Source organism: Thalassophryne amazonica, chromosome 16 (genome assembly GCF_902500255.1).
Source record: "Thalassophryne amazonica chromosome 16, fThaAma1.1, whole genome shotgun sequence".
Taxonomy (NCBI): Eukaryota; Metazoa; Chordata; class Actinopteri; order Batrachoidiformes; family Batrachoididae; genus Thalassophryne; species Thalassophryne amazonica.
Window position 1 is genome coordinate 16,701,485 of NC_047118.1, and position 72,089 is coordinate 16,773,573.

Genomic DNA, 72,089 nt, shown 5'->3' on the forward strand with positions numbered 1-72,089 from the left:
AATACACACTATACACTTTTCTCAAACAAGGATTAACATTTTCTCACTTTTCTCTCGTGTGTAAACACTCTCAAAGTTCAAACCTTAGTAGAAAAATAAGACCAACCTGTTTTCAGGCCCACACATTTGTTTGAGAAATAAAAATAGAACGTTTTTCTATAAATAATTATGATGGCTTTTAGAACTAACAAATTTAATTTTAACGATCAACCTACGAGGGTTAAGGACACCTAAGAAATTATTAATAGTGACTGACCAGTATTTCACAGTTCCTCTGATCGCGCCTCTTCGTCGTGGCACCGCGCCATTGTCGCGCCTTTTTCCACTCACACCTCGCTGCAGGTGTCTTTTTCCGAGTGAAGAACACAGGGTAGTTGGGTAGTTGTTGGCGCTCTTTTTTCTTCTGGGCGAGAAGATTCTTATAAACAGACACGCACAATGCGATGTGCTCTGTCTTTGCGGTGCCGCAACAGGTGTCCTGTCATCTCGACAGAACACCGGCCTGCTTGATGAGGACACAGAGCACAATGCGCTGTTTAAAAAAAAAAAAAACGCATGCAAAATTGGACTAAAAAAGTCCACGAAACTGCAAGGCGCTATATTTTCCAGTATTTCTTTTTCTTTCTTTTTTATTTTTATTTTTGATAACTCTCACATCTGAGGGGGCGAGGTTGATGACATGAGGGGGTGTTGCCCCCAAACGCCCCCTCGTGGCGCCGGGTCTGGTTGTACCCCGCCTCACATGGTATATCACATAGTATCACGTTGGAGAATATTATTAAGTGTTGTTTCATTTGGTTCTAACCAGTTCAGGAGTGACAATTTTAAGGTAGACCACGAAACTGTTACCCTCCCTGGGTGAGCGAGGCAACACACCAGGCTGACGAGTGGCAGCACTATCTGATGAAGGCATTTCATTTCAGGCTCCATTTCCCATGAACCAGAATAGGCTCATGGGAAATGGAGGTGAAAAAGAAGAAAGGTGGAGGTGGCCTGTTCCATTCAGAGCTACAGCAGGAGATGACGTCTGACGCCAGCATTCACTGCCTCAAAAGCTCCTTATCTTTGCTCAGAAAGGAGAACACACACAGAGGAGATGGCTTTAAAGACACACACACACACACACACACACACACACACACACACACACACACACACACACACACACACAGAGGTTACAGACTCAAACATCGTTTTAGTTGGAAACCAACAATAATTTATAAAATATGAGCTGTAACAATACTATATTTAAATATGCCAACGTAAAGGAAAAAATAGTTTTTTAACCATCTTAAACAGATTAAAATATTGGCAGTCAAGCCTCTTAAGGCTAGTTTATGCTTCACTTACATAATTATCCGTGATCTCACGACCCACTTACTTCCATATATCCTTTATGCTGACATAGATGTTAAGGAAAATATCCACTAGATGGCACTGCAGACACTGCAGATGTTTCTGACAGCATCAACAACCATGGTGAACAAAGAAAAAGACATGAAAGAAAAATAAACAAGCATAAGTAGCAGTGTAGATGGAAGTGTTCATTATAAAACCATGTACATATCGTCACCTTCCTAAAATAATGGCCTAAGTCATATGACTTAGGCCATTTTAGGAAGGTGACGACATAAAACGTCAAAATATTCAGTCATTGTCAGCTGTCTTCATTGTATTCTTTTGCTGATAGTTGTGTCTTGCTTGAACTTTGGCTAAATCTTGCCCCCCTGATTTCCAGTCGTGCTGCTCCTTTTCATTTCCATCTTACACAAATTCGGATAAAATGAATGCGGAGTGCCGACAGGAGGTTTCATCCATGTCCATATCTCTATTTAACATTGAGCGTCAAGCCGCGGTCACATTAGCTACAAGCGACAGAGGCAAAGCGATGACTTGCCATTCATTTTCAGTAAGAGTGGGTGCTTCGCAGGGGCAAGGGACAATGGTCGCTCTACAGCGAGCTAGGCAGGGCCAAAACAGACCAGTCTAGTTTATGCAAATACTGAGCGTTGTGTGACACAGCAACTGCCAATCAAAGTGAAAAGACAGCATAATGTCAGCTGATTGTTCACTCAAGATGGCAGAAAACGCTCGGAAACAGCTGTTTCTGTATAAATCTGTTTTTTTCATATGTTTTGTAAAGGTTTGCGAGAAATAAACACTTCTAAATCTAAAAACGCTGCTTTTGTAACCAGATAACACCTCTGAAGTGATTAACAAGACAACAATGTAGCGAGCGGCATCCAGGAATGCCCATCCAGCAACAAAGCCAACTCTTTATCGCCGTCATTTGTAGCTAACATGACAGTGACTTCAATGAGACTTTAAGATATATTTCAAAAACCATGTGGATTTGAGTCATATGTTTTTACGTCAGCCAAGCTTGAACCTTCGTGCGCATGCGTGAGTTTTTCCACGCCTGTCGGTTGCGTCATTCGCCTGTGAGCACGCCTTGTGAGAGGAGTGGTCCACCCCTCTCGTCGCTGTTTCATTGCGAGGAAATGGCAGAATGATTTGGGCTTTTTTTCCCATCAGAATTTTTTCAGAAACTGTTAGAGACAAGCAGCTGGAAACCATTCGAAAAATTTATCTGGCTTTCGGTGAAAATTTTACGGGCTTCACAGAGAATAAGGACTGTTACTACAGCTTTAAGGGTGTCCCACAATGGCGCATGGCGCGCCGCGCTCCGAGCCGCCATCGAGAGGCAGAAAACACCACATCATTTCTAAACGGATGGCTGTGTGGAGCCGGGACCGTCATGTGCAATTTCTCTGGTTATCACAAGAGCTGGACATCAGCCATTTTCCAGCAGATTTCACTTTTAACAAGAGATTTTGTCATGGAAAGCCGCGCGGAGGCTTCGCACGTCAGGACCGATTCGCTGATCGAGCGAGACAAAGGAAAACCTCCGTTTCGGAGTGCCAGGGGACAAGTTGGGACATGCCTATCTCGGCTTTCAATGCTTACCAGCCCAGTGAGTATAAGAGAAATTGTGGAGAGCTGGGCATGTCTCTAATAGTTTCTGAAAAAATTCTGATGGAAAAAAAGCCCAAATCATTCTGCCATTCCCTGACAATGAAAATCCGCCGAGGGGGCTGGACCACTCCTCCCTCAAAGCCTGCTCACAGGCGAATGACGCAACCGACAGGTGTGGAAAAACTCACGCATGTGCACAAAGGATCAAGCTTGGCTGATGTAAAAACATATGAATCAAATCCATATGGTTTTTGAAAAAAATAATAAGGTCGGATACTTTTCTAATAGACCGCGTATATATATATATATCGCTGAGATAGATGATGAGTGCAGTTTTAAGCAGAAACGAGGTTTTAATCCATGAACCGCGGCTAATGACGCATGCGCAGATGCAAAAGGCGGACCCATTTTTAAGGGGGACCTTTCAGGTTGGGGGCACCTGCTTTTTAGCTAACTGGTCAAGGGGCCGCACCCATGCTGGAGATTGTGAGTTTGCGTCCCGAGGGGAGCAAAGGGGAGGAGTCACAACGGAAACGCAAAGGTGATGAGAGAGACTACAAACTGCTACACATACACGCCTCTTGAATGTAACTGTCTGTCTGCTGCAGCCAGGTGAAATGTGGGATGGACCATTTTGTACCACACGTCTGAATGCTGAAGCAAGATTTTCTAAAAACAAAAGTAGTAAAAAAAAACTGGAGAAAGGGCACGTTTTATCCTCTGTGTTCCCAAATGTTTGCCTTGTTACATTTACAAAAGACCTTTATGACATCAGCCTGCCCTCAACACAGATTCCAAAGTGTAACTACAAGTAAATCACCCCAGAGGCCATGTGCTGTAGAAGGATATAGGTCTTTTTTATTACCCATAAAGATCATTAGCATTTTCCCCTGCTGTCTTTGGTTCACTTCTACAAACATCCACACAAATTGCTGACTGGGCCACACAACACAGGTAACGTCCATGCACAGATCAAGACTTATTCTAGCCTGAAGGTCTATGAGCTCTTTGTTCTCTCTCCAAAGACACTTGTTCACTTCCTTTCTCTCCTCCTGTCCGTGCTCACGCAGTTCCTGTATGGTGCCGCTTCACTTATTCTAAAAATGGCTTCTAACGAACGCGGGCGCCAACCCTCAACCCTCCCCAGTCTGCACAAAAAAGACACCATTGTTTAAAACAATGAGCATTTCTCTCAAAAGGAGAAAAATCAAACAAAGTATTCAAATATGCATGAGTTCTGATGTAATTGCGTAATTTCTAAACAAAGCCACTTTGTTTTCCATTTTCAGGATTATTTGGCAGAAAATCAGTGCAACGTTGATGCCTTCAGGCTTCAAAGCGTCAGTGTGTTGGATAGCAGATGCAGATTAGAGCTATAAAATAAAAGATTTAGGGCCTCAACTGTTACCAGCAAGTGCGGTGAGGTTTGCTTCGTCTGACGCAGCACTTGAGGTGAATCTCAAATGCTTATAATAAGATCAAGTTGAAAGAAACTCCTGCACAGAAAGCAACCGACCACTTCGACCACTCCGGCAGTGATTAAAGATGATGGAGTTCCTTAAAAAATAATGAGTATGTTCCCCTCCTTCTTGCATTAATAGGCCTTTTAAAAGCCAGCTCTATTATGATGAGCAGGAATAAAAAGTATCAGCTGACCAGAGGTTTGACCTCCAGAGGATCTCCATTATGGTCCACCTCCAGACTAAGCACACTTACTTTGCACACAGATGAGGAATGTACAGTAAAACAACAATTTGTTGTGGAATGTGCAGCATTCACTGTGCACATGCGCATGGGAAAACTCTGCACATCCCCACACAGAGAGAGTTGCTGTAGTAGATGGTAGACCTCAGAGCATAGGCAGGCAGCCAGTCAGTCCAAACAAGGCCCATCTAACCGCTCTGAAATGAGCACTTTCGAGGCTGCCCAAACCACGGCATCAAGCACGCAGAGTGAGAGGGGGTGAGATGGCGAGACACCGAAGTGAAACTGTTAGTTAGTGATATGTGTGGAAGAAGACATTCAAATATGTATTTTTAAAAAGGAAGAACAAGAGTTTAGCCCCAATCCATATTCCAGCCATTAGACTATAAGAGTGTTTTTCATTGTGGATACAGATATATATTTTTCACATAGCATCCCTTTATTGTCACAATACATCCAGCAAAATTACTACTCTGCCCTGGAGGAGCAGTGGGCAGTCACACTCTGGCACCTGGGGACCAACTCCAGGTCTCAAGACACTGCCTCAAGGATGGATCCAGCAGGGGAATGGGGGGGATGCAAATATGTAAGTGTTAAGCCCCGTTTACACATAGATGGTAAGAGCTCCCGGAAGCGTCCCGGAAGAGTTTTTGGCCGTCTTAAGGATCAAACGCTGTTGTTAACGCCGGCACTAGGGGGCGTGGCTTAGTTCCGGCTTTACCGGGAATCGTCGAAAAAATTATTCAACACGTCGAATAATTCCGGGAGCGCTCCCGGAGAATTTGCGTGATGACGGAGACAACGCGAACAACGGCGTCTGATACTTTTTAATTGCCGTTTCATCCTGCCCCTTCCTGTAGTGCCGCAGTTTACACCGCCGTAATTGGCGGACAGCGTTGTATCCCTAACCAACGGCATGTAAAACGGCGATAGAGCCCACATCGGCGTCCTCAAAGGCATTTTAACCGGCGACAGAGGCAGACAAAACGGCGGCGCTAGCGGACAGTACGCCGTTCTAAACACCACCTCCCGGTTAACGGCGTTCCAAACGGCCTCTCACTCGCGGCCAGCTCCAGATATTTTTGCAGAGAAGCTCCAGTATGCCTCCTAAAACAAAAATGGCAGTGGCAAGGACTTACCAAGAGGTCTGGTTCAGAAGCAGAGGAGAGGCCTGCGGTGGAGACGAGCAACACGTTGAGGAGGGGAAAAGGAAAGAGAAGAAAAGGCTGATGATGAGCTCCCTCCCCCTGCGGTGACAGCTGCTTCAGCCTATTATACTCTGGGGGCGGTGCCTATATGCAAAAGTTCCTGGAGTAACGCAGGATTTGCCTGGATAAATCCAGCGGTACACAGGGCATTATCGGCGGCAGCAGAACACCACCGTTCTCACGCATGTTTTATTTTCCTTTATTTCCTTTATATAGCGCCAAATCACAACAGAGTTCCCTCAAGGCGCTTCACACAGGTAAGGTCTAACCTTACCAACCCCCAGAGCAACAGTGGTAAGGAAAAACTCCCTCTGAGGAAGAAACCTCAAGCAGACCAGACTCAAAGGGGTGACCCTCTGCTTGGGCCATGCTATAAACATAAATTACAGAAATAATTCACAGAACAATTCACGGACGAATATACAAGAATTGCTGTTGGTGCACAGGACAGGAGGATCGCCAACACAAACACAACTCCCATCTCTGGATGGAGCTGCACCTTAAACAGAGAAAAAACAGAATCAGGCATCAGAAAGACAAAAAATACTGTATAATTTGCCAGCATTAATCAACAAAAAAAAAACAAAAGAAATACTAAGGTGATCGCCGGCCACTAGCCCTAAGCTTCACTAAAAGACTCGGAATTTAGGTGAAGTTGAGGCCGCAGCCCACTTCAATTACTAATAACATGAATTAAAAGAGTAAAAAGCGTAAAACAAAACTGTACCAGTATGCTAGCCATATGAAAGGGAAAATAAGTGCGTCTTAAGTCTGGACTTGAAAGTCTCCACAGAATCTGATTGTTTTATTGACGCAGGGAGATCATTCCACAGAACAGGGGCACGATAAGAGAAAGCTCTGTGACCCACAGACTTCTTATTCACCTTAGGGACACAAAGTAGTCCTGCACCCTGAGAACGTAAAGCCCGGGCCGGTACGTAAGGTTTAATTAGGTCAGCTAGATAGGGAGGTGCCGGTCCATGAATAATTTTATAGGTTAGTAGCAGAACCTTAAAATCTGATCTCACTGGGACAGGAAGCCAGTGAACAGACGCCAAAATGGGTGTAATGTGGTCAAACTTTCTGCTTCGTGTCAAAAGTCTGGCTGCAGCATTCTGAACCAATTGGAGACCCCTAATGCTAGACTGCGGTAAACCAGAAAATAGAACATTGCAGTAGTCCAATCTAGAATAGAGTCTTAACCTGCGATTGTAAAGGATAGAACTGGGTATTAACCCCCGTTGCCTGACATGTGCCGGATGCTACAGTGACAAAACGCCGCTTTATTCGGCGGATTTAGCGGCGTTTTATCCGCATATTTGTAGCAAGTACAGCGCTCAAAACGCCGGCGAAATGCTCCGCCCCTTTCCACCGCGAAAACAGCCGGAATTACCGCGAACTTCGGTCTATGTACTACCCGCCGACAAAACGGTCTATGTGTAACCTGGACTTTAAGCATTTAACACGTCACTATTCTTCTCAGTAAATATATTTCTAAAGGTGCTATTGTCATGAAATTTTCACCAGATGTCAGTAACAACCCAAATCATGCACACATTTAAAGAAACCAAAACAAATAAGTACACAAATTAAATTATGTGTAATCATGTGAAATGACACATGAAAAAAGTATTGAACACATGAAGAAACAGAGGTCCAAAAAGGCATGAAAAGCCAAGACAGCAGCAGAAATCTATCAGTAACTAAGAAAGAAGTCCTGCCCCTTGTTAGTGGAAATTAATATCAGCTGGTTCAGTTCCAACTGATGGCCTATGAAAAGGTGTCTCATTACCAAGGTGTCACACAAGAAACATCTCATGATGGGTAAAAACAAAGAGGTCTCTCAAGATGTTTGCAACCTTATTGTTGCTAAACATACTGATGGCATTGGTTATACAGGGATTTATAAATTTCTGAATGTTCCAGTGGAAAGAGCATAATTTCACCATCAACCGGCAACGACCAGGTGCTCCTCGCGGGAGTTTTGACAGAGGGCTGAAAAGAATTATCAGAAGAGTTGTCCAAGATCCAAAGACAACTTGTGGAGAGAAACTGAACAATTGTTTCAAAGAAAACAATAAGTAATGCACTCAGCCACCATGGCATGCACGCTCACTGCACAAGACTCCATTGTTGAAGAAAAAGCATGTTGAACCTCATTTATAGTTTGCTGCACAACATTTAGACAAGCCTGTGAAATACTGGGAGAATATAGCTGGTCAGATGAGACCAAAACTGAACTCTTTGGATGTCATAAGACACACCATGTTTGGAGGTCAAATGGCACTGCACATCAAACTAAAAACACAGTTGGGTTGTTTTTCAGCATACGGCACTGGCAAACATCATATACTGTAATTTATGATATACGAGTATTTGACCAAACTACTCCAAACTCTTATCTAGATACCTCTAGATATCTCTCGACGTAATATTCCCACCAAGTCTGAAGGAAATACATCCAACCATTTTTGAGTTATATTCCCAGACACACACACACACATCAGTGAAATAACCTGCTATCACCGCTTCACTGATGCACAAGGTAAAAAAAAAAACATTGAGGGCAAAATTAAAAACTCAAGACACCAGCTGCACAGGCGTTTTTATGTTTACTCAACTTAAAGATACCATATCTCACTAATATGTATCTTATTTTCCAGCACTTGCACACAATGTGATAAATGTAATGTGTTTTGTATAATACTCCACTGCCATGGAAACATTTTCCAAATGATAAATTTCCACTAAATCTTTGTCCTCTGGGATTGATTTCTGTACATTTCAATAACAGCTGCTTTGAATGCTTGAAATATTTACAGCAGACATTTATATGATAGAACACAAGTTGGCCACCTTAAGTGTGTGAGGAGAAACATTTTGTGCCAGCACTTTCTCAAGGCCAAATAAGGATTTCTTTCTATTAGAGAGGTGGGTTACTGTTGCCAAAAATTAGACCGTTTCACTGAATCCTCATTGAGACCTGGGTTAATCTTTCTGAAGAAAATATTTTTTAAAAATGTCTTTATAATGCAATGACTGTGAACATGTTTTAGCCTAAAAAAAAAAAAAAAGAACTGGTGCCATCAAGGGACAATTCTTTCAGCCGGTGCATTGTTCTGGTTTCTCTCCCACAATCCTTGAGGGAGAATTGTGTTTCTTCGACTGCTTTCATGTTGTTCCAGAACTTTCTGAGTTCCTGCTGTCTGCAGCTTGAGAGTTCCCTGAACTGTGAGGTCGGTGGGGGGGGAGGGAAAGGTGGTTCAGGGTTCGAGGCAAAGCCAAAGACAGACCAGGGGCCAGAGAATTATGAAACGCACAAATACACAGCTGTGTGTGGACAGCCTCCCACTGTTCTTGCCGATCAACCACAACAGCCCACTAATCCCTCTTAGATCTGCTCATCAAGGCCAGACGGTGCCATCCACTGGCGCTGCCACATCTGGTGGAACTAAACAGTGGACTAATCTTGGCTTACGCGTGCAGCAGGATGGAGTGAGGCTGCAGCTATGGGGGTGTTCACTGAATCCCTGCTGGTTCACTGCTCTCTGTACGACACACACACACACACACACACACACACACACACACACACACACACACACACACACACACACAGAGATGAAGAACAATTCAGGGGATATGTACAAAATGGTGTGATGATACAACAAGCACAATCACATAAGACAACAAATTACAGGGCTTTGATCTATATAACTGCAAGGTTCTGATGTGTATTTTGTGAATCAGATATAGTTCTGTGCATCAAACCCATTTGTCATTCTAGAAAACAGTCCAAATTGCTGACCAGTAAAAAATAAGACTGTTGTGGAGTAAAGGGTTTTAGATTAGCTCCAGCAGGATTTGACTGAACTCCTCAAATTGAGCATCTTTTAAAAAAAAACAACGGCAAAGTTTGCTATGATTGAATCTATATTGTCGTCTATTGAATTCTATGACATGTGACATATGTTACCCCATAACGTGATAACTCAGCATGATACACGGTGCAAACTATTCCTTTTTGAAACCCTATTAACCAATAATTTGCATCACCTTTAAACAAAATTGGAGCAACTCTAACTTTTGACCCCTGTGCAAACTGAAACTAAACTTTGTCACCATTCTTGTTGTTTTTACCCCATAACTCTATAGAATTCAGTCATAGATAGTCCGAACTATACCTTTTTGGAATCTTTACAATCAAATAATGTGGTATAATTTTCAATATGACTGGAGCATTTTTATATTTTGACCACTATGTAATTCTTCAATTGACCCCTACGTGGCTGCCTATTGAAAATTCAAGTGGCACGTCGGTTTTTTCAAAAGAGTAATATCTAAGGTGTACTTTTGCCAAATTTAGTGCTTGTATCACCATTTGAAGGATTCCGCTCTACATATTCTATTATCTACTGCACTAGTTATGTTGCTGACCGAACTGAACAAGGTTAAATCCAGATTGAAATATGTTCCTACGTTCTAAAAAATGAACTGCTGTCTCAATGAGAAAAACTGATGTAACAATTTGCATAGATTTTTTTTAATTATTAGATTTTTAGATTATTTTGATTTTTTTAGTTATTTCAACTTTCAACTAAATTAATGCCACAAGACTTCTCTAGTTAAGTTGAAATAACTTTTTTTTTAAATCTATGCAAATTGTAACATCGCTTTTTCTCATTGAGACTGGTTTATTTTTTAGAGTGTACTCACTTGGCTTGGGGGGGGGGGATTCCTTTTTTAGCTGTACTGGTTTTGTTTGGTTCTCGAGACCAAGAAGTCTGTTGTTTGGACGCCACCAGAACCACAAAGATGGTACACTTCCAGTTGCACTTACCATAATACTTATGGTGCAATAGATCACAAAAATGTTCAGTATGGATTTGATTGGATCATTTTTAGATCAGCAGAAAAATGGAGAAAACTATAACTGCTTTCCACATGTCACACCACTCAGAAAAACAAGGGAAAATATTTTTTCCCCATAGATAGACAGATAGATTACAGCTGCCAAGAAATAATGAATTACACTAATTGAAGTGGGCAGCTTTTTGGAGGTCTTGGTGAAACCTGATCATGTTTCGATTTTCAATTTAATTTTGACTTCACATTATTAGAATGATACACAGTTCTTTAGCCTCTATTGTAACACTTTATCAAAAATTTAAGTGTCACTGTACAACGGGGGTCAATGCAGTGTTGACTTGAGTGATTTCTTGTAAGGAGTGTCCACAATTAACTTGATGGATGGAGCGATTACAGTATTATCAATACCTTTTAGCCATTACTTTTCCATTTGCCAATTGTTACAGCTTGCATTTGGTTTTTAATGAGTCCCAGCTGTGATAAAATTCCACCAACTCACACAATTATCAATCACAAACATTTCAAGGTTGGAATTTGACAAGAGCAACTCTGCTAAAATAATAATAATAATTAAAACAAACAGATTCAAACCAGACTATTTTGCTTTATCTTTATGTGTTGTTTCCATTTTATACTGGAACTACAGTCATGGTCTGCCTCCCAATCCTGTTTTTAACCTAGTTGTAGTTTATGAGTTTTTTCCCCCAGATGGTGCACTCAGAGCCAATTCACACCTGCTGCGCCTCACCGCTCATCATGGCCGCACACCTGCCGTGTATGAGTGGCTGATGAAAGTCTGATTTAAACTCAGACTTTCAGCTCACCAGTTGCCAGATACTTGATGATCATCTTCCTAGTGTTCCAGTCCTGCCTAGTGCTTTCCGAGACTCCTGACCTTGACCTTGTCTTCCTGCTGCTTCCATGCGCTAAGACGATGGAGCTTCCGGCAGCTATACTTAAGGTAACCTGGCCAGCTCTCTAATTAGAGCGTATTGTCTTTCCTAGCGTTCCAGACGCTATCCTGTGCGGCTCCCATGCTGCCCTGATCCCTGGCTCCATATCTACCTGCACAGCAACATCACTTTGGAACTCTCCAGCTCTCAGTTCAGAGTGCGCGGCTCTGTTCTGCTTCAGTTCAGGGATTCTGCTCTCACTCATTCCTGTCTATGACTGTGCATGTCTAAGAACTATTCCCAAGAACTGTATAAACTGTGACATTGAACTATTAAGAACTTTTCAAGGCGTCAAGTCCTGCTTACTTGGAACTGCATCACAGACACATGGCACTTGACCTCTGGCCTCAGAAGATAATTCATGAACTGGGAACAATTCCTGAGTAAACCTTATTTCCTAAATGGAGAACATTATTTCCAGAACTGTGAACACTTCTGTGTTAAGCCTCCTGCGAACTGTTGAAGGCATCCTGTGTTATGAGTGCAATCACTCATCGTCTTTCTCCTCTGTTCTCCTAGTTCCTGGTCTCGCCTCCGTGCATCCCACCTGGTCCCTGGCTCTGAAACTGTCAAGATCTTAGTTTGTTTGTAAGACTGGCTTGGGAACTTGCAGCTCCCTATTTTCCACCACCATGAGCAGGCTGACTCTCCACTCTGCAGGCAAAATAAACATCTTTTTCTTCACAGTGGGTTCTGCTCCTTGCTCCCAGCATTTTGGTCCATAGCCTGAACTGGTCCGGTCCAGACCTCTAACCATAACAATTACAGAAGCAATAATAATAATAGTAACACCAATAATACCTGTATAGCAGGTTACATAGGGAAATATTAAGTCATGATCAAACTGTTGGTGAGAAATAGAGCATACGATCAATCAAGAGCCTATTTTATGGGACAAATTTCATTATATGTATGTATATGTACAATGACAATAAAGATCACCCCAATGAACAGCTTTGTGCATGTGGACCTGGTTTGGACTCCTATTCACAAAGGCAGCAAATTTATTTCCCAGAGGCAACAAAAATGCAAGGAACATGCCATAAAACTACTGTTTAAGCATACAGCTGAGGTGGATGTTATTGAAAAGGATACATTACAAGCTGAACTTAGGTCAGTGCTCTTACTTTTTCCTAGAGCAAGCGCACAGTAGAGCACTTGCTGGAAACAGATTTCCATCTGTTTTTTCAGCCTGCATGAGCACCTCTGTTATCACACATCCCTTTTTAAACACACAGATCAAAACACAGAATATTCTATTCTGGGAATGTTACTAAAAGATATGCAGTTCTCCCTAGTGGTAGACAATGTGCTGCATGGTACTGAGTGCACCGGATCAGCTCTTGTATACAGCAGTGTGCAGTAGGAGACATCACAAACAGGCTGAAACAATAGTAGCAAGAACAAAAGACCGAAACAGCAAAGATGGGTTCTTTATTAGGGTTCCAGAAACTGAAAGAGGCATTGATGTGGATCCACCGGTGAGTCCATGGGCCACCACTGGTTCCTGTTCTTCTTCCAGCTGTTCCCATTAGGGGTTGTCACAGCAGATCACCCATTTCTATCTTGCCCTGTCGTAGGTACACTTCAACTGTGACAGACAGAATCTGAAAAAAAAGAAAGTCATATTGTATGATTTTTAAATAATTAATTTTCATTTTATTGCATGAAATAAGTATTTTATACAATAGAATAACAGACCTTAATATTTGGTACAGAAACATTTGTTTGCAGTTACAGAGCTCAGACATTTCCTGTAGTTCTTTGACCAAGTTTGCACACTGCAGCAGGGATTTTGATCCACTCCTCTATACAGATCTTCTCCAAATCGTTCAGATTTCAGCTCTCTCCAAAGATTTTCTATTCCTTTCAGGTCTGGAGACTGGCCAGGCCACTCCAGGACCTTGAAATGCTTCTTATGGAGCCACTCCTTAGTTGCACTGGCTGTGTGTTTCGGATCATGCTGGAAGACCCAGTCATGACCCATCTTCAATGCTCTTACTGAGGGAAGGAGGTTGTTTGCCAAAATCTCATGATACATGACCCCATCCATCCTCCCTGCAGTCGTCCTGTCCCCTTTGCAGAAAAGTACCCACAAATGCTTCACTGTTGGGACCGTGTTCTTGGGGTTGTTCTCATCCGCCAAACACGGCGAGTGGAGTTGATACCAAAAAGTACTATTTTGGTCTCATCTGACCACATGACCTTCTCCAATACCTCCTCTAGATCATCCAGATGGTCATTGGTGAACTTCAAAAGGGCGTGGCCATGTGCTGGCTTGAACAAGGGGACCTTGCATGCCCTGCAGGATTTTAAACCATGACGGTGTAGTGTGTTACTAATGTAATGTTTGTGACTGTGGTCCCAGCTCTCTTCAGGTCATTGACCAGGTCCTCCTGTGTAGTTCTGGGCTGATTCCTGACCTTTCTCAGAATCATCCTTACCCCACGAGGCGAGATCTTGCATGGAGCCCCAGACCGAAGAAGATTGACAGTCATTTTGTGTTTCTTTCATTTTCTAATAATTTCGCCAACAGGTGTTGCCTTCTCACCAAGCTGCTTGCCTGTTGTCCTGTAGTCCATCACAGCCTTGTGTAGGTCTACAATTTTGTCTCTGGTGTCCTTAGACAGCTCTTTGGTCTTGGCCATGATGGATAGGTTGGAGTGTGATTGACTGAGTGTGTGGACAGGTGTCTTTTATACAGGTAACAAGTTCAAACAGGTGCAATTAATACAGGTAAAGAGCAGTGTTGTCAAAGTAACTTTGAAAAATTACTTTTTAGTTACTTTTTTTAGTTGCTTTATACAGCTACTTTATGCAGTTACTTCATTAGCAGCACACACACACACACACACACACACACACACACATATATATATATATATATATATATATATATACGCTGTAAGATGTGTTGTTCCCATTTGCGAGCTGATTTGCTTGCAAACAAAAAAGTGACTGGAAGCCAAGATGACAAAAAACAAATCACTGCTGCTCCTGACTTCTTGCGGCTCCCTGTGCCTGTGGCTTAATGAATTTTGAGGGGGAAATGGTAAGAATGAGGCAGATGGGAAGGGATATCAAAATTCATCATCAAAAATCTTTCCAAGGCATCACTTGTCCCAGCAGGGAAACACACTGAGCCACCAGTTTAGGAGACAGGCTTATATGGTGTTACATTAATCTAGACTCCACTGTTATTCTCTGCTACACAACCATGAGTGCAGACAGTCGTCTGATGAGGCCATCATTTGGACATTCGCTCTTGCATCTAATTAAAACAACACTTGAGTGACACAAAAGAAACCAGCATTTTTGCAGCCGCTGTCTGCACAGTCAGATCCTCAGACACAAACACATCATCATGCCTCATGGGAAATCTGTCTTCCAGGATAATTGAGCTCAGTGTGGTACCGCATCAGCATCAAGCTGCGGGGATCATTCTAATGCTTATGTTGAAAATGTATTTTGGATTATTATGGAAGTTCTATTATGAACTCTTCTGCTACCATGTCAATATCAAAGCAAGTGTTTCACTTGATTATCTGCGTTATTATATACATAAATCTACATTTAACCTTCATAACTATGGTTTTAAATTAGATCTACATCAGTAATTTATTCTAAGGTACAAGTACTTATCCTTTCCATTAGGTGACTGAACCTACAAAGATTGGAGGACAACTTGAAAGATTAAAGAACACATTTTACAACCGGGGGAGTAAAATTACATATACTAGGCCACCATGCATCCATGTATTTTGGTGCATTTTATGACATACCTTCGGAAACTCTGATCACATGGTCCTAAATTTGCAATCAGATTATTTTCAAGATTCAAATCTCTATTGGCTCTTATGGAACGCATTGTCGCAAACTAAAGTGTTACCATGTAATGATCAATAGTAACCTAAGGCTCATAGACAAACCTTGGTCTTATAGTTTCTACTTGATCCCAGTGATCATTTTTTTTAAATCACTGTTTTGACCTTTTCGCAGTCGGTCTGCTCTGTGTCAGTTTGATCCTGTCAGATCTCGGAAGCTAAGCAGGGCAGGAGCTGGTTAGTACTTGGATGGGAGACCTCTTTGGAACACCAGTAGCTGTGTGTGTTTCTCCAGGTAAAACTGGAGTTGCATCAGGAAGGGCATCCAGCATAAAACTTGTGCCAATTACCAATGCGGATCTGGTTGTATCCACTGTGGCGACCCCGAACAAAACCGGGAGCAGCCAAATGAACAACAACTGTTTTGACGTTTTCCCTCAATGAAATGTCTCTTTGTTCTATCTCAGTAAACACTGTGTTTTGACCTACCATATCTCCACAGCATGTTGTGATTCAGCATCACCAATATATTGGTTTGTGATTGTCATGAAAAGTGCCACATTTTCATAATGGGAGCACAAATTCATTCGAATACATTCCGTGATGGGAGCACAAAATGAAAAGTGATGCTGGGGGTGGGGGGTCTGGGGGAGTTATGGTTAGGGTTAGGGTTAGGGGAAGGGATAGGGTTAGTAATAGTAAGATTTTTAAAAAAAACTTCATGAAAATGTGACTCATTTCGTGAAGAGAGCATGAAAAAAAACTTGTGAGACTGTGTTTGTTTTGACAGCACTTTTTTTCCTTCGATTAATCTTGGACAAGTTTCTATTTCCTTCAATTAAACATTTTTTTCTTGAAAATGACTGGCAATGTCTGTTTTGATCTTTGATCTTTGATTTTGATTTTTGATCTTTGATCTCAATGAATCACATTGCTGTATCTTGGTAACCATTAACAGCAGAGAGCAGTTCTATCAGAAAGCAAGTTAAAGTTCAACATTTTAATTCATCAAGATAATGTACAGAATGTTATAGTCTTTGATGTACTTGATTTGGGTCCCCATCATGGTAGAGAGTGGAGTTGAGATGATCATAAATCCTACCAATGGAAAAGGCAGGGGTGAGGAAGCAGACAGAGACCAACCGGTAGCAGTGGGGTGGAGGAGGGGACGTCTTGTCTGTGATCTCCGAACACTGAGAGGCGAGTAAGAACACTTAAGGACTGTGTGTGGCTCCTATTGGTTAAGCGCTGATGACTAAAGGGGAACACCTGCTTTGTATAGAGATTAAAGCTGTTTATTAGATTTGGGGCTTAGAAGATACAAGTAAATTTACTTTTATGCATCTTTTTTTTGTTACAACTTTAGTCATCTGAAAATATTGTTCATGATCCAGCCTCTGAGTGATCTGGTCATGTTTGGCTTTTTCTTTTTTTAAGACACGCTTTTTTGAAAAATGTGTTTAGGAAGGAGTAAGAGTCATCAGTAACATCACCAGAGAAAGATTGTCATGGCATGTACTTCTTGTATTTTCATCCATGTGGGTCAAAATCATAAACTGTATGAAGAGAAGCTTCATTTTGATTACACTGGTTAGATAAAACTGTGACCCCCCCTTATTTGAATACTAGTGGACAACACGATAGCAATACAGAAGAAAATCCTTTTTACAAATTAAATGTTTGAGAAATGGGTCTCTACCTTTAAATTACTGACAAGGTTTGAGCAGAACAGCTTGTTGTAGCAGTGAACCGCTGGAAAAAATACTGTACTGTACTGTATTAATGAAGAACACTGTGTGACCAGCATCTGTCTGATTGGGTGAATGGGTTTGTCTACTTTCCTGCTGTCTGGAAATGAAGAGATTGCATAGCCCCTGGATGTTAGTGCCTCATTTGCAGTGGACCATAATCTCTGCCCCCAGACTTAATGAGCTTAATGTGCGCTCTCAGGCCTCTGGGTTTAATGGCATGTGAGTAGCATGCACTCACTCCACCATACTGTGCCTGGGTGTAACGTCTCCCCGACTGCAGCAGGACTCCGAGACAGAGCACATGACTGAACAACCATCATGAGCCCATCAAATGTCTCAGGATTTCAGTGTAGCCACAGATACTTTGCTTTAATCATTATCATTAGATTTATATTATGTGTCTGAGGCCACCCGGTGCCAAAGGAAGTGTGCAAACAGCTGATTGCATCAGGAACAGAGTGAGGCTTTCATTTGCAAAGTTGCAAAGCAGACGCAGACCAGAGCCTGACAGGGATTCCAAGAACAGGAACAAATTTCAGTGCGTGATAGGGGATAACCCAGTTTATTCCTCAGCCCCACGGCCCATTCACTTTGTCCACTACTGTAGCACATGACAACATCACAGCCACATCAAGCGACAATCACAAAAGGTTTTGGGTACACACAGATGTTGAAGTATTACAAAGAACTAGTGCTGATTAGATATCATACACACTAAAGGACTAAAATCATTCCTTTAAAAGGGTTGTGAGCAAAAAAATGAGTATTATGATATTAGTTTTATTATTATATTAGTTTTTAGTATTACTATATTAATATTAGTATTTGATATTTGTATTATTTTAATTCACAACTGTAAGTTATGTTTGTCAGGAGAAATTCAGAATCAGAATGTAATTTATTGCCACCTAAGTTCTCACATACAAGGAATTTGATCTGCACTGCAAAAACTGAAATCTAAGAAAGTAAAAAAACTTGTTTAAAGAAATTTTTACTTATTTTTTGTCTAAATAGAAAAATAATCTTGTCAAGCATTTTTACATAACAGAAAAAAAAAGTATTATTTTGGGAAAACGGATCTCACTTTTTTCTTAATAAGTTTTTTCCAGGTAATATCAAGCTGTATTCAACCAGTAACAAGGAAAGGCAATGGATTCCAAATCATCCAAGCAAAAGGAACAAAATTGTTTTCCTTATTTTGACAGAGGCTAATCTTAAAACAAGAATTCAGTCTAGTTTTAAGGCACATTTTGATTATTCAGTGCCTAGACATTTTGCTAGTTTGGAGAATTCTAACCAAGTAAATTTTTCTAACCCCATTGGCAGATTTTTTTTTTTTTTTTTTTTTGCTTAATACAGGGCAACTTGGCTAGATTTTGGATTATTTGTTTTATTTTGAGAGGAACAGTTTTCCATCCAATGTGGTGTCATTGGTGCATAAACAACAGTAAAAAGAAAAGGAAAAACTACTTTAGTGAATGAGTCAAATCGACAAAATGGACTATGGGACTATGTTCACTGTCAACTAAATATAACATAGTGGAATGGGGCTGTGCAAGGCGTGCAGATGTACGGTGCCTGTCAAGTAGAAGGATGACCAATCCAGCCCAGTCTCACGTTTTTTTTTATTTGTTTTGTTTTTTTTATCCTCTTGTCACAAACAACACAAAATGATTCAAATTTTTGTGATGGGTTTTTTTTAAACTCACTATTACTAACCCTACTCCCTAACCACCACCACCACCCCCCCCCCCCACCACCCCGCTGCACTTTTAATTACGTGCAGCCATCACAGAATGACTTAGAATGACTTTGTGCTCCCATGATGAAAACTGTGCACTTTTCATGACAATATGACGAACCAATAGATTAATGTATATTTTGTGCTGCTGAATCACCACAATCCATGAGACTGGGTTGGCCAATCAGTGCTTTCTGGGAGTGGGGGGGGGGGGGGGGGGTAGGGTAAATGGGAGTCTCTGGCATTATTTATAAGTCTAGATTCAAATTCCCTCCTTCCGCATTTTCGTTGCAAACCTTTGCATCTTAAAACTCAAGAACCATAAAACTCTCAAAATCTAAATTTTTGTACATTAATACTGTCAAAGCTCTGCCTGCAAGAAAATTGTGCATTTCTGACATTTATAAATGCCTGTTTTTTCTCCTTTTTTTTTTTTTTTTTTTACTGAATTTTGGGTTTCAAGTAGGAAATGTACCAGAAGCCCTGAAAAGCTCACCTCGCCTGCTAGATGGCGACAAAAGTTGCTCAAATGTGTGACAAGTTCTTGACTGTTTATTCAATTGAGAATTGATCTTTTGGTGAAAATAACATGGGCTGACAGTCAAAAATCAACTTACAGTTGTGCCCCTTGTCCTTACGGGCAACTTGTGTAATCATATACCTGAAAAAATAGCAGACATGGAATTAATGGAACCAGTCAGTTAGAGAGTAAGTGGTTCAGTAACTGCACAAATATTCCTGCATATTCAGCTCTGAAATTTGAACCCAAAGGGGCGGGGGGGGGGGGGTGTTACCAAGCTGTAAACATGTTTATTTCTGCTTTAAACCTGAACATTTTAGAATGAGTTTCCATGGGGATAGAGTTGGTTTTGGAATCAACCTCAAGTGGCCATTCAAGGAACTGCAGGCTTTGACACTTCCACGTTGGCTTCATTTTTAAGCACCAGAGGTTGCCAGTGGGTGACAGAGCACAGAATGGCCCCGTGGGTGTTTCTCACAGAGCAAACAGAAATTAAGCTTTTGTGACTTTTGTCAAAGATAATCTGTTAACTCCAACCATATTTAATTGCAGGATTTTTAAATGCACAATACAACACTTTTAACACTCACAAAAGACCAAGACTGATAATCTAAACAATGCATTTTGGTTTTGTATGAGACCAGTGTGGGTTTCATGTTGCCACAGTTTGTTTCTTTCTGTACTTGATGCATTAATTCATTCCTGGGTGCATGAAAGATCTTAATGTTGAAGGAGAGTCACTGTCAGATTCGGGTTGTTGCTTCTCTCGCTATACCACACATTTAATATAATTGAATGATGACAGAAGATGAAAATGCCAGAGATTTTAAATGTGTGATTCAGATAAACGGAAATTACTTCAATAATCTGTTTCTTAATCCACTAAATCTTAGCATTTCATGTGGAATAGGCATTCTTAAATGCATTCCATCCAGCATTTCATTCTTCAGTTTTTATGTTCAGCACTCGTGCACACTCTCTGTCAACCACGTGCACTGGCTGAGCCCCAGCAATGCATTTTGTTTTCAAAGTGTGCATTCCACAAATCCTTCAGACCTGTTTTTCATCCTTATCATCGGCCTAGAACTAATCCATTACTTGCAACTGAGCCAACAGGGCAAAAATATCTGCTTCTAGTTCTTTTGCAGTTTTCACTTCAGGATGTTGAGCGATGAATTGGGGATGAATCAGGACACAGAAAAGAATTGATGCAGATTTTCATGTGCCCTGCATCTGCTCAATAAATTCTCTGTTTTCAGTCATCAATGGCATGTTTATTCTGTGTCATTTTGGAAAATAAAGTTATTGACTGAATAGGCAATTAGTAGTGATGACATCTGTGGTTGTATTACCTCACTAAAGTGGGGCTCGCTCATGGAATAGAGTTAAAAATGCTTTAACTGTCTAGAAACATCATTATTTTGTGTTTAACAAAGTAAAGGGAAAATGATCACAATGCATTGTAGTTTAGCAGTTAATTTGTACACCCACGTGCAGCAGTATTGCACGTGAAGGTATCATTTAATGTGCTGTGTGTGTGAACAAAATAACTCAGTTTTGATCCGATTTGCACTAAACTCGGTGGTATGATTGAGGGTCGGTTAAGGACAAATTGATTTGCTACTGAGGAAAAAAATTGTCAGTTCCAGGCCCAGGTCATAATGTACAGAGCCACCTGCTCTGTAGGAGACAGATCATTATTATGGGTGAATGGGAAGAATAAAACCTTGTTCACATGGAAAACTCTTCAATATCACAAAGTCAGCTTCAAGTTTCAGTGATACCTAAGCTCTGATAACAAGAAGAAGATGAAATTAGATTATTGGACACTGTGCACTGTCACAAAGAATGTTCTGCATTCTGACTTTTGATGGATGGTAAAATTCTTTCACTGTGCATGCAACACCAACATTTTTTCTTAATATGCTGTATTTAATTCTCAGTGCTTGGACATAAAGCCATGGTTCTAAGTGGATTAATGCAAGATTGCAGGACTTAGTTGGAATGTCAGGACCTGCCCCAGCATTGTTCTCTTCCTATTTGTTGGGCAGGAGTTTTCGTGTCTTAACTAATCAGATCCTATCTGACTCTGCTGATCTGTTGTGCGGAGTACCCCAAGGATTGGTTTTGCGCCACATTTCATTTTTGCTTTATGTTCTTCCCATAGGAAAGCTAACTCAGGGATTTGATGATGTCTCTTATCATTTATTTGCTGATGACATCCAGCTGTACTGCTCTTTTAAGGTCTCTGAGATGCACAAACTGACTTCTTTAACAAATTGCCTGGTGCAGATAAAACAATGGCTTGGGGCCAACTCTTTGCAGCTAAAATCAGCAAAAACTGAAGTGCTGGTCATTGCCCCTGAATTTGTCTGTTAAATCGAGTCTTAAAAACCTCTGTTTTATCTTTGACAAAGAAATGTCACTTGAGCATCACTCAAAACAGCTGACAAGGAATTGTTTCTTTCAGTTGAGAAAAATATTTAAACTTCGAAGTATTGTGTCGAAAGATGATCTTGAATTGATTATCCACGCCTTTGTTTCCTCACGTTTAGATTACTGTAACAGCTTATTTTCTTGTCTATTTTTTCACTGGTCCCCAGTGCAGTATCGTTTCAATTTTAAAATTCTTGTGCTGACTTTCAGAGCTCTGCATGGTCAGTCTCCCCTTTATACAACCCCTGGCAAAAATTATGGAATCACCGGCCTCGGAGGATTTTCATTCAGTTGTTTAATTTTGTAGAAAAAAAGCAGATCACAGACATGACACAAAACTAAAGTCCTTTCAAATGGCAACTTTCTGGCTTTAAGAAACACTATAAGAAATCAGGAAAAAAAATTGTGGCAGTCAGTAACGGTTACTTTTTTAGACCAAGCAGAGGGAAAAAAATATGGACTCACTCAATTCTGAGGAAAAAAATTATGGAATCACCCTGTAAATTTTCATCCCCAAAACTAACACCTCCAGCAAATCAGATCTGCTCGTTAGTCTGCATCTAAAAAGGAGTGATCACACCTTGGAGAGCTGTTGCACCAAGTGGACTGACATGAATCATGGCTCCAACACAAGAGATGTCAATTGAAACAAAGGAGAGGATTATCAAACTCTTAAAAGAGGGTAAATCATCACGCAATGTTGCAAAAGATGTTGGTTGTTCACAGTCAGCTGTGTCTAAACTCTGGACCAAATACAAACAACATGGGAAGTTGTTAAAGGCAAACATACTGGTCGACCAAGGAAAACATCAAAGCGTCAAGACAGAAAACTTAAAGCAATATGTCTCAAAAATCGAAAATGCACAACAAAACAAATGAGGAACGAATGGGAGGAAACTGGAGTCAACGTCTGTGACCGAACTGTAAGAAACCGCCTAAAGGAAATGGGATTTACATACAGAAAAGCTAAACGAAAGCCATCATTAACACCTAAACAGAAAAAAACAAGGTTACAATGGGCTAAGGAAAAGCAATCCTGGACTGTGGATGACTGGATGAAAGTCATATTCAGTGATGAATCTCGAATCTGCATTGGGCAAGGTGATGATGCTGGAACTTTTGTTTGGTGCTGTTCCAATGAGATTTATAAAGATGACTGCCTGAAGAGAACATGTAAATTTCCACAGTCATTGATGATATGGGGCTGCATGTCAGGTAAAGGCACTGGGGAGATGTGTTGTGAAAGTGTAGGAACACGGACCCACAACAGGGGGCGCAATGAACGGACAATGGAGGAAGGTGAATAACAAGGTTTACTATTGTGAAACGAGCACAATGAATACAACAATCACAATTTGGGGTCGAATCCGCTGGTGTCGTGTGGGCAGGCTCGAAGGTAGGAGACGTCCGTCTCAGTCGAACCGGAACCACCCAGATCTCCTCTGCCACCGAACCCTGGAAATACTGGAACCGCCAAGTCCCGAATTCCCAGGTGGCCACTGCCTCCGCTCGTCGGATCCGGTACTGCTGGCGGGAGAGAGCAACAACACACAGGTGTGGATGCGACAGCACCCAGTAACGGAGAGGGGAGAAGCCGCCTCCACCTCTTGTCAATGTATAGCAGGAAGGTGAGTACTATCCAAGCAATGTAGCTACCAGTAGTCAACAGTCCTGAAAAGGTTTAACAAGTTTTAGCTGGTTGTTCAGAATATGAATGCAGAGAATGTTACCTCAGTCTTAGGCGATATCTCGGCACTGAGGTGGAGACGCCGTCCTCCTGATATACCTCTGTGCTGAGTGGAACAGCTGTGTCCAGTGATGGGTGACAGCTGTCACCCCGGCTGCTCCCATAAGGCGGCAGCGCCCTCTGGTGCCTGGAGCCCGCACTCCAGGCAGGGCGCCCTCTGGTGGTGGTGGGCCAGCAGTACCTCCTCTTCAGCGGCCCACACAACAAGATGGCTGTCATTACATCATCAATAAATGCACAAGTTTACGTTGATATTTTGGACACTTTTCTTATCCCATCAATTGAAAGGATGTTTGGGGATGATGAAATCATTTTTCAAGATGATAATGCATCTTGCCATAGAGCAAAAACTGTGAAAACATTCCTTGCAAAAAGACACATAGGGTCAATGTCATGGCCTGCAAATAGTCCGGATCTTAATCCAATTGAAAATCTTTGGTGGAAGTTGAAGAAAATGGTCCATGACAAGGCTCCAATCTGCAAAGTTGATCTGGCAACAGCAATCAGAGAAAGTTGGAGCCAGATTGATGAAGAGTACTGTTTGTCACTCATCAAGTCCATGCCTCAGAGACTGCAAGCTGTTATAAAAGCCAGAGGTGGTGCAACAAAATACTAGTGATGTGTTGGAACGTTCTTTTGTTTTTCATGATTCCATAATTTTTTCCTCAGAATTGAGTGATTCCATATTTTTTCCCTCTGCTTGGTCTAAAAAAGTAACCGTTACTGACTGCCACAATTTTTTTTCCTGATTTCTTATAGTGTTTCTTAAAGCCAGAAAGTTGCCATTTGAAATGACTTTAGTTTTGTGTCATGTCTGTGATCTGCTTTTTTTCTACAAAATTAAACACTGAATGAACATCCTCCGAGGCCGGTGATTCCATAATTTTTTCCAGGGGTTGTATTAGAGACTTGTTGTGTCCCTACACTCCCTGCCTCACGGTTGCAGGGAGACTGTTCCATAGAGCGGGTGCACGATAAGAAAAGACTCTTTGACCTGCTGACTTCTTCTTCACCCTAGGAACACACAGTAGTCCCACATCCTGCGACCGGTATGCAGGGTTTCACCAAATCAGCCAGGTAAGATATATATATATATATATATATATATGTGTGTGTGTGTGTGTGTGTGTACTTGTATATGTATGAATCATATGTATGACTTTAAGTTTCTACAGAGATTAAGATTATTAATATTATTATTGATTAAGATATAAGATTATGAAGCATAAAAGACTAGTAAATCTTGCAGTCAGTTAATATCATTAGATGCAATTTTTTGTCATGGGGTATTGTATTTTACAGTTTCTGTTTAATTGCAGGCAATGTTAAAATGAATTTAATTTTTAAAATATTACGTATTAACAGGAATGAAAAGTGACATAGAAAAGATTGAAATCTACTGAAATAGAATCTTATTTAAACAACATGAAGAAGAAAAGCACTGAGACCAGCTGATCTGATGAAAATTCACTGGCTGCAAAATTGACCAGAACCCTCATATGAATCCTTCTTCTTGGTTGCTGTCTGAGTTCTGAAAGTTTCCAGCATTTTAAGTCTCTCAGAAAGTACTCATCATCCATGCAGACTTGTTTAAAATATGCTAAGTTACCAAAATTTATATATATATATATATATATATATATATATATTAACTTATTTGCTTTTCTATAGTGAAGTTGAGCTTCTTGCTACCATTTTACTATAACTAGCAAATCTGTCAAAAAAGTGAACTTGTCCTCTTTTTTTTTTTTTTTGCGCGAGAGTGTACGTGCTAGGAGTGGGTCCTCGCGCCCCACCCCCTCCCCGTTCGTCCAATAAGAGCACAGGACGGCCGCACGGGGGGAGCTCGCGCAGTGGAAGGGCACACGGTGGGGGAGGGTCACGTGTGTACACACTGCGGCGCTCGAGCTGCTCCAGCAGTAGTAAACTCTGAGCCGTCCCCCTTTTCAGAACAACACTCGTCCGAAAAGTTGATAAATGAAGCCCGTCGCCGTGGAACGTCAATAAAACCGCTTCATTCCGCCGTTTTTACGCTTCCTGAGCGCAACAGAGCCGAAAAGGGAGATTTCAAGAACGGTTTTTGTGACCCAATGCAACGACTGAGAAATGCCAGTGGAAATGCTAACGTTACATCCAAACCTAATGCCTCCATAGGTTTGTCAGTGTGCCAAATCTATGCGTTTCTGGTGAGTTTTCTTCCCTAATCATCTTTTTTTTTTTCCATAGACTGCTGTTATGGGTTCACTTTAAATTGATCCAGAAAGTCTATTTTCACAATTTCCCATGTTTGTGAGCCAGGCAGAGCTTTCGTTTGGTCGAGAATAAGTGGTAGAATAATGAATAGACGTGACAGTTCTCATGTTTTGATCTGTGCAATCAAGCGTGCTGCCGACACACAATGTCCACAAGATCGTTTGTGATCTTGTTAAACTGCAGCGACTACATTGTTTTAAGATTTTCTTCTCAAATGTTAAACCCCCTGAAAAGATTCTCAAATACTTTAACACTTGTGCTGGGAAAATAATGTATTCATGCGTAAACTTCATTGTTGAAAAAAATAAGCATCTTGATGTCCATTGCGTTCCTGACATAACATTCTGTAGAGGCCTACAACCATCTATCTGCATGTTGTATTGCGTTTATTTGTACACACGGGCTGTTTACAACAAAAAACACACTCCTGCAAAGTGTTAGATTCACTGCATCAGTCAGTCAAAAAGCTTTTATCAAAGTGTGTCAAGGTATGGAAACCATATCCCAAAATATGAATTCTACAGATGGGGGTGGTGGCCAACTAGGTAGTACACTTGGTTTCAGAGCAGAATGTTCCAAGTTCAAACCTCACCCCCGCCCCTGCCACACCTCTCCATGTAGATTTGCGTCACAAAGGACATCTGGCTTAAAGGTTGTGCCAAATTAACATTGAGATCTGCCATGGTGACACTGGCTACGTTTACATGCCGTTAATATTCGGGATAAAGTCAATATTCTGGTTTCTGAATCATTAGGAATAACCCGTTTACATGCTGAAGCAGACAGAGTTACTCCTGTATACATGGTCATTGGTATCATTTGGAATATCCCCATCTAAAGCGACGCACGTCTTCCACCGGTGCTTGATTTGGTCTGGCGTTTCTGCAAATCCTGCTTCACATAACTTTTCGGCCACCTTCTTGTAAATGTCACTATCTCGGTACTTTCTACCATCAATAAAAGACATTATATTCATGTCTTTCACAATACTAATGAAGTACTCGGTTTCCTCCTCGCTCCAAAAGTGTGGTGCTGTCCTGCCGAGTCTGGATTTTCCCATGCTTCTTTACCTCTGCTTCTGTGGTGTCCGGTGGGTTGCGTGCACCGCATGCAAGTAGTTGCCGTACTCAAAAGACCAAGATTCCTTGCGGATAGGACATGCGCACAACACAAATAATGTTCCTTTCTATAGGGATATTCCGATGCGCGTTTATATGACCTGATATTCGGGTTAGAAAAGGAGTAACCCAGGGGTCATATTCGGGTTTTTAAAAAATGGAATATGAGCATATTCGGGGTTTTGCGGGTGTTTACATGGCCGTGCGCAACCGGGTTATTGCTAATATTCCGGTTATGAAAGGGTTATGAAAGGGTTATTGGCTGCATGTAAACGTAGTCACTGAGTGAAAACAAGGGAGCAGCTGAAAGGACGTTGTAGAGACATAGACATCTTTGTATAGACGTGCGGGCCTTGATTTCTAAATTTTCACCTATGGGCCAGCTGACTTCTAACTTGAAAAACTTAGGAGCCAGTCAGAATTTCAAGGGCCAACAAAGTCTTGTGTTTTCATTATTCATTCCAGAACATGTCTTTTATTCTGAAAATAAACATGGAAGTGGCTATTTGTATGTAGCTGTATTAATAATCCCAAATTGTATTCGTACATATGGTTATGGTTAGGGGTTATTGTTGACAGGGTTAGGGATAGGGTTTATAGTTAGGATTAATGGTTTTGGTTAATGTAGTTTATAAATCTAGGTATCAATAGCAAATACATGTCCAAGTACGTAGCCTTATGATCACGTGACCTACATTGACCAATGAGAGAGACGTTGCGTACTAATAGAAATTCACTATACGAATAGGGCTATGTTCAAATAGCCAGAAACATCCTTATACAATCACCAAAACATTTTCCATTGTAGGTCTGATGAAAGTACTTGTTTGAATGCTAAAAAAGCACATTACATTGTATGTATGTGCAAGGCTGCAATAATAGTGCCCGCAAATTGAATACTGATCTAATAGGCCCGTTTCCATTCTGGGTGTGTTTACCCATGATTCCTAGCATTCTGCCATGTAGTGTGACAGAGAACATAGTCTTAGAGCAAGTGCCAGGAACCTGTGAGTCAATGGTTAATTCGTGAGTAGTGTTTGGATGTACAAACCATGTCAACGTAAGCCGCTAAAAATATTTTACATACCGTGAGTTGTGACACATCAAGGAGAAAGGACCAAGGTGGTTTCTTGCAAGCAACACAGACTGTGGTTAGCTTGGACCTGAGCAAACGGCTTTTCAAAGTGTGCTCTGAGCATTTCATCTCAGATATATATTTTGTTGATGATTCTGAAACAAATAAAGTAATATATGATGAAATAATACAATGATTACAAGTTCTAAAAATAGTGAAATTTTACCATTACATTTTGAGAACCCTGATTGTTGGGTTTTTTTTTTTTTTTTTGCTTTGTTTTGAGTGTTTTGTTTGTTTCTTTTTCCATCCACTTGTGGTCATTAGAAACATTTGCACAAATGCTCAGTTGTTGATGTGGTGTTTTGGTTTTGCTATTTCTGTGACCATCTGGACCAGCTTCTACCTCGTAAGGGTCGATGCCTTCAATCTTCTTCAGCTTCTCATTGTAGCGAGCAAATGTAGCTTCATCCATAAAATCTCAATAGTGTGTATTGGGCATTGAAACAGAGGCGTTTACAGCATTTTTATAAGACATTTAGAATGTTCCCGCTTTGACTTTACAGTATCTTGCCCAACAAAGTGGCTTCATGGGTAAAAAAAAAAAAAAGACAAATCGAAAGGGGTCTATACTAGCAACTAATAGGAGAATTCGGGTGTCCTGAAAATGGACTAATTGTCACGCATGCACAGACATTGGCCATCGACAGAACAACTGAGCATACCATTGCTGTTAGCATTTATGTCACAACACCTTCAACAATTCTTGTGACAGATGAAATTATGTCCAGTGTTTCAACATATGTAACGGTGTTACCTGCAGAAGCTTGGTTGCTTGAAACAGGCTTGAAAACAGAGCACGTTGCCATAGGAGTTCATGTTAAAATGTCCAACTTTAGAGCAGAAATAAACATGTTTACAGGATGGTACATAATGCTTTCATTTTACAATACTGTACTGTACAATATTTTCAGTTGTTGTACTCAGCTCCAGCTCAAACTGTACGACAAAAGCGCAGGATGTAAAGGTTCAGAGCGCACAATTTATGTTCTCACATTATACGGCCCGATACTGTAATGCGATCTGACTACTCACATTGTACGTTGAAAAACGGAAGCAAATGTAAACAGAAGCTTGTTTCTTCTTCTTTTTTCTTTTTTTCTAACTTTATTTACATTTCTTATTTTTACAAAAACTCTCGATGGGAGACAACAAATTTTTAACAAAAAATGAAAACAATACAAGACTTTACATGAGTTGAAGAGTAAGGGGGGGGGGGGGGGGGGGGAGAGAAACAGAAGCTGCTCTCCCAAAGAGATGATCACTGTTTATGCGGTCTCCAATTCCGCATCGGTGTTTGCACATGCACAGTGTGAGAGGTTGGGGTAAATCGGCTCGTAGACGCTCGTAGCGCTGCTTCAACAGCGCATTACCCTCACAGTGACCGACCAGAATATCAAACAGGTTTGATTTTCATCCGACTTTACGATTACCGATTGGGAGGTGGTCGTGAGAGGTTAAATGCAGCTCATTACTCCATGTATACTACACGATGCAGGATGCACAATTAAGCTGAAACTCGGCACAATCCAAAAAATTCTCACACAAGTGAAAAATTGGCTCAAAAAGGGCCAAAACTCACACAGTGTAAGCCCAGCTTAAGTGAATACTGCTTCTGTTTACAAAGTAACATTGCTCAAGTCTTAGCTGTCACCAAATTAATAATAATAATAATACATTTTATTTGTATAGCGCTTTTCTGGACACTCAAAGACGCTTTACAAACCAAAAGAAAAAGATAAAAAACGCTAAGAAAAAAAAAACACGTTAAAAATCAGGGCTGTACATTAAAAGCTAACTTAAACAGGTGGGTTTTGAGTTCTTTCTTGAAGGAGGGGAGGTCGGGGCAAGCACGAAGTGGTTGGGGCAGAAGTTCCAGAGGGTAGGGGCAGCGATGGAGAAGGCTCTGTCTCCCCAGGTTCGGAGCCTGGTCCTACAGGGAAAGGACAAAAGGTTTGTGTCGGAGGAGCGGAGAGAGCGTGATGGAGTGTGGCGGTGGAGGAGGTCAGTGAGATATGTGGGGGCCAGGTTATGGAGGGCTTTGAAATTAAATGTGCCTTGGTGAGATTTAGGATTTGTACTTATTACTAACTTATCCATGTGACTGATGCAGACATGGGTGTGTGTGATCTAATGGGTTTATGGCAGTAAGCCTTTTTTGTGCCAACTTTGAACTCTTACTTTGTCAATACCTCTAATTGCTCAAGCTGTTACTGGAAAGTTGAACGAGTTGTCAAGACTTGCCGTGATGTCTGCTGGATTAGTGTGATTAAAGTTTCCAAACATACCCTGTGTAAAGGATTGTGTATGGATGGAGCTGTAGCAGACACTTCTTCATTCCCTCTATGTGTCTGTTAACCACGGCAGCACAATTTAGACCCTGCTGATCACATTTGGGATGCAATAATTTTGTTTTGACTCATTTTGGCAGCGGACAGACTGTAGAAATTAAGAAATTACTGTTATGCAGAAAAAAGTGTTGTGTATTCATTATTTGAATTTTTTATTATTATTATATTTTTTTAAGATTTTCAGTGTTAATTTCCTGTAGAATCTAATTAATTTAATTGTAATGTTCATGTGTAATACCAAGCATACAGTAGTGTTGAGAATAATAGTAGTGCTATGTAAATCCACGTTTTGAGTATATTTCTTATTGTTACATCGGAAACAAGGTACCAGTAGATTCAGTAGATTCTCACAAATCCAACAAGACCAAGCAGTCATGATATGCACACTCTTAAGGCTATGAAATTGGGCTATTAGTAAAAAAAAGTAGAAAAGGGGGTGTTCACAATAATAGTAGTGTGGCATTCAGTCAGTGAGTTTGTCAATTTTGTGGAACAAACAGGTGTGAATCAGGTGTCCCCTATTTAAGGATGAAGCCAGCACCTGTTGAACATGCTTTTCTCTTTGAAAGCCTGAGGAAAATGGGACATTCAAGACATTGTTCAGAAGAACAGCGTAGTTTGATTAAAAAGTTGATTGGAGAGGGGAAAACTTATACGCAGGTGCAAAAATTATAGGCTGTTCATCTACAATGATCTCCAATGATTTAAAATGGACAAAAAAAAAAAAAATAGAGATGCGTGGAAGAAAATGGAAAACAACCATCAAAATGGATAGAAGAATAACCAGAATGGCAAAGGCTCACCCATTGATCAGCTCCAGGATGCGAGAGTTTTTTCACGCCTGTCGGTTACGTCATTCGCCTGTGGGCTGGCTTTGAGTGAGGAGTGATCCACCCCTCCCATCGGAATCTCTTTTTCTGACAACTTCCTGAGAGACTGGTGCTTTGCTTGATCAAAATTTTTTCAAAAACTGTGAGGCACATCGAAGTGGACACCATTCGAGAAATTCAGCTGGTTTTCTGTGAAAATTTTAACAGCTGATGAGAGATTGACTGTTGCTGTCGCTTTAAGGTCTGCCCACAGAGCGGGACTTCGCGACGCGCCCTGAGCCGCCCTCGTCTGCCTGTTTCGAGCTGAAAACCTCCAGATTTAAGCCTCTGTTGACCCAGGACGTCGTGAGAGAACAGAGAACTTTCAGAAGAGGTCGGAATCAGCAGTTTATCGGGACATTCCACTGTTAAAGGAGATTTTATTAATGAAAGACGTGCGGACGGTCCGCGCGTCGGGACGCAGCCGGCGCGGTGCGGCGGCACAGGAAAAACACCTCCGTGTTGATAACCATTTGTAAAAACCAGGCAGCTTTTGATGGCTTTCAGTTGAGTGAGTATCTGAGAAATTGTTTAACAGCTGGACATGTTCCAACTTGTCCTTAAGGCTTCCAACGGAGGTGTTTTTCCTGTGGCGGCGCACGGCGCCGGCTGCATCCCAACGCGCGGACCCGTCCGCACCTTCTTTCATTACAAAATCTCCTTTAACAGTGGAATGTCCGGATAAACTGCTGATCCCGACCTCTTCTGAAAGTTCTCTGTTCTGTCACGACGTCCTGGGTCAACAGAGGCTTAAATTTGGAAGCTTTCAGCTCGAAACAGGCAGACAGCGGCGGCTCAGGGTGCGTCGTGACGTCCTGCTCCGTGGGAAGTCCTTAAAGCGACAGCAACAGTCCATAATCTCTCATCAGCCGTTAAAATTTTCACAGAAAACCAGCTGAATTTATCGAATGGCGTCCACTTCGATGTGCCTCACAGTTTTTGAAAAACTTTTGATCAAGCAAAGCATCAGTCTCTCAGGAAGTTCTCAGATAAAGAGATTCCGACGGGAGGGGTGGACCACTCCTCACTCAAAGCCAGCCCACAGGCGAATGACGTAACCGACAGGCGTGAAAAAACTCTCGCATGCCCGCGAGGGTTCAAGCTTGTCTGATGTAATCGCACGTGATTCAAATCCATATAGTTTTTGAAAAAAATAAAAAGGTCCGTTACTTTTCTCACAGACCTCGTATATATGTGATTTTTTTGACACATAGCTGAAGTTGCTTTCATTTTTAAATTCTGGGTCTGGCAGCCACCAAGGCCACCACTGCTTGTACCAGATGAATAATTTATGTTTTTTTTTGTCTTGAAACCATTCTGGTAGCTGGTGTTTGTTGTCCAAGTTTTTGCTTTAGAATGAGTGGGTGGCGGGTCATGTGACTTTTGCCTGTTCAGATTTCAACATGAGATCAGATTCAGATCGGCTATGCATTTAAATTAAATTGTTGCAAGCAGTCTGAACAAGACCCAAATAAAAATCTTTGTGCCCTACACCCTTATTTACACACACACTGTTTAAATAGCAAAGTGGAATTGGACATGCCCCAAAATAAGTGAAGCGCGCAACACATCTGCGCATGCGCGGGTCAAATGGGGCCAGAAATTCCAGCTACCAAACACACAGCGCTACCATTGAATTTCGTATATGGTAGCGTTAGCGGACTGTGAAAGTTGAGGCTTACAGGGATTGCTTCAAAGGCTTTAAGCCTTAAGCCACGCATACAATAATGACAGGTGCGCATTGTGCTGTTTTCAAATGCTCGAACGGAATTTAAAGGCTTGAAAGGTGGCTGAAAACACACCATTGCAAGGCTCCACCGAGTCCACCCAAAGACGAAAGAAGAAGAAATGTTGACATAAACCTCCGTTCACTCTACACAATTTCCCCACAGAAAAGAAATATCCAGACGGACGTAAAAAACGGACTAAAATTGTAAGTTTCTTGCACACATTTATTTTGTCAATATCCTGAAACCATGCTGAATTATAATGTGGTTGATGGCGCCGTTTTCTTTCATCGGCTTATGACTGTAATGTCGCGCCATGAAAGACGTGGCACATAATATTGTAAAATTGACATGTTCTATAAACAAACTGCATACATGCATATATCATTGTATGTCTGTCAACTTATCAAAACAAACGTGACACCAAAAAGGTTATATGTGAGACCCACCTTCATTGTAGTCATTACGAAGCCGGTGGAGTAACGATTTCTCATCCCTGCTTAGCAACTATTCTGCAATATCCACAGTTTCAGACCCTGGACTTTGTCTAATCATCTGTCAGTTGCCTTCAAGCGGTCAGAAATTTGTTTGTGTCCAACTATCAACAAGGACTGGTAGTCATTTTCAACAGCAGCTCTCTCTTCCTCCTTTGTCAGCACCAACGCTAGTTTCTGTAATGATGCAGCATACGCAAGGGCAGCCAGCTCTTCTTTCTGTTTCTGTCCACTGCTGTACGTAGTCCTGGTTGTAACAGGCAATCTGCGGGGCTTACAAAAACGCTTTAAATCCTCAACTTTCCAGCGGTTGAAATGGTCCAAATTGTAGCACTCCTCGCTGCTTTCCGCCGTCTGTGAATGTGGATTGGTAGCCAAAAAATTTAGCGTACCCATAATGCACCGCACGGCCCGAGATGTGCACTTCGCTTATTAGTGATTGACCAATATGGGTTTTTCAATGACCAATACCGATATTAGAGAGCACGGAAGCCGATGGAGATGCATACAGCCAGTATTTATTTATTTATTGAGAATCTGATAAAATCTTACCTTTTTGTACCATTGTACTTCACACAGTAATCACAGTAAGAACTAACATACAAAATTGCTCAATATGAACAAGTATTTATTGAAAGCCATTGCTTTCAAAAAGAGTTGCATTCTGCAGTGCAATTGTTTTGGAATAAGTTAACCACTAAACTTGCTAACAAGTAGAATGAAAAAAGTAAATAGTTTCTATGAAAAATTAAGTTTGAGTGCACTTACGTACAGTGCATGTTTTTTATAGTCTCAGTTCACCTTATTGAGGAAAGTTGTTCCAGTGAAACTTTTTTTTTATCAGCTTTAGTGCACAGGCCCTCGACTGATGCAGCCAGCCACAGAAGGGAGAAACTTTTACTGTCGTGTGTCCATGTTTGTGTTTAACCGCTGTGAAACACTCACAACATAAGGTTTGTCTGATTAACAGTTTTAAGTGAAGCTTATCACATTCTCTGACTGCCACACTCTGTGTCATCACTTTTTCTCTGTGCTCTGACTGAAATGTTCTCTCTGCTGCACCCAGTAAAAAAAAAAAAAAAAAAAAATGCAGCCAAACTCCCGTGATGAAACTAAGCAACGTGCGGTGGTCTGGTAGTGATGATTTAAACAAAACCAGACTTCATGGCATTTGTTCCACATTCCCAGGATGCTGTATGTACATAAAAATCTTATTTTTTTAGTCTTTTTGTTTTTGTATAGAAGGATGGCATTAACTCAAACCCTGGATACATTCAAGGTCAGTCATGGTTCAGAACATGATAGCGTGTCCTGTACTACTTGAAAGTGGAGTGAGAGATGAGGTGATTCTCCGTTTTTGTTTTGTAAATATGCCACTTGACACTTGCGCACGTTTCTGATCTAAGCATCAATGGGGCACACACATTCCATTTAATCGGATTCGTGAGCAGTTTAATCGGCCTGTGCCGTTCATGGAAAAAAAAATGGCATAAATCAACCAACCAGTTAATCAGTTGACCACTACCCCAGATGCACTTGTGCAGTGTGCTTTAAATTGTGGGATATAGCTCATCATGGGAGGGCCCATGTTGTTTTTATCTCCGCCAAAAAAATTGTTTTTAAAAGTGGTCACACTTTTTACTTTGTTAATCTATATCAGGGGTGGCCAAGTTCGGTCCTCGAGAACCAGCTTCCTGACACTCTTAGTTGTCTCCCTGCTCCAACACACCTGAATCCAATGAAAGACTTGTTAGCAGACTTTTAATGAGCCTTTCATTTGATACTTTTAATGAGCCTTTCATTTGATTCAGGTGTGTTGGAGCAGGGAGACAACTAAGAGTGTCAGGAAGGTGGCTCTTGAGGACCGAACGTGGCCACCCCTGATCTATATATTTACTTATGTATTCTTCATGGTTAAAATTTTAGGCATAAAATACGAGGTCTGTCCATAAAGTATAGGTCCTTTTTATTTTTTTCAAAAACTATATGGATTTCATTCATATGTTTTTACATCAGACATGCTTGAACCCTCGTGCGCATGCGTGAGTTTTTCCACGCCTGTCAGTGACGTCATTCGCCTGTGAGCACTCCTCACTCCTCCTCAGTCGTCCAGCCCCTCGTCGGAATTCCTTTGTCTGAGAAGTTGCTGAGAGACTGGTGCTTTGTTTGATCAAAAATTTTTCTAAACCTGTGAGACACATCGAAGTGGACATGGTTCAAAAAATTAAGCCGGTTTTCAGTGAAAATTTTAACGGCTGATGAGAGATTTTGAGGTGATACTGTCACTTTAAGGACTTCCCACGGTGCGAGACTCTATTGATCCAGGACGTCGTGAGAGAACAGAGAAGTTTCAGAAGAAGTCGGTTTCAGCATTTTATCCGGATATTCCACTGTTAAAGGAGATTTTTTTAATGAAAGACGTGCCAACGGGTCCGCGCGTCGGCTCGCAGCCGCCGCGACGCTCCGCCACAGGAAAAACACCTCTGTTGGAAGCCTTAAGGACAAGTTGGAACATGTCCAGCTGTTAAACAATTTCTCATATACTCACTCCACTGAAAGCCATCAAAAGCCGCCTGGATTTTACAAATGGTTATCAACACGGAGGTGTTTTTCCTGTGCCGCCGCACCGCGCCGGCTGCGTCCCGACGCGCGGACCCGTCCGCACGTCTTTCATTAAAAAAATCTCCTTTAACAGTGGAATATCCGGATAAAATGCTGAAACCGACTTCTTCTGAAACTTCTCTGTTCTCTCACGACGTCCTGGATCAATAGAGCCTGAAATGTGGAGGTTTTCAGCTTGAAACAGGCTGATGACGCCGCCTGAGAGCGCTGCGCAACGTCTCGCACTGTGGGAAGTCCTTAAAGCGACAGTATCACCTCAAAATCTCTCATCAGCCGTTAAAATTTTCACTGAAAACCAGCTTAATTTTTCGAACCATGTCCACTTCGATGTGTCTCACAGGTTTAGAAAAAAATTTGATCAAACAAAGCGCCAGTCTCTCAGCAACTTCTCAGACAAAGGAATTCCGACGAGGGGCTGGACGACTCCTCCCACAAGGAGTGCTCACAGGCGAATGACGTCACCGACAGGCGTGGAAAAACTCACGCATGCGCACGAGGGTTCATGCATGTTGACGTAAAAACATATGAATGAAATCCATATAGTTTTTGAAAAAAATAAAAAGGACCTATACTTTATGGACAGCCCTCGTATGTCTAAAAATTTTGCACAGTATTGTGTAACCTTTTTAAGCTGTATTTTTTAACATGCATTATATCTGACAAGTACTGGGATGGGAGTATAGTTTCAGCTTGAAACTATATACTATACTATATACTATTTTTTTTTATATATATAACAGTAATGATAAACTGACGAATAAATATTGAAAATAATATTAATTTACTGCAGTTACTGTCTATATTATGAGCAAATGCTGCACACTGTTAAGTCAGTTAAGAATCTTTTTTCTGGTTCTTTTTGCAATCATTGTATCCACGTAGCTTGAGTTTGTATCCATGGTGACACACAATTGAATAAAAATACAACACATGCTGGGAGCATTTACATACCACTGACGTCAGTGCTCAAATAAGATTTATAGATTAATAATTTTACCTACAAAGCAGATCATGGAACTGCATGGACAGTCAAAAAGTTGAGCTGAATATAAATAGAACTTATTGCAAATAAGGCGTTCTGTCTACTGACAGCTTATAGTTTATGGCAGCACAGTGGCTTAGTGGTTAGCGCTGTTCCGTCACAGCAGCAGGCTCATGGGTTCAATTCCCACCTGTGGCCTTTCTGTCTGGAGTTTTTGAGTTTTTGTCTCATTGATATTTTGATCTCAATGAGACTAACCTGGTTAAATAAAAGTTAAATAAAATAGTTTTCTAATACTATTAATTACGAAGCAATCTTTTTTTCTTGCTTGTAAACAGTGTATTCTACGGTTAGGGCTACAGCTATCGATTATTTTAGTAATGGAGTATTCTATCGATTATTCTGGCAGTTAATTGAGTAATCATATAAAAAGTACATTTTGAGTAATCGTATAAAAAGTACATTTGCGTTTTTAAATAACATCAACAGTCCAGGGCTCTCCCTAAGTAATGGGACAATGTTGCTGCGCCAACATGCAAATTGTGACATTTAGTGTATCCCTTTCTGTTTTCCTGGGTAATTATTCATTTATTATTATTTTTTCACATCTTTACAAGTTTTGGATCTTTCCGGTGTCAGGAGCTCAGCACTCCCCTGGAGTGTAAGCGCAGTTGGTCGGTGTAATCCTCAGTCAGTCAGGCTGCACGTGAACGTGAGCACAGCCTGTGAAAAACTGGTCTCTGGAGTGTAGCTTTTCCACAAAAGCCACACTGATAAATCTGCTCTGCACCCTGTCAATGAAAACTTGAATTAAATTGCACGTAGAGGGCCGAGTCTATTTGCCTGGCTGCCGGGGACGTAAAGTCGTGTCAGAATGTCTGTTCGCCCGATCGTTGGCTGAATAAGGCACAAATAGTCTATTCGCCCGACCATGGTTAGGCCAAAATTTTGACATTTTGCTGAAATGGTGACGAGGATGTGGCTTTCTGTTTTGTTTTGTTTTTTTGTTTTTTTTCTCCCAGCTTGTAAAATATAACCTTTTTTTTTTTTTTTTTTGGTGGACTGAGTCCCTGAGTGATTTTTTTTTTTGTTGTTGTTTTTTAATCCCTCTTTCTCTGCAATTCAGCAGATGCATTTGAGCTGCAGGTTGAACATGCAAGCCTCGCAGTCAGTTTTTATTATTATCATTATTATTATTATTACTTAATTTAAGTTACCGTGTTTGTGAAGCATTTTGTGTTGCCCAAAAAAAGTGAAAATTAAAAAGCGAAACGCTCAGTGAGAGTCTGATAGTGCAGCGGCTAAGAGAATATTTAGAGCAAAATCGTGCAAATGGTGATACAAGCACCAAAGTTGGCACAAATACTCCTTAGACATTACTCTTTTGAACAAACCGACTGGCCACTTGAATTTTCAATAGGGGGCCAGGTAGGGGTCAATTAAAGAATTACACAGGGGTCAAAATTAAAAATGCTGAAATCATTTTGAAAACTACACTATTATTTGTCTGATCGTAAAGATTCCAAAAAGGTATAGTTTTGACTATCTGTGCCTGAGTGATCAGAAGTTATGGGGTAAAAACAGCAAAAATGGTGACAAAGGTCAATGTCAGTTTGTACAGGGGTCAAAAGTTTAAAGTTGCTCTAATTTTGGTAAAAGTGATACAAATTATTGATTGAGCTAATAGGATTAATAAATGGAATAGTTTTGATTGTGTTGAATGTTTGGGCTCCAAAGTAAAGGTCAAACAAGGTCAACGTCCATTGGATTCTATGGCATGTGACATATGTTACCCTGTAACATGATAACGAAGCATGATACATGGTGCAAACCATTCTTTTTTAAAACCCTGTTACCTCAACTAATAATTTACATCATTTTTTACCATAATTGGAGCAACTTTAACTTTGACCCCTGTACAAACTGAAACTGACCTTTGTCACCATTTTTGCTGTTTTTACCCCATAACTCCTAATCATTCAGTCATAGATAGCCCAATCTATACCTTTTTGGAATCTTTACGATCCCACAAATAACGTGGTGTAGTTTTCAAAATGATTTCAGCATTTTTAATTTTGACCCCTGTGTAATTCTTCAATTGACCCCTACCTAGCCACCTACTGAAAATTCAAGTGGCCAGTCGGTTTGTTCAAAAGAGCAATGTCTAAGGAGTATTTGTGCCAACCTTGGTGTTTGTATCACCATTTGCACGATTGTTTCAGTTATCTGCTGCACTATGAGCAAAACACAGAAGAAAGAGTTGACTTAGGCTGAGAGGATCTTCTTTCAGAGTCTGTTTGACAGTGTGGCCGGGGACAGAGCTGTGACTCGCCCGGTGTGAAGGGAGTGCTGTGCTGCTCACACTGGACAGAGAGAGACAGCAGCCGGCCGCCGGGCGGATAGCAAACATAGACTGTGGGTACCCGGCCGCGGGGTCAATAGTCACTCCCCACGTAGAGCGGAGAGCAGCCAGCGGACCAAACCATGTGTTTTTTAAAAATAGACACACTACTTCGCTTTAAATGCGCAGCAGTAAGTTATTTCAGATAATCAGCATGGACTGTCTTTCTCTTTAAAGGCTTTATTTTACTCTGTGTCGTGTTGGAAAGCTGTAGCTTTTGGTGCTACATTGATTAGCTGTTACACTGCTTATGCACATGCTCTAGTCTTTTTCTCTTTTTTTTTCCTGGGGACGCTACAGCACCACACAAGGCCTGGCATATGTACTACAGCCTTAAACGGAACTTCGGGGCACAGAATTTGCCTCGAACATTTTTTGTAATCAAATTATTTGAGTTACTCGACTAATCGTTTCACCCCTGTCTACAGTATATATTGTTATTCTGCACAGAACTTCTGTGTGTTTTTGGTATTTATTTTCTTTTACATTATTTTTGCATACTTTGCACAGTTGTTCTGTGACAATCCCTTTGCTGCTGTAGCATTTTAAATTTCCCTGTCGTGGGACTGATAAAGGACTATCTAATCTGGATCCATCTTCAGTGCAATAAATTAATGGTACACTATTTTATATAATAAGCAGGCAATTAAATCACCAAACGCAGCCACAGTGCAGATAGTTTCTGAAATTATGTGGATTTTAATGGCTTGTCACAACTTGTTTGTGTACAGTTACGGTGTTAGACATCAGCCGCGCCACTGCTGCACAGTCACAGCATGACATTTAAATGTCAGTTATGTCATTTTGTTTTTCTTTGATCGTATTCCTGTTGCTCCTACATTATAAAACTGCTGTTAGAGGAAGTGGTGAATCGTGTGACATCACAGTGTAGGCGTAGTATGTCACAGACTTCCAGTCAGTCTGTCATATTTGGCTTGAAAACATTAAGATGTCAAACGTGGGCGTCATTTGCAGAACATCACATCTGCAGGGCTGACCTTCCCCACTGGGAATATGTGACGTAATCAGTGTTGACATGGGATAGTGCAGACAGGTCAACAGAACTTAAGTGCGATAATGTAGTCATAATTAATCACATAAGGTCCTGAGGGTAATAAATGGGGTCTTAATGATTCATTGCAGTAATTAAAGAGCAAACCTTTGAGTAAAGATTCATTCCTTCATAAAATCTATTTTTTTCTCAAATATTGATTCAGTTACATTTAACACTTCCAAAAAGAAGTACAGCTGTGCAAAGAGAAAATCCATTAAAATAGACTTTAATCATCAGGTACTGATTATGGGAGGGAAGGGAGGGTCACCACAGCAGGTCCAGTATGGATCTGCATGTTGATTTGGCGCACGTTTTACGCCAGTTGCTCTTCTTGACACAACTACAACCCCTGGCAATAATTATGGAATCACCGGCCTCGGAGGATGTTCATTCAGTTGTTTAATTTTGTAGAAAAAAAGCACAAAACACAAAACTAAAGTCATTTCAAATGACAACTTTCTGGCTTTAAGAAACACTATAAGAAATCAAGAAAAAAAAAATTGTGGCAGTCAGTAACGGTTACTTTTTTAGACCAAGTAGAGGGAAAAAAAATATGGACTCACTCAATTCTGAGGAAAAATTATGGAATCACCCTGTAAATTTTCATCCCCAAAACTAACACCTGCAGCAAATCAGATCTGCTCGTTAGTCTGCATCTAAAAAGGAGTGATCACACCTTGGAGAGCTGTTGCACCAAGTGGACTGACATGAATCATGGCTCCAACACGAGAGATGTCAATTGAAACAAAGGAGAGGATTATCAAACTCTTAAAAGAGGGTATATCATCACGCAATGTTGCAAAAGATGTTGGTTGTTCACAGTCAGCTGTGTCTAAACTCTGGACCAAATACAAACAACATGGGAAGGTTGTTAAAGGCAAACATACTGGTCAACCAAGGAAGACATCAAAGCGTCAAGACAGAAAACTTAAAGCAATATGTCTCAAAAATCGAAAATGCACAACAAAACAAATGAGGAACGAATGGGAGGAAACTGGAGTCAACGTCTGTGACCGAACTGTAAGAAACCGCCTAAAGAAAATGGGATTTACATACAGAAAAGCTAAACGAAAGCCACCTGAACAATTAACCTTGTTAATTGTTAACACCTTAACACCTAAACATAAAAAAACAAGGTTACAGTGGGCTAAGGAAAAGCAATCGTGGACTGTGGATGACTGGATGAACGTCATATCCAGTGATGAATCTCGAATCTGCATTGGGCAAGGTGATGATGCTGGAACTTTTGTTTGGTGCCATTCCAGTGAGATTTATAAAGATGACTGTCTGAAGAGAACATGTAAATTTCCACAGTCATTGATGATATGGGGCTGCATGTCAGGTAAAGGCACTGGGGAGATGGCTGTCATTACATCATCAATAAATGCACAAGTTTACGTTGATATTTTGGACATTTTTCTTATCCCATCAACTGAAAGGATGTTTGGGGATGATGAAATCATTTTTCAAGATGATAATGCATCTTGCCATAGAGCAAAAACTGTGAAAACATTCCTCGCAAAAAGACACATAGGGTCAATGTCATGGCCTGCAAATAGTCCGGATATTAATCCAATTGAAAATCTTTGGTGGAAGTTGAAGAAAATGGTCCATGACAAGGCTCCAACCTGCAAAGCTGATCTGGCAACAGCAGTCAGAGAAAGTTGGAGCCAGATTGATGAAGAGTACTGTTTGTCACTCATTAAGTCCATGCCTCAGAGACTGCAAGTTGTTATAAAAGCCAGAGGTGGTGCAACAAAATACTAGTGAAGTGTTGGAGCATTCTTTTGTTTTTCATGATTCCATAATTTTTTCCTCAGAATTGAGTGATTTCATATTTTTTTCCCTCTGCTTGGTCTAAAAAAGTAACCGTTACTGAACATCCTCCGAGACCAGTGATTCCATAATTTTTGCCAGGGGTTGTAGACATTACATGGAGAATATTTAGTGGTAGTCCTGAACCAGGAACCTTCTGTACGCCTGGTCAACACACTGCCATTAGATATGTCAATACAAAAAGATAGCCACATATTTAAAGTACTGTCAGTGACATTGATATTGTTAACCAGAAAAGTAACAGTTTATCATTGTTTAACAGTCAGTCTTTGATTCAAATGATAATTTTGCCACTTTGCTCTGTGTTTTGTTACTGTAAATTGAATTTGAATTGGTCTGTTCTGGAAAAGTGTAAAATACAGTATCATCATCTGTCACAATATAGGATGAAGAGGATGAAGAGTGGAAAGGCAGTTGGTCCAGATGACATTCCAATGGAGGCATGGAAATGTCTAGGAGAGATGGCAGTAGAGTTTCTAACCAGATTGTTTAATAAAATCTTGGAAAGTGAGAGGATGCCTGAGGAGTGGAGACGAAGTGTGCTGGTTCCTATTTTCAAGAACAAGGGTGATGTGCAGAGCTGCAGTAACTACAGAGGCATAAAGCTGATCAGCCACAGCATGAAGTTATGGGAAAGAGTAGTAGAAGCTAGGCTTAGAAAACAGGTGAAGATCTGTGAGCAGCAATATGGTTTCATGCCGAGAAAGAGCACTACAGATGCAATGTTTGCTCTGAGAATACTGTTGGAAAAGTACAGAGAAGGACAGAAAGAGTTACATTGTGTGTTTGTGGACTTAGAAAAAGCTTATGATAGGGTGCCAAGAGAAGAATTGTGGTATTGTATGAGGAAGTCTGGAGTGGCAGAGAAGTATGTTAGGGTAGTTCAGGACATGTACAAGAATAGTGTGACAGCGGTGAGATGCGCAGTCGGAATGACAGACTCATTCAAGGTGGAGGTGGGATTACACCAAGGGTCAGCTCTGAGTCCTTTCTTGTTTGCAGTGGTGATGGACAGGTTGACAGATGAGATCAGACAGGAGTCCCCATGGACTATGATGTTTGCAGATGACATTGTGATCTGTAGTGAGAGTAGAGAGCAAGTTGAGTCTAGTCTGGAGAAGTGGAGATATGCTTTGGAGAGAAGGGGAATGAAAGTCAGTAGAAGCAAAACTGAGTACATGTGTGTGAATGAGAGGGAGCCCAGTGGAATAGTGCAGTTACAAGGAGTAGAAGTGGTGAAAGTAGATGAGTTTAAATATTTGGGGTCAACTGTTCAAAGTAATGGAGAGTGTGGTAGAGAGGTGAAGAAGAGAGTGCAGGCAGGGTGGAGTGGGTGGAGAAAGGTGGCAGGAGTGATTTGTGACCGAAGAATATCAGCAAGAGTGAAGGGGAAAGTTTACAAAACAGTTTAGAGACAGTGGCACTAACAAAAAGACAGGAGGCAGAGCTGGAGGTGGCAGAGCTGAAGATGTTGAGATTCTCTTTGGGAGTGACAAGAATGGACAAGATTAGGAATGAACATATCAGAGGGACAGCTCAGGTGGGACGGTTTGGAGACAAAGTCAGAGAGGTGAGATTGAGATGGTTTGGACATGTGCAGAGGAGGGACCCAGGGTATATAGGGAGAAGGATGCTGAGGATGGAGCCACCAGGCAGGAGGAGAAGAGGGAGACCAAAGAGGAGGTTCATGGATGTGCTGAGAGAGGACATGCAGGTGGTTGGTGTGACAGAGGAAGATACAGAGGACAGGGTGAGATGGAAACGATTGATCTGCATTTTAGTACTTTCACACTAAAGTAGATTTTGGCCAGTAAGAATGATACAGAAAGTGCAAACATGAATAGTTCAGGAGTTTAATATGAAAAGTGTAATGCTAAAAATAATTTCATTTTCCACAATAATGTTTTCATCCTTTACAGTGACGCAGGAAATTAGAGAATAGAGACAAATTACTTAGTATTGTTGCAGTTGGTGCTTGAATCTCTATTATTCTAAAGATAAAAAGTCTGTGTAATGTGTAGAACAGCTCACTTACCCATCACTACTGTGTTGTGTGGAAACTGTGGCTTGATTGGTTTGGCCTAGTTTTACACAACAGAACCCAAAGTGAGTTAAAAAGGCCTGATGATTCAGCATTAAGTGAAATAGTTTTACACAGCTGCAAACCACACAAAAGCACTTTCCCGCAGAAAGGTAGTAGAAAATGAGTCAGAAATCGCAGCGTCTCAGCTCCACTGTTCACTTTTAGTCCCACGTGTGTTATAAAGCCCATGGGATTGTTGTCAGCACTGATTTTTGTCATTTTTTGCTATGAACAAGCTAAGTGTCCTTTTTGAACTTGTAATATATGGGTTAGATACAAGATGAAAAATATGCCGTCATTTTGAAATCAGTCATAATGTATTTTACTTAGTCTTGGGCTGCCATAACATAAATCTACTTGTTCCATTGTCAGTCGGTGGTTATGGATTCACAATAATGAAATGCCAATAAACTAAACCCCAAGACTCTTCCTTAACGTGGCTTTAAAAATCGTGGTGGAGCAAACAGTTCATTTGCAGTATTCAAATATTTGTTTGTGACACATGTTTGACCATCCTGACTTGTTTCAGTTAATTAAAATAAAATATTTGGACTTTTCTCTCTTCATATATATGAACACAACATATTGGACAGACAAAACATTTGACAACATCACATTGGAAAGAAAATGTGGAAGAATGAGCCCAAATGAACTTTGTTTCAAAGCCTCACTCCACAGCTATGGAAACAATTTGCGTTCGGGCTGAATGAGAGAGAACCCATGAACTTGAACAAGCCCATAGGTCAACTGGTCAAACCCAGTTTCCTCATTTAAAGGTGCCCTATATGATTTTTCTTTTTCTTTTTCTTTTTTTTTTTGGCTACTAGATGTGGATACCTCTGTTTTCCGCATCAAAACAAAACTTCCCGTCTCAACCGTGCCTTCCTAACCTTACCCCCTCTGTATCAAGCAGAAGGAATGGCAGTTTGAGCATTTTAACAGCTTGATGTGTGGTAAAAGCCAGATGTATGTGGACTGTAGTCTGACTGCACTCTTGGTCAGGCACATTCTCAAATGTATGTTTTTTTTTTTGTTTTTTTTGTTTTGTTTTTTTTAGATGTATTTCTGTTAAGTTGTTGCAGTCTGCCATCTTATAAAAAAAAAATACAATAGTTAACGTTGTGAGTACGGCTATCTTTTTGTAAACATATGTAGGGGACAACAGTTTAATAATTAATAGCCACTGTAAATGTGCACATGCAGAAATCTCCTTGCCCAGCCTGACCAGAAATGTAATTGGGAGACATAAAAGGTCAGACAGAGTACAGACAGAATATTGGTTTATTCACTGCACAGTACTCTGTTAAGCCAGTGAATCTTTACATGGAAAAATAGTTGGCTATTTTCCCACATTCCAATTCCAGTGTCAGAATATTCTTAAGAATTAAAAGTTCATTATTCTGTCATAGGTGTGTACTTGCATTATTGGTTTTGTAAAATTTCACTATCATTTATCAGAATTATTTCTGGGAAAATATAGTAATTGTGACACACTTACTGTAATTGCAGCCCTGCATTAAGTCTAGTGTCCACATGTTTCCAGATGGGCTCCAGATAGAAATCAGGAAGCAAACAGCATCTGAAGGGGAGGAGCTGAAGCTGGCAGTGACCTTGCCACTGGTGGTGCCTATTCACGGGATGGAATATTTTGCTGCTGCAGTGAGCTTTAGAATAATCTTGGGTACACATCTGCATCAGTGTTTGGTACAAGTGTAATGCCATCAGCTTGCAGCAGGGTTCCCGGGACGTTGCAGACGACCACTTAAGTTGCTGCGAGCTTGCAGATGACCCGGTCTGATTCTCGATGATTTCTATCGAGATTGAAATTTTGAACTGTCCAAAATTTTGCTCCTGATTATACAGATGAACCCGACACTCCAGGTGATGGGCAGCATGTTCCAGGATTACCATGTACAGTAGTGTTCAGAATAATAGTAGTGCTGTGTGACTAAAAAGATTAATCCAGGTTTTGAGTATATTTCTTATTGTTACATGGGAAACAAGGTACCAGTAGATTCAGTAGATTCTCACAAATCCAACAAGACCAAGCATTCATGATATGCACACTCTTAAGGCTATGAAATTGGGCTGTTAGTAAAAAAAAAAAAGTAGAAAAGGGGGTGATCACAATAATAGTAGCATCTGCTGTTGACGCTACAATCTCAAAACTATTATGTTCAAACTGCTTCTTTAGCAATCCTGTGAATCACTAAACTAGTATTTAGTTGTATAACCGCAGTTTTTCATGATTTCTTCACATCTGCGAGGCATTAATTTTGTTGGGTTGGAACCAAGATTTTGCTTGTTTACTCGTGTGCTTGGGGTCATTGTCTTGTTGAAACACCCATTTCAAGGGCATGTCCTCTTCAGCATAAGGCAACATGACTTCTTCAAATATTTTGACATATCCAAACTGTTCCATGATACCTGGTATGTGATATATAGGCCCAACACCATAGTAGGAGAAACATGCCCATATCATGATGCTTGCACCACCATGCTTCACTGTCTTCACTGTGAACTGTGGCTTGAATTCAGAGTTTGGGGGTCATCTCACAAACTGTCTGCGGCCCTTGGACCCAAAAAGAACAATTTTACTCTCATCAGTCCACAAAATATTCCTCCATTTCTCTTTAGGCCAGTTGATGTGTTCTTTGGCAAATTGTAACCTCTTCTGCACATGTCTTTTATTTAACAGAGGGACATTGTGGGGGAGTCTTGCAAATAAATTAGCTTCACACAGGCGTCTTCTAACTGTCACAGCACTTACAGGTAACTCCAGACTCTCTTTGATCATTCTGGAGCTGATCAATGGGTGAGCCTTTGCCATTCTGGTTATTCTTCTATCCATTTTGATGGTTGTTTTCTGTTTTCTTCGTCGCGTCTCTGTTTTTTTTTTTTTTTGTCCTGGACTTTCCTTCTGCTGGTCATGTTCCAGCCAAGCTCTGTGCTCCTGCCTCCACTATAGGCTCATTACAGCCAGTTGATATCGAGCAGAGACCGTATGTGTTTGTGTGCATGTGTGAGGCTCAAGGCCAAAACAGTCCCTCGGTAGCTATGTTACATAAGTGAACGGAAGAATGTTTCCTCTTTACTGGCATCATTACTCATCCTCCTGCAAACAAAACAGTCCTGCAGCACCGTACGTCTGTAATTCTAGGGGATGACTTTTTGGAAAATTGTGCATAGTTTGGCACATGCACGTTTTGATTTTACTTTCATTTGCTGTTTAGAAAATAACTTGCTGCAGTTCCAGGAGTGAATCATAATTACCATTCACTGGAAGTTTTCAATTAAATAAAAAAAACAACTATGCTCTCTTTCAACATGTTCATTTGAGTAATTTTTGGAAAATGATGTGAATTGACGAGTACAGGTCCATTACATAAGTGTGACGAAAATGGGCTTCAACACTCCTGACGTGCAGGGTCATTCTCTTTGGCCTCGGCTTGAACTCCAGCCTCACAACTCGTTCTTCTACCCGAGTGCCTGTTTCACATTTCACTCTATAATTCTACCCATCATCACATACCCAACCGCTAATTAACGTGGCAGTAACCTGAACAGAAAGTGCATGTGCTGTGGCCTGCGCACCAACAGTCTGTGACTTCATGCTAACAAAAGAAAAAAAAAATCTTATTCTTTATCTGGATATGTGACCATGTGAAAAAATATGAGATCAGATCTGCATGGGCAGAACTGCTACTACATGCAAGACAAAAAGTTTTCTGAGGCATCAAATTCAGGTTTGTGTTCTACATCCAGAACAAAGGCCTTGTTTGTGGTGGCTGTATGGCTCTCAGAGATGACAAATAGTGGCTTGGAGGCGGAGTTAGTAAACAAAACATATTGTGAGGCATTTGTGTTCAGCCAGTCAAATGCAGTCAAGTGAAGTTATTAGGGTTAGCAGATGCATAATAGCCATGTGTGGTGTGTTTTTGTGTCAAGATCCTGTTGGAGCTTCTCAGGCTATTGTACAGCTAATAACTCATTTTAATTATGCTCATCAAGGAAAGAACACATCAGTGCCTAACACCAACAACAGACAGGATATAGACAAAAGAATTCACATTTTGTCATCATTCTCGTGGCTGAACCCTGGAGTCGCATTCCCTGCGTCATCCAGGCTGTGTAGCTTAGTGCAGTTACAAAAAACTTTCCTGAAAATTTATCAAATACACTGAGGAAAATAAGTATTTGAACACCCTGCAATTTTGCAAGTTCTCCCACTTAGAAATCATGGAGGGGTCTGAAATTGTCATCTTAGGTGCATGTCCACTGTGAGAGACATAATCTAAAAAAAAAAAAAATCCGGAAATCACAATGTATGATTTTATAATAATTTATTTATATGTTATTGCTGCAAATAAGTATTTGAACGCTTGTGAAAATCAGTGTTAATATTTGATACAGTAGCCTTTGTTTGCAACTACAGAGGTCATATGTTTTCTGTAGTTTTTGACCAAGTTGTCACACACTGCAGCAGGGATTTTGGTCCACTCCTCCATACAGATCTTCTCCAAATCTTTCAAGTTTGGAGTTTCAGCTCCCTCCAAAGATTTTCTATTGAGTTCAGGTCTGGAGACTGGCCAGGACACTCCAGGACCTTGAAATGCTTTTTATGGAGCTCCTCCTTAGTTGCCCTGGCTGTGTGTTTGGGGTCATTGTCATGCTGGAAGACCCAGCCATGACCCATCTTCAATGCTGTTACTGAGGGAAGGAGGTTGTTTGCCAAAATCTCGCAATACATGACCCCATCCATCCTCCCTTCAATACGGTGCAGTCGTCCTGTCCCCTTTGCAGAAGAGCACCCCCAGAGTATGATGTTTCCACCCCCATGCTTCACGGTTGGGATGGTTTTCTTGGGGTTGTTCTCATCCTCTAAACATGGTAAATGGAGTTGATTCCAAAAAGCTCTATTTTAGTCTTATCTGACCAATTGACCTTCTCCCATGCCTCCTCTGGATCATCCAGATGGTCACTGGTGAACTTCAAACGGGCCTGGACATGTGCTGGCTTGAGCAGGGGGACCTTGCTGCCCTGCTGGATTTTAAACCATGATGGTGTCATGTGTTATTAGTAATCTTTTTGACTGTGGTCCCAGCTCTCTTCAGGTCATTGACCAGGTCCTCCTGTGTAGTTCTGAGCTTTCTCAGAATCATCCTTAGCCCACAAAGTGAGATCTTGCATGGAATCCCAGACCGAGGGAGATTGACAGTCATCTTGTGTTTCTTCCACTTTCTAGTAATTAATCATAACAGTTGTTGTCTTCTACCAAGCTGCTTGCCTGTCCATCCCAGCCTTGTGCAGGTCTACAGTTTTGTCCCTGGTGTCCTTAGACAGCTCTTTGGTCTTGGCTATGTTGGACAGGTTGGAGTGTGATTGATTATGTGAACAGGTGTCTTTTATACAGGTAACAAGTTCTACAGGTAACAAGTTCAAACAGGTGTAATTAATACAGGTAAAGAGTGCAGAATAAGAGGGCTTCTTAAAGACAAATTAACAGGTCTGTGTGAGCCAGAATTCTTGCTGGTTGGTAGGTGTTCAAATACTTATTTGCAGCAGTAAGACACAAATTATTAAAAAAAATCATACATTGTGATTTCCGGATTTTTTTTTTTTGTTTGTTTTTTTTTTTTAGATTATGTCTCTCACAGTGGACATGCACCTCAGATGAAAATTTCAGACCCCTCCATGATTTCTAAGTGGGAGAACTTGCAAAACCGCAGGGTGTTCAAATACTTCTTTTCCTCACTGTATCTCTGTGTATTGTTTTTGCTGTTGTCATATTATGATGAATTTTATCTTAATAAAACAAGGATTTAGGTTGTTTTAATAATTGCAGAAGCAGTGGTGGGCACAGCTAACCACAAAATTTGCTTCGATAACAGTTCTAATTTTATATAGTTATAAAAGATAACTTTTCAGTTATAAAGCTAAACCGATAAACCACCCAAAAAATTATTGGAAGCTACAGAAAACCGATAACTTCCAGTACTGTCTCCAGTACACTTGCAACTAACAACAAACTGATTTTGAGTTTTAACATCATGATTACTTCTGGGAGCATCAAAGGGGACGACAGACCCAAAAAAATGAGTCAGCATTGCTGTCTTTGTGCGCCCTCCCCTCTGCTGGAAGCTCCTACATGGCTTCCAGCAGCAAAGCAGTTGAGAGGAACAGCGAAGCTCAACTCTCTACTCAATAACAGCATTGCCGTCAGGCGGAGGTCTTGGAAATTAAAGCAGTGCTGACTTATGGTTTCGTGTACAGTGGTCCCTCACTATAACGTGGTTCACCTTTCACGACCTCGCAGTTTCACAGATTTTTTTTTACTGTAATTTTGCATGCTTCTTCTTTTTTGTTTTGTTTTTTTAACAGCGCATTGTGTTCTGCTTCCTTATCATACGGGCCGGTCGCGGCACCGGTCGGCATCACCGCGATTGCTCTCACTGCCTCCGATGCACTTACTGAGTCTGCGAGCTCGGTAAATGCCACAGCGGGCCACTCACACCGCCCCCCTGTCTGCTGTGCGGAGCTGCGGACAACTCTGGCAACAGATCCAAAGACTACGCTCGCTGTTGCGCTCCGGCAGCCCGCAAGGACAGACTTCTTGCGGAAAAATCCACAGCGCCCGCTGCATGGTCTCAGTAACCGCAGCCGCAGAGCTCCGTGGCCATGACTTGAATTCTTTGCGTGTCCCGCATCCATACCCCCGGAGGCAGTGAGCGAAGGGAGAGCACGCACATTGTGTTCTGTGTGTATCTGTTTTTTTTTCTTCTGGGCGAGAAGATTATAGAGAGTGTGAGAAAATGTTAATGCCTGTTTGAGAAAAGTGTATAAAGTGTGTAGTGAGGGGTTTTACAGCCTTAAAACAGCTATAATAATTGTAAAAAAAATAACGCTGACTATTTCGCGGATTATTTTTACAACGCAACTCCCATGATAAATGAGGGACCACTGTATAAATAAAATTAATACTGATAGAATAACTCCATTAATGTCAGTTCTGTCATTTGTACAAAGTTAAAATAGAACATATCTTTTAATGTTGAATAATGTACTAATTCTGAATTTTTGTAACAACCACAGACAGATGTCAAAGGATTATGGGTATGTGCCTCCGCTAACACTGATTGGTCAACTCATTAATGCTATGTAAACACCACCACGTTAATGTGAGGTGTGTCGTGTGTTGGTGTTTACAGATAAATGTGCTTTTGTAAAATATGCCATTTTTTTATTTGTAAAAAAAAAAAGCATTTTCAAAAAAAAAAAAAGCCAAGTTGTAATTAGATAACTGTCTGATATAACCGGTGTCAAAATAAATAGAACATTGTCATGATCTACTGGTGCCAGACGTTCAGTACTTAAGCTGGGCTTACACTGTGTGAGTTTTGGCCCTTTTTCAGCCGATTTTTCACTCGTGCGAGAATTTTTTGGATCGCGCAGAGTTTCGGGTTAATCCTGTGTCCTGCATCGTGTAGTATACATGGAGTAAGGAGCTGCGTTTAACCTCTCACAGCCACCTCCACAGCCACCTGATCGGCAATCATATGGTCGGATGAAAATCAAACCTGTTTGATATTCTGGTCGGCCGTCGTGAGGGTATCCCGCTGCTGAAGCGCTACAGGCGTCCAACCTCTCGCACTGTGCCTGTGCAAACACCGGAGCATAAACAGTGATAATCTCTTTGGGAGAGCAGCTTCTGCCCCACCCCCCCCCCCCCCCTCAACTCATGTAAAGTCTTGTAATGTTTTTTAACTTTGATGTCTCCCATCAAGAGTTTTTGTAAAAATAAGAAATGTAAATATAGTTTGGAAAAAAAAAAAGCTTCTTTTTACATTTTGCTTCTGGAAACAAGAGTCTGACGTGTTTTTTGATCTGAACCTGTGCTCTGAACCTTTACACCATGTGGTTTTGTCGTACAGTTTGAGCTGTAGTAGAGTACAGTGATTGAAAATATTATACAGTGTCTGCCCAGCTTTAGGGTGAATACTACGATGAACACTACTGGCCAGTAGATGGCAGTAGAGACCGCGAAAACTTGCCAAAACAAAATTTCAGATAATCCATCTCTGCTACGTATAAGATGCGTGGAATTTAATAAATGCAAACACAAACATAATAACAACGTCTGTAAACTCAGAGAATATATTCACGAGAGTTTTAGGCACAATATACAAAGAGTTTAATGCCGTTGTGCGTGTGGCGCCTGATCAGACCATCTCAAATGCATTTCTTCTGTCGTGAATGTACTGAGATACCCATACCTGCTGGGCACAGCATCTCCACACTAAAACCTTCAAAATTAGCGCATTACTTTAAAACTAAAACATATATTTGATATTTTCACTTTATAAACCTCAGACATGATGTTAATTTAAATAACTTGCCCGAAATAAATTTTGGTTAAAATTTTAACCATAAGTTAAACCTGGATGACTTGGGTGATATTGCCAGCGAATCAGAATGGGGTCAAAATAAATTAATTTTATTTAATTTTTTTTTTTCTTTTTTGTGACCAGTTCTCCTTTGTCTGCAGAGGATAGAGCGGTTTCTTCTGGAACCAGTTCTCCTCTGTTTATGGAGGGTAGAATTACACATGTGCTGCAAAACATTTAACAGGTATGTGCTCAGCTGATTTTAAATTTTAGAAATGTTTATTTCTTTTTATTTGTTTATTCAGCTTTGTTTACCACGTCTACCCTTTGTGTTCCTGCGGTGATGTCGGCCCCAAAATGAGGTGTGGTTGGGCACAGAGCTGGCTCGTTTATATCGTATGTCACCAGAAAGCTTTTGCATTTGAATCTGCACAAAACCAGGTCTGAAGTCCAGTGCAGTCTAACACTGTACAGATTGCAACACTCAGACACATCTCTCTCTCTGCCCCCCCCCCCCCCCCCCTGTCTGTCTGTGTCTATTTGTGTGAAAAATGAAAATCAAAGGACAGAACATGACTTTTCAGGCTTCAGGGGAATTTAATATAATGTAACTCAAACCTAGTTTGCTCAGAAATGAATGATAGAAATAACACAAAACGTTTCTGTAATAAATGAAGAGTGTTGCATGAATGGCCCACCTGCCTGAAAGTATTATTTTCTCTGATGTCAGAACATAAATGTGAACTTTGACCTTAAGTGACCTTGCAAGTTCAATCTAAAGGTCATAACTGTTAAACCCTTTGGAGCCAATAGGAAATTAAATGATGGAAGGGAAGTGTCTTCATTTTGGACAGAAGTGCTCAAATGTCAAGGCTGAACAATCACAAAGAATTAATTCCTGTAAGTTGGGGTCAAACATGTCAGATGGGGGCGCTGCACCCTTCAAGCACCCCTTCTTGTTATCACTGGTATTATTTGAATCAGCTAAAATCCAGTTAGTCAATTAACTGGTTTCTCTTTAATTCTGTTTCTGCAGTCCACCTGTTGAGTGTTTGACCTGCGTTGGAGCCTAGCGATGTGGAGCTGCATGGTTTACAATGAGACGGACACCAGCATGGACCACCAGCTCTGCCAGGACTTTGGCCTCATCCTGTCTGTCTTCTCAATCATCTACCTCATGGTGTGCTTCCCCGTGGGGTTGTGCTACAATGCTCTGCTGGTCGTGGTTAATCTTTCCAATAAAGTGTCCATGACGATGCCCGATGTTTATTTCATCAACATGGCCATTGCCGGCCTTGTGCTGAACCTGGTGGCACCCGTGGAGCTGCTGGGCTCGAGCTTCACCCGCTGGCCCCTGTGGGAGTACAACAATGAGGTCTACATCACCCTGCTCATCCTTTTCAACATCTCCTCCCTGGTCATCATGTATTCCACCACCCTGCTCAGTCTGGACTACTACATAGAGCGGGCGTTGCCTCGCACATACATGTCCAGTGTGTATAACACCAAACATGTGTGTGGCTTCATCTGGGGTGGAGCAGTGCTCACTAGCTTCTCCTCGCTGCTCTTCTACGTGTGTAATCACATCTCTACTAAAATAATTGAGTGTTCCAAGATGCAGAACAAGGAGGCAGCAGACGCCATCATGATGTTCATCGGTTACGTGGTTCCAGCTGTGGCTGTCCTTTATGCATTTGTGCTCATTTTACGGATTAGGAAAGAGTCCACACCTCTGGATCAGGACTCTGCTCGTTTGGACCCTTGTATCCACAGACTGCTGCTAGCTTCAGTCTGTTTACAGTTTGTACTGTGGACCCCATATTACATGACCTTGTTAGTGCACACCGTAGCCGGCATACCAGGGAACCATAGCAACAGGCATCGCTTTACTACCTATTACTTCTTGAGATGTTTGTCTGAACTTCTGGCATTCTTGAGCAGTTTTGCAATGCCTCTCATGTACAGACAGATGAACAAGAACTTCTCTAGCAAACTTCAGCGGCTGCTCAAGAGGCTTCCCTGCAGAGACCAGTCGTGCTCTCACGAACACTCAGCAGTGCAGCAAGTGGTGACGTGAGGTCATCCACGCACCTCGCAGTCTCTCCATCTCCACCTTTTTTGCGTCCTTGATCTCCACCCATTGACAGAGCCAGTATCTTAAGTGGAGACACTCGCTGCTCTGGACTCTGTTAAGAACGACGTAGCTAACTGTGGAATTTCCTGTCACCTTCCAAAACTTGATCTGACTTATCCAGCTCTGTAGTGAGAGGACACACCAGGCAAAAACCACTAAGTGCTGTTATTTTGTGTTGAAGCGCTTCACTCAAACATTTCAACTTGTAGTTTGTGGGTACGTTGGCACAGTCAGCCAATCAGCACTGCGCACAGCATTTCCTCTCAGTATCACCAGACCTCTGAACTTATGTCCTTTGAGTGCTGAGGCCTACAAATAATGAACCAGGAGGTGTGGCTTTTCTAATATGGGTGACATTTATGAACTGCCTGTGAGTCATGTTACACTTTCACTGCTGAAATCAAAATACTTTGCTAGATATTTGTAAGTCACTACTGGATGAATGACCTGTCTGGATTGTGCTCCACATGACACTCCCACAGTCCCCAACAGAATAACGAAGTATAGTGATGACTGCTAGAGGAATTCATAGGAATATTAAGGGCCTGATTTACTAAAGGTTTGCTATTGTTAAAAAATGCATAGACACCATAGCACTCACAAAAAACGTGCACGCTGATTTACTAACAAATTACTGATGATTGCATACTTCAAATGCACCAAACAGCATGTATTGTCTATTCAACATTTTCCTTTATGAATCTGCAATTTGGTGTGCACAAAATTGTGGAAAGGAACATTCAAATAGGTGAGGCTTGCACACGCAGTATGATTTATCGAGTTCAAAAACAAATGTAGCAGGCACTGATTGAATTGCGCTTGACAGACTGCTGTTCTAGCAGCACAGAGGCTTGTGCCTCCTCATATGCAGAATAAATAAAAATCATCATAAACGTCAGTCATATTTAAAGAGTTAATGGTTTACTTCATGCTTGTTTCTTTTAGAATAAATGTCTCCATTCTTATCAGTTGGACCAGAGTACATTTTAGTGCAACTCATGATAATTACAGTCATTGATGTGTCACATAGATAAGCACACATGTGCACATCTCAGGATCTGCATGGGATGGTGCACAACTGTCTGTGTGCATAGACAGCTGTGCATCGTCCCACACCAACTCTGAGCTGTGCACAGACAGATCTGCACTGCTGTCTGTGTGCATTACACCGGCAGAACCCCACATAATTAATAACCAGTTTGCTTAAATACCACCCACTATCAACTCTGCATTTAGTCTTAGTAAATCAGTTGGAAAACTGTCTCCACTCCAATGTGCACAAGTTTAGATTGCCCAAACAATTTAGCACACATTATCTCTGATCTTGTGAATCAGGCCCTAAGTGTGATATAGTCAAGTCGAACTGGTTGAAAATAATTCATGCTCGACTGCAGCATAATGTCTGCCCCTACCGTGTTATAAATTTTCACATCAGTGGGTGCTTACTATAGCTGACGTGAGAGATGCAGCAGAAAGCTTAGAGTATTGGTAATGGTGAGTAATGTTACTAAAGCATATATTGCATATTGCCTTTACAAAACAGCTAGTATGTCTAATTTGTTAGATTATATAATATATAGAGAATTTTATCGTGAAACAACATAGCACTTCTTATGCAGGAGGGAATCTTGTGTTGTTTAGAAAGAGTGATGCCAGGCTGAATGTTTAGAGGAGATGCAGTAATGTTTAATATTGTTACAGCTGGGTTATTGTTTAAGATTGGTGCACTTACATGAATGATATTTGATACTGGAGGATCTGAACAAGGCTGCATGATCACAAATTAACTTGTATGACCATTTGTGTCAAACTGCGTATAATTTGGAGTCCTTGATCACGATAAAGTAACAAGACAGATTTACCCTTTATATAGTATTTTCTAATTGAAATTCCACTCTGCCTAATGGAGAAGTTGGGCTTTTTTTCAATCAAAGCTCTATTTTTAGATGTTTGGGGTCATCTTTTTTATCCAGACACAAATTAATGTAATTGGGGTGTCTTTTTTTTTTTTTAAAGCAAAAACTGTTAGCAAGCACAAGCTAATCAGCTAATTAATGTTTATGAACTCAAAGTGCTTCTTTAGAAGTGTTCGGTTGTACAGTTTTAACGTGGAGCTAACATTAACGAACCAGTTAACTTCTGTTTGCAAACACCATATTTGTATTTTTGAAATAATGTGCAGATTATATTCATTGAAAAAATCATCCCAAAAGCATCTAAAAATCGAGCCTAGGTTGTAGTTTAATGGAATACTGAAATGTGATTCCTCACCATTGTCAAGAGGGGAACAATGATATTAAGAGTCTCTTAATGTAGTCTGTCATGTAAAGTGGTATCTTAATTGAATTTTCTGAACCAGGGGCAGATACTGCAGATACTGGTATCTAGGAAAAAATAATAATAATTTCACTGTTCTAGATTCACAGTTTTGATCTAAAGAACTCTAGCATGCCGACCTCTACGTCACTTTAAGTTTTGTTACCACTTTAGAATCACACAGCTTCTCCATGTGAATCGTTAGTGAAGGTTGTATTCAGGGTTCATAAATAACCAGTTTACCTCTTGGATCATTGCTGAAATCACATGACCTGTTAACCACAAGCAGTTCAAACTAACACGTTGAAATTGAGTCATTAATGCAGGTCAAATGCATGTGTTTCGGCCGAGCATGTGTCTTGTTAGGGTACATTTTGTTTCTGCGCGATTGTTAGCCCGCAAAGTCTCACATGGGGTTGCAGTACTGACCCTGAGGAGGACGGGGCAGGTACATGCACAGGCACTCATGAGCAGTTGGAGGATTTTGCCTGTTTCGAAATTTGTAGCCTGAATTGTTCTCGCCAAACGGCACAATCAAAATCCTTCAGAGGTGTGAAAGGCCCGCGTGCTGCCGAGCACCTGCCAAGTCTGAACTGTAGTGCTGCTCAAACGCATCAAGATAATCTGCACAATCTTCAACCAAGCTCCTTCACCAGGTTCTTGCCCTGCCAGTTAGAAATATGCTATTAATGGAGAAATAACAGAACATTCTCTTAGCGATCAACTGTTATAAAATCAGAAATAAAACATTTTGTTCCTTTCTGATGTCAGCTCTTTCATCACTGCATTACTTCTTGCTGTTACTGTCTGAATGAGAGCAAAGGTTTAATTAAAGTGTGAATGTCACCTTTTACGGTGGCACGTTAAAAAGAGAAATGAAAGGTGGGAAGATGAGGGCAGGAAATGCACATGCTAATTTACACTTTCAGATGAACGGTTTCATTTTGGAGTGCGCTTTTATAAAAGGGACACGCAAGGCTTCATCTTGTCAGATAGCAGTGATTTTTACAAGTTCATTTCAATGTATGTGACATTATCAAAAAAGGATGTTCTAACACTTACAGACTTAGGTATTTAAACTGAATTATCTAAGTATTATTTGTGTTTATGAAAGAAGAATTAAGCTGTGTCCCTTTTTCTGCAACAAGCATGTTTGAGGTCTATTTACAAAATAATACATTTAACACTGTCGTAATTGTTACCCCATTTAATAGAACAACAACTATGGATGGCGTGACTAAGATTAATCATTACGATTCACTGAGTCACATGAGTCACATTGATGTTTGAAAGACTGGCGGCGACTGGTATTGGGGAGAATGCTTGGGGTGGTAGGGGGAGTTACATACTGTTGAATGCAAACCACACATTTTGAAGTATCTAAAGCATTTTTATACTTTCACAGCTTTTTAAACATACTATTCCTACAAATCTAGCAATTCATGCCAACATACATAAATTTTTATTTATTTACTTATTTTACATGAAAACGCAGATTTTAGTTAACACTTTTCACCTCCCCGGTAAGGTAGAGGTGAGCCTCCCCAGTAAGGTCTATTCCAGAGTACTGGAGAGGAGAATTCGACCGATGGTCGAACCTCGGATTCAGGAGGAGCAGTGTGGTTTTCGTCCTGGTCGCAGCACACTGGACCAGCTCTACACGCTCCATCGGGTGCTCGAGGGTTCATGGGAGTTCGCCCAACCAGTCCACATGTGTTTTGTGGATCTGGAGAAGGCGTTCGACCGTGTCCCTCGGGGCCCCCTTGGGGAGTGCTCCGGGAGTACGGGGTCCGGGGTCCTTTGCTAAGGGCTATCCAGTCCCTGTACGGCTGCAGCAGGAACTTGGTTCTGTGCTAGGACCAATTTTATTCACTTTATATATGCTTCCCTTAGGCAGTATTATTAGACGGCATTGCTTAAATTTTCATTGTTGCGCAGATGATACCCAGCTTTATCTATCCATGAAGCCAGAGGACACACACCAATTAGCTAAACTGCAGGATTGTCTTACAGACATAAAGACATGGATGACCTCTAATTTCCTGCTTTTAAACTCAGATAAAACTGAAGTTATTGTACTTGGCCCACAAATCTTAGAAACATGGTGTCTAACCAGATCCTTACTCTGGATGGCATTACCCTGACCTCTAGTAATACTGTGAGAAATCTTGGAGTCATTTTTGATCAGGATATGTCATTCAAAGCGCATATTAAACAAATATGTAGGACTGCTTTTTTGCATTTACGCAATATCTCTAAAATTAGAAAGGTCTTGTCTCAGAGTGATGCTGAAAAACTAATTCATGCATTTATTTCCTCTAGGCTGGACTATTGTAATTCAATATTATCAGGTTGTCCTAAAAGTTCCCTGAAAAGCCTTCAGTTAATTCAAAATGCTGCAGCTAGAGTACTGACAGGGACTAGAAGGAGAGAGCATATCTCACCCATATTGGCCTCTCTTCATTGGCTTCCTGTTAATTCTAGAATAGAATTTAAAATTCTTCTTCTTACTTATAAGGTTTTGAATAATCAGGTCCCATCTTATCTTAGGGACCTCATAGTACCATATCACCCCAATAGAGCGCTTCGCTCTCAGACTGCAGGCTTACTTGTAGTTCCTAGGGTTTGTAAGAGTAGAATGGGAGGCAGAGCCTTCAGCTTTCAGGCTCCTCTCCTGTGGAACCAGCTCCCAATTCGGATCAGGGAGACAGACACCCTCTCTACTTTTAAGATTAGGCTTAAAACTTTCCTTTTTGCTAAAGCTTATAGTTAGGGCTGGATTAGGTGACCCTGAACCATCCCTTAGTTATGCTGCTATAGACTTAGACTGCTGGGGGGTTCCCATGATGCACTGAGTGCTTCTTTCTCTTTTTGCTCTGTATGCACCACTCTGCATTTAATCATTAGTGATTGATCTCTGCTCCCCTCCACAGCATGTCTTTTTCCTGGTTCTCTCCCTCAGCCCCAACCAGTCCCAGCAGAAGACTGCCCCTCCCTGAGCCTGGTTCTGCTGGAGGTTTCTTCCTGTTAAAAGGGAGTTTTTCCTTCCCACTGTCGCCAAGTGCTTGCTCACAGGGGGTCGTTTTGACCGTTGGGGTTTTTACGTAATTATTGTATGGCTTTTGCCTTACAATATAAAGCGCCTTGGGGCAACTGTTTGTTGTGATTTGGCGCTATATAAATAAAAATAAATAAATAAATTGCTGGTAGTAAGTCAAACCTGTTTCCACTGCACGTTGGCCTCCGCCAGGGCTGCCCTTTGTCACCAGTTCTGTTCATTATTTTTATGGACAGAATTTCTAGGCGCAGCCAGGGTGTAGAGGGGGTCTGGTTTGGGAACCACAGAATCTCGTCTCTGCGGTTTGCGGACAATGTGGTTCTGTTGGCTTTGTCAAATCAGGACCTTCAGCGTGCACTGGGGCAGTTTGCAGCTGAGTGTGAAGTGTCCGGGATGAAAATCAGCACCTCCAAATCCGAGGCCATGGTTCTCGACCGGAAAAAGGTGCTTTGCCCTCTTCAGGTCGGTGGCATGTCCTTGCTTCAAGTGGAGGAGTTTAAGTATCTCGGGGTCTTGTTCACGAGTGAGGGACTGATGGAGCGTGAGATCGATAGACGGATCGGTGCAGCATCTGCAGTGATGCGGTCGCTGTATCGGACCGTCGTGAAGAGAGAGCTGAGTAGGGGGGCAAAGCTCTCGATTTACCGATCGATCTACGTTACGATCCTCACCTATGGTCATGAGATTTGGCTCATAACCGAAAGAACGAGATCGCGAGTACAAGCGGTCGAGATGAGTTTCCTCCGAAGGGTAGCTGGGCGCTCCCTTAGAGATAGGGTGAGGAGCTTGGTCACTCGGGAGGAGCTCGGAGTCGAGCCGCTGCTCCTCCACGTCGAAAGGAGTCAGTTGAGGTGGCTCGGGCATCTTTTCCGGATGCACCCTGGACGCTTCGCTGGAGAGGTGTTCCGGGCACCACCAGGACACGCTGGAGGGACTACATCTCTCGGCTGGCTTGGGAACGCCTTGGGGTTCCCCCGGAGGAGCTGGGGGAGGTGTGTGTGTGGATCGGGAGGTCTGGGCGGCTTTGCTTGAGCTGCTGCCCCCGCGACCCGACTCCGGATAAAGCGGAAGAAAATGGATGGATGGATGGACTTGACTTCACCTGCTTCATGATTTGTGATTTAAGTGATTATTTCAATGAAATTCACATCATTTCTACTCTGTTAACTTGTGGAATGCATTTCATTTGTAATTTATGGAAGTACATACATTTCTTTCAGGAAGTTTGGCATGAAAAATATTCAGGTGCTTTGCATGGCAACACGTGGAAGTGTGTGAGAAAGAGAATGTAAATGTGAGGCATCATGGTAAAGCATTTTGAATGTCTGTTAGGTTGAAAACATTGACAAACGCACACCATTTAAAAGTATTGAGCAGGTGTATTCAGTTATGGCTGCTTATACTGATAGAAATGGATGTTATCAAATTAAAGTTAAGGTAAGGGTACCCGTTAAGCTCATGCATCCTTTAAGTCCACTTTCAACTTTGATGTCAATTTACAAAAAAAAGGGAAAATATATATTTTGCCATCCATTACTTCATTCAGTCAAATGGTTTGGTACTTTTTATTGCATACAAATCACATTTTCCATTGTTGAGTTAGCCCCACCCAAAGTATACAGTCTCTGGACCCCTGAAAAGAAGACACCCCAAAACATTGGTGTTTTGGTACCCGTGAGATTTCATTCATTTTCAGCAAATTTCAGCCACATCTTTGGTAAGTACATTAATATTATGTCAAATAAGAGGTAAATGTACTAATTTTGATTTATAGATAAATAGTATTTTGCCAAATTATACGATTTCCCTTCAAATGGAAAGATGAGTTTTATGAGCTAGCAAACATAGCTGCTGTCATGCTAACACGCCTAGCTCTATTAATGTTACTCTGCCACAAGAGCTAAGGTTGTCAGCTACAAATATTAAGTACTTTGTTATTCATTTAACATTGATATTTAGATAAATGCATCATAAATTATGTGGAGCTGATTAATTTCATAAATTAACTTTTTTTTACAGGTGGGCTTAAATGGTACATCCCATCAAAATACATGCAAACTACAGCGAGCACATGCTAATATTCAATGACAAAAACTTTATATTTCTGAATATGTGCACAGTAGTAACTGCTGTAATGTTTGATGCAAACTATATTTAGGCTCCATGCATAGTTTTGTGAGTATATCTTGTATTTTGACAGGAAAGCATTGTCTTTTTTAAGCGTTCCTCACGGTGGAACCATTTAAGTTCAGCATGCTCCATTGAAGCCCACCTCGTGTATTTCAATAGAGAATTTCCTCTACTACAAGTTAAAAACATTTTTCTGTTCAAAAGTGTTTAAGAAAGAGTAACAGTTCCTTTAAATTAGTTATCTACTTTACTAGATATATATATATATATATATATATATATATTTAATATGTAAATATAAATTTAAAAAATTTTTAAAGACATGTTCACTGTTATCTAATAAATATAGTAAGTCCCTTCGGCTGCTCCCTTGTTTGCACTCGGGGTCGCCACAGCAAATCCAAGGTGGATCTGCATGTTGAACTGGCATAGGTTTTTAGTCGGATGCCCTTCCTGACGCAACTCCACATTACATGGAGAAATGTGGCTGGGGTGGGATTTGAACCCGGAACCTTCTGCACTGAAACCAAGCGCATTAACCACTTGGCCACCACCCCTGCTGTTATCTAATAAATATTGCTGTTTATTTTTAATTGAATTGCCTAAAGTGCCTGAAATGAAGCTAAATTAACTGATTCATTGTTCTGTGTTGTGTACTGCACTGTTTGTCATGTATGTCATTTGTTCAGATGATGATCTTGTGCAAAAAGGGTTTTAAAAAAAAACATTTCACTGTCATTTCTAAAATATATTGCTTTAATTATATTTTTATGCAATTATTGCATTAAACAAGTTTATTTTATCAATAAATGATGCTATGGGCTTATTTGGATCACACATGGGCTTAAATGGTACCATGGTACCAATCAAGCCCATTCCAGATGTTTAACTTTTTCCCTAAAATTTCTTAATTACATCTAAATATTCAAATGAGAGGTAAATCTTGCCCTTTAACAAATGATGTCACTTACAAATTATGTCTGTATATAAGGAAAAATAGCGAAACATAGATTTTGGTGGGCTTACCTAGTTTCTGAGAGAAAATATTGAAATCTGTAGCTTGATGAGGACTACATGAAAAGATTAGATCTGTATAATATGCTTGTGACCGCAGCCAAAGTAACGTGTCTGGTGTGATGGTTGTCATGTTATTGAGGGGGAGACATAATGACATCTTGTTCCTTGTTCTGGTAACATAATGTGAATGTAGCCTGATTCATCTCTGATGAATTGTAGCAGATCTGATCCAGATTCGTGACTTTATAAACATGAAAAACAGATATGGCCACAAACATCAATTTCAGTTTGCTTCAGGATGGAAGTCTGAACACAGCCTCTATTTGCTGATAAATGTGGTTTGAAATCACTCACCTTCAACTGCTTACTCCAGTTAAGGGTTATGGGGGGCTAGAACCTATACCAGGAGTCATAGGGTATGGGAGTGGGGGGCGGGTACACCCTGGAGAGGACACCAGTCTGTCGCAGGGCCACATACGAGGTCTTAGATAATAAACCGACCCTTTTATTTTTTTTTTTTAACTATATGGATTTGAATGACATGCGATTACACCAATCATGCTTGAACCCTCGTGCGCATGCGTGAGTTTTTTCACGCGTCGGTGACGTCATTTCCCTGTGGGCAGGCCTTGAGTTCACCCTCTCGGCTGAATTCCTTTGTTTCACACGCTGCTCGAGACGGCGCGCGTTGCTTTATCAAAATTTTTCTGGACCTGTGAGGAATATCCGAGTGGACACTATTCGAGAAATTAAGCTGGTTTTCTGTGAAAAGTTTAACGGCTGATGAGAGATTATGGGGTGTTTCTGTCGGTGTAAGGACTTCCCATGGACCGGGACGTCGTGCAGTGCTTCCAGGCGTCGTCGTTGGCCTGTTTCGACCTGAAAACATCCTAATTTAAGGCTTAATTCACCCAGGACGTCGTGAGAGAACAGAGAAGATTCAGAAGAGGCTGGCATGAGGACTTTATGTGGACATTCCACTGTTTAAGGACATTTTTTTAATGAAAGATGTGCGCGCAAATTCGCCGAGTCGTTTCCGTGACGACTCGGCAAATCTGTGTGCGCCGCGACAGGAAAAACACCTCCGTGTTGAAAACCATTTGTAGAATTCAGGCGGCTTTTAATGGCTTTCAACAAGTGAGTAACTGAGAAATTGTTTAACAGCTTGGGCATGTTCCAACTTGCCCGTTAAGATTTCCAACGGAGGTGTTTTTCCTGCCGCGACCCCCCGCGGTCGGGTCCAGCCCGACATGCGACTCTGCCCGCACGTTCTTTCATTACAAAATGACCGTTAACAATGGAATGTCCGAATAAACTCCTCATGCCGACTTCTTCTGAAAGTTCTCTGTTCTCTGACGACTTACTGCGTCAACAGAGCCTGAAATGTGGAAGTTTTCAACTTGAAACGGCGAGACGCTGCCGCCTCGAAGCGCAGATCGCCGTCAGGCGCCGTGGACCGTCCTTAAAGCGACACTACCAGACCAAAATCTCTCATCAGCTGTTAAAATTTTTACCGAAAACCAGCTGAATTTATTGAATGGTGTCCACTCAGTTGTGCCTTACAGTTTTGAAAAAATTTTATCAAACAAAGCAACAGTCTCTGAGCCATTCCTAAACAATGAAAAAAATCGACAAGCGGGTGGACGACTCCTCACTCAAAGATGAATGACGTAACCGACAGGCGTGAAAAAACTCTCGCATGCCCACGAGGGTTCAAGAAGGTCTGATGTAATCACACGTGATTCAAATCCATATGGTTTTTGAAAAAAATAATAAGGTCGGATACTTTTCTAATAGACCTCGTATATAGACAATCAAACACATTCATGCCCGCATGTACACCTGCGGGCCTACTTGTCTTGATTTGATGTGGGAGGAAGCCCAAGCACCCGGAGAGAACCCACGCAAACACGGGGAGAACATGCAAACTCCACACAGAAAGGCCACAGGTGGGAATCGATCCTGTGATCTTATTGCTGTGAGGTAACCATGCTAACCAATAAGCCAGAGCTGCCCTGGTTTGAAATCATCTTAAAAAAAAACCCTGTGTTGAACATAAACTGACTACATTAGTAAATGTTTTTTAATAATTGCATACAGTGCCCTCCAAAGGTATTGGAACACATTTTAATTTGTTTATGCCGTTTCAAATACAAAAAAATAAAAAAAATTGAAAATTATCTTCCTTAAACTCAAACTGAAAGCAAATCTCTGCAACTTGATATACATTAATAATAAAAAAAATAAATAAAAGCCAAGATGATGGTTTGCATAAGTAATGGTAGTCACTCAGTTTTTGAGAACTTTCTACTCTGTACAGATTCATGAAGTAGCATATTATTTGTATTTCATCATAATTGATGTAAATAAAGTCCAAGACATATTCAATGACTTGGAAATGTACATGTATCCATCCCCGGACTTGACTGAATAAAACTGACAATAAAACTGATTATTTACAGTATTATACCAAAGCATTTCATGACTTATACAACCCATCATCTTGGCTTTTATATTTTGAATTAATTTATAATAAGTTGTAGAGATGTGCTTTGAGTTCGAGTTTAAGGAAGATAATTTTACATTTGTTTTTTGTTTTTTTTGTTTGTTTTTTGTTTTGCATTTGAAATGGCATAAACAAAATGTTTGAAATATCAAGTGTTCCAATATTTTTGGAGGCACTGTACTATTAGAAAATTATGGCTAATTTCGAGCCATCGGGACCATTGTGGAGGCTCCTCTCTGAGGAGCAGTAGGTGTGAAGAGAATGACTGCTCCCCTCCTGCTCGTCATGTGAACCACTCACACTGAGGACAACGGCTTCTTTTCAACCATTCTGGAAGCGGTTTGTTCCTGTGTGGGTCTTCAGTCCAGTACCATTCTCACTGAAAACAATGTTCAGCCCTGTGAGATGTAAGGGGAAAAAAATTAATGGTGGTAGGACCAGGACGAAGCTTTTGGATCGTTTTATATCTGTGTTAGATTATGCATCATGTATTTCACCTACAACCCCAATTCCAATGATGTTGGGACATTGTGTAAAATGTAAATAAAAACAGAGTACAATGATTTGCAAATCCTCTTCAACATATATTCAATTGAATATGCCACAAAGACAAGATATTTAATGTTCAAACTGATAAACTTTGTTGTTTTTGTGCAAATATTGCTCATTTTGAAATGGATGCCTGCAACACATTTCAAAAAAGTTGGGATGGGGCAACAAAAGACTGGGAAAGTTGATGAATGCTCAAAAAACACCTAATTGAAAACAGGTGAGTGTCATGATTGAATATAAAAGGAGCATCCCCAAAAGACTCAGCCATTCACAAGCAAAGATGGGGCGAGGATCACCACTTTGTGAACAACTGTGTGAAAAAAATAGTCTAACAGTTTAAGAACAATGTTTCTCAACATTTAATTGGAAGGAATTTAGGGATTCCATCATCTATAGTCCATAATATAATCAGAATATTCAGAGAATCTGGAGAACTTTCTATACGTAAGCGGCAAGGCCGAAAACCAACATTGAATGGCCGTGACCTTCGATTCCTCAGGCGGCACTGCATTAAAAACCAACATCCTTGTGTAAAGGATCTTAATGCGTGGGCTCAGGAACACTTCAGAAAACAATTGTCAGTTAACACAGTTCATCGCCACATCTACAAGTGCAAATTAAAACTACCATGCAAAGCAAAAGCCATACATCAACAACATCCAGAAACACTGCCGCCTTCTCTGGGCCCGAGCTCATTTGAAATGGACAGAAGCAAAGTGGAAAAGTGTGCTGTGGTCTGATGAGTCCACATTTCAAATTGTTTTTGGAAATCACGGACATTGTGTCCTCTGGACAAAAGAGGGAAAAGACCATCCAGAGTGTTACTCTGATAGGTTAGAAGGGTAGCACGCCTTTAAACACTATGTTCAGGACAGCACCAATAAATAGTGGTTAGCTCTCTGCCAATAAATAATGATAACTCATAAAGTGATGTCATATTAAAAATAGTAGGGAATAGAAATAGTTAAAAATAGGAAAGTTCTTAAAATGTTAAAAAGGTTTGTAATAAATACACATTTACATCTTCAGGACAATATAAATACAGTTAAGAGTTGGTTAAAAGTATGTAAAGTATGTTATTCTTTATTTTTTCTAAATGTTTTGTAACTCTATTCAAAGGAATTGTGACCGCATTCTCGGAAATCGTCTAGTAATCCTGGGGGATCCTTTATTTTTACAACTTGTAATGTCTTCCCACACCACTGGAGTGATTTCGCGGGGTTTCTCCTCATTGCAATAAACCAAAATACGTTTTTCTGCACGCGAACTTATCATGAGTCTGCCATTTTGTGTTGGGGAAAGGACGAGGAAATGATGATTGGTCATGTTTCATTGCAATAAACCTCTGCGTGGGAGAAACAACCCGAAATAACTCTCGTGATTATTTCCCTCATATTTTCAGGGGTACTGCAGCACATTACCCCATATTCTGGGTATAACATTTGGAGGCACCGCTGGGATTGCTGCTTAGATGTCCGATGTCCACAGCCTGTACGTCGTAGTCTGAGCCTGCTAAATCCCCCACATCACCCAGGCAGCCTACAGTGAGGAAGGTGTTGCTGTTAAGGAGCTGGCAGCTGTGTTTCAGTCCACGCATCCTGAGGCCGACCAGAGATTATCAGGAGCTGCACAGACCCCACAGCTTGGTCTCCCCTGTACCTGCAAAAGTTCCTCCTGCCTACTGCCAAAATGTCACTGCTGGAACAGCAACAAGAACAAATCGTGCATGGAGTGTACACCTTGCCTAAAGAACAGTTAGTGTCCATCTGTGAGTTTCTTGGTATAGCAGGGAAAATAAAGGCTGACACAAAAACACGCCTGTCCCTGCTGACGCACATCCAGATGCATATTGAAAGAGAAGAAATGAAAGAATTGGAGGATGAAGGGATGTCTGAACTGTTGTCACTGAAGAATAAGATTGCTGAAATAATAAGTGTTGAAAATGACTTACCTGGAGAAAATGTAAATGAAAGAGGAGACTCGGGGCGAACAGACCAGCCAACTACTACTCCACGGGTAGCAGAGACAGTTGATACAGTGAGCAGCGCAGTGGCTAATATTCAGTCCCAAACAAGTAACCACCCGTGAGTAGTGTGCCTAGTCAGCAGCAACTAGGCGCCTATTGGCACAAAGATTTCAAAATATCAGGCCAAATAGGAGAGCCAGGCCAGAAGGATAAACTGACATTTTCCAGTCTTGCCCATCAGATCGAAAATGGACTGAGCAGAGGTTACTCAGAGTTGGACATTGTAGATGCGGTCATCAGGGCTATCTTGCCAGGTCTATAACTACGCAGCTACCTGGAGGGGAAGGCACAGCTCACTTTGCCCACTCTACGCCGCATTCTTCGCTCTCATTTCCAGGAGAAGAGTGCCACTGAACTCTACAAACAACTCGCTTCAGAGGTACAGAACCCCAAAGAGACTGCCCAGAATTTCCTGATGAGGGTCCTCAATTTAAAGCAGAAAGTCTTATTTGCATCACAGGAGTCACAGTCAGGTCTTAAGTATGACCCAGCACTAGTTCATACTAACAGGCCTTCAGAGTGACAGTGTCAGGATAGACATGCAGCCACTGCTCTTAGACAATGACACTCCCGATGAGCTCCTGCTAGAAAGATTAAACATAGCTTGTGCTAATGAAGCAGAGAGGAAGCACAAGAAGAGGTGTTTAGCCTCACAGTCAGTCACTAGTGTGAGCGCAGTTCAGTCAGAAGACGCCGGGCCTGTCAAAAATTCAGTAAAGGAAGTTAAAGCTAAAATCCCTCCTGAACTAGTCACAGAACTAGCATATCTAAAGACAGACGTAGCCTCCCTGAAAGGTCTCAGTGCAGAGATAGCGCAAATTAAAGAGACACTACAACAGCCAGTGTCTAGTGCTCAGTTGTACGTTCAGCCGCCAGTTATGCAATACGACCGGGACCCGCAGCAGTTTCACTTCTATCAGGGCCCCCGCCAAAAACCACCACCCTCTCAGTATTCACCACAGCACTACCGAGGTCACCCAGCTCGTCCAGAAAGGAGGTGCCACGCCTGCCAGCAGTCCGTTACTAATGAGCGCTGCACCCACTGCTTCTTCTGTGGGAGCGAGGAACACTTCCAAGCTGGATGCAAAAACAGAGGCACAAAACCACCTCGAGAGAGACATTTAAACGGGCAACGGTTACCACTGAGGGACGAGTGTTAACCATCGCTGACAGCAACAGGTCCCAACAATGTGCCCACTGCAAACAAGAAGACCCAGACATGAACTTGAGACGGTGTTCAGCGTGTAAAAAGACATTCTATTGTTCTAAAGCATGTCAGAAGCAAGACTGGATTGAACATAAGAGACAATGCAACAAGTTAAAGATAAACAATGAAAATGAGATGGTCCACATCCCATTGCCACCAGTCCAGGTGAACACCCCTCACAAGGTCACATCTCTGGTGGGCAGACAGTGTTTGGTCGAGTGTCTCCTGGATGGCCACAGACTTCAGGCTTTGTGGGACTCAGGCTCACAAGTGTCAATCATTGATGAGAGATGGAAAGAGGACTACTTGCCACACCTAAAGCTGAGAGATGTTGCCGAGATGATGGACTCCACTGAGCTGAGCCTCACTGCAGCCAATGGGACCAACATGCCATACCTCGGGTGGATCGAGACTACGTTCCAACTTGTTTCTGGGGCAGAACCACCTGAGGAAATGACCATTCCCATGTTGGTAATGAAAGGTTGTTACCTGTCGCACCCCATTATAGGTTACAATGTCATTGAATACATCTTGAAAAGGACTGAAAGAGCTAAAGCATTCAGTACAGTGAGAAAAGCATTCCCCAACCTCAAAAGAAACAAGGTGAAAGCTTTCATTCAGGCTGTCAGTGCGAATACAGCAGATGAGTTTCAAGTGAAAACAAAAAAAGACTGTATTACTGTTCCTAAACAAAGTCATATCCAAGTGGAGTGCCGTGTAGCAGCACAGCCATTTAAACAAGACATGACTATGTTATTTGAGCCAGATTTAAACCCTCAGTGGCCAGACAATCTTGAGTTCTTCGACACTCTGGTCAGAGTTAAAAAGGGCACTTTACCTGTCATAACTGTGGATGTCTCTAACCCCACTGACCACGACATTGTTCTAATAGGTCGTACCTTAGTTGGAACGGTACAGACTATAACAGCTGTTTTACCTGCCCAGATGTTTGAAAAAGCCACTGTAGCTACAATTAATCCCACCAGCACACAGCCCTGATCTCGCTCTAATGAGAAGTGGGATCCTCCTGTAGAGCTTGGCCACCTCAGTGAAGAACAGAGGGTCATAGTTAAGCAGATGCTCAGAGAAGAATGTGACTCTTTTTCTATAACAGACAATGACATAGGCTGCGTTGAAAACTTGCAAATGACTATTTCACTCAAGGACAATGAGCCTGTCAAACGCACATATCTGTCAGTACCACGCCCTCTCTATCAGGAGATAAAAAGTTACCTGCATGACCTAATCGCACAAGGCTGGGTCAGGAAGTCAAACTCTTCATACTCCTCACCAGTCGTATGCGTTAGAAAGAAGGATGGCACTCTGAGACTGTGTATAGATTATAGAGACTTGAATAGAAAAACCCATCCAGATCGCCAGCCCATCCCACGTGTCCAGGACATTATGGACAGTTTAGGTGGTAACTCCTGGTTCTCACTATTAGATCAGGGAAAAGCATACCACCAGGAGTTCATGTCAGAGGAAAGCCGCCCACTCACTGCTTTTGTGACCCCCTGGGGATTGTATGAGTGGGTACGCATCCCCTTTGGACTAATGAATGCCCATGCAGCATTTCAACGCTGTATGGAGGAGTGCTTGGAGGGACTTCGCAACAACATATGCATCCCCTACCTGGACGACACACTGGTCTACAGCAAAACTTTCAAAGGTCATGTGGAGGATGTGAGAAAAGTGCTCCAGCGGTTAAGAGACTTTGGTATTAAACTTAAACCAAGTAAGTGTGACATTTTTAAACCTGAAGTACGCTACTTGGGTAGGATAGTGTCAGCAGAGGGCAGCAAAGTTGATCCTGCTGATTTTGAAGCTGTAAGAGCACTTAAGGACATTAAACCGCAAACTGTTGGTCAGCTCAGAAAGATGTTAGGCCTTCTATCATACTACAGGCAATACATAAAGGACTTTTCCAGAAAAGCAAACTGTCTATATGGACTGTTAAAAGCAGACAAGGACAACGAAAATTTGACCACGAGAGTCACAAAACAAAAGAAGACGAGTCCCGTTGTGCCCTCATCCACACAAATAATGTGGACTGACAAACACCAAAGTGCACTCGAGGAACTAATTGACTGCCTGATGAACCCACT

At 41.3% G+C, this 72,089-nt stretch overlaps 1 protein-coding gene across 1 annotated transcript; it reads left to right on the forward strand.

The window, feature by feature from the left end:
- The first annotated feature begins 25,607 nt into the window (after positions 1-25,607).
- On the forward strand, positions 25,608-55,310 carry gpr146 (G protein-coupled receptor 146). Its single transcript, XM_034190387.1, has 2 exons — positions 25,608-25,915; positions 54,075-55,310. Exon 2 carries the CDS (start codon positions 54,114-54,116, stop codon positions 55,113-55,115), a length of 1,002 nt encoding a protein of 333 aa, XP_034046278.1. The 5' UTR covers positions 25,608-25,915; positions 54,075-54,113; the 3' UTR covers positions 55,116-55,310.
- Positions 55,311-72,089: the final 16,779 nt, after the last annotated feature.

Bases quoted from the DNA above. Each gene is read 5' to 3' on its own strand.
- gpr146 (XM_034190387.1), top strand. From the start codon at position 54,114: ATGTGGAGCTGCATGGTTTACAATGAGACGGACACCAGCATGGACCAC.